The sequence below is a fragment of the Oenanthe melanoleuca genome, chromosome 4 (genome assembly GCF_029582105.1).
Source record: "Oenanthe melanoleuca isolate GR-GAL-2019-014 chromosome 4, OMel1.0, whole genome shotgun sequence".
NCBI classification, from domain to species: domain Eukaryota; kingdom Metazoa; phylum Chordata; class Aves; order Passeriformes; family Muscicapidae; genus Oenanthe; species Oenanthe melanoleuca.
Window position 1 is genome coordinate 4,102,401 of NC_079337.1, and position 54,160 is coordinate 4,156,560.

General features: G+C 40.9%; 1 protein-coding gene across 1 annotated transcript; it reads right to left on the bottom strand.

Moving 5' to 3' along the window:
* Positions 1–5,631: 5,631 nt before the first annotated feature.
* On the bottom strand, positions 5,632–45,348 carry TNIP3 (TNFAIP3 interacting protein 3). Its single transcript, XM_056489987.1, has 13 exons — positions 45,256–45,348; positions 38,617–38,702; positions 31,761–31,893; positions 25,841–25,927; positions 24,294–24,383; positions 23,647–23,712; positions 22,625–22,756; positions 20,370–20,498; positions 18,066–18,179; positions 15,613–15,738; positions 13,998–14,156; positions 11,437–11,497; positions 5,632–6,437 (listed from the first exon to the last, which is right to left on the bottom strand). The coding sequence occupies exons 1-13, from the start codon at positions 45,256–45,258 to the stop codon at positions 6,406–6,408; spliced, it is 1,218 nt and encodes a 405-aa protein (XP_056345962.1). The 5' UTR covers positions 45,259–45,348; the 3' UTR covers positions 5,632–6,405.
* Between the last annotated feature and the right edge of the window lie 8,812 nt (positions 45,349–54,160).

Below are 54,160 nucleotides of genomic sequence, written 5' to 3' on the forward strand. Positions count from 1 at the left end.
ATCTTCCACCTGCCCACCTCTAAAGAGCCAACACTCTTGAAACCTGCTGGCTTTGTATCAAATTTGACATTTCATAGGTCTCTCTCTACAAAAGGGAAGTGTTTAAATTGCCAGAAATGTTTTTTCAGGCTGGTCTAAAATCATGCCATTTTGGACAAAACCCTTATTCTCAGCTGTGAGCCCAGCTCTGCTGGGGAGGCACTGACCTTCTCCATCCTGATGAAATCCCACACACTTCTGGGTGGAGGAGAGTGAGGAGAGAAAAGGTGTCCATGCCCATTCTTATTCCAGAGATGCACCAGGAACATTTCCACATTCTGCAGGCAGGGAGGAGACAGTGGTTTAGCTCCAGAGAAACTTCATCACCAAAGGAAAAACAGAAGCAGAGCAACAACTCAGTTTTGTGAATGGGAGACACTGCTTTGGGGCCCAATTTAACTCTTCCAATAAACTGGGAGTAGTCTTAGAGTAACTAAAACCCAGTGGAAACAACTTCTCCCTCAGCAGAGGATAAACATAAAGCCTGCACTGAGAAAACAAGCAGGGTGGCAGGGAGTGAGCTCTGCCAGCCCTGAGTGCAACACATCCAACAACTACCACAGGCTAAGATGCTCAGCTTGGAAAGACTTCAAAAATCAGACCCTGGTGAAGTTTGAACTCCAGGCTGACTCACTACAGCACTCCCCCCTGGGGGCACTGATTCTTGTTATGTGGCCAGGTTAAAAGTTTTAGCAACCTTGCTAAACTTCCAGGAGATTTCTCTCCTAGAGGGAAGAGCACGTGTAGGGATATATTTAGCTCTTACACTCCAACCTTCATAAGTGAACACTTGTTTTCAATGTATATAATAGAAATAAAAACATGCATGTACACACAGGAGCACAGACTGTGCACAAACATCATCACCTGAACACACAAGCCCTAGACCACCTGGAAGAGCCTGAGTTTTCCACACACATTTTTCCTACAGAGCAAGGAAAATCCAAGCAGTTTAGCAAAGCCAGACTCAGTCTGGGCTCTGCAGAGCCCTCCCTCTGGGGACATCAGAGGCACAATGTCTGCACAATTTCAGGGGCTAATATGTCAAAGCTTAAAGTAGCCTGAAGAATTTAATGGGGATTTAGATGCCTGCAACTGCAATGCAGTATTTTTGAGAACAGTTGCCTGAGACGAATGGCATGTGCCCAGGAGTCATGAGGCATCCTGACAGTGTCACACCCTCCCAGCACACACAAATCGAGGTGCAATGCCTGCATCCTTTTCTTCTCAGAAGGAGCAAGGCTGACAGCTGTCATAAGCTGAAGCTGTTCCAAACCAAAATGAAACACTGCTTATAAACAGTAGTGGTGTTTACATACGGAAACTAAACAAATTTGGGCAGAATAGGCTGAATGAACACGAGCAAACAAGGAAATCATAAGGGATATTCCTTCCTTATTAATATCCTCCTCCTCCCTACTACTCAGGCTTTTTGTTTGCATTTCCCACATCTCTTATCTGTGCTTTCAGGTACAGAAAGCCACACAGCATGCCATAGCTTGAATGTTTGTATTCATCAAAATGAAAATGCTTATTAATAAGAATTCAATTATTTGGAAAACAGTTCCTGCCAGTATAGCACCACCTTTCTAAGTTCTTTTCCAATGGGAATTTACTTTCTACAAACCCCGTTTGACTAAAAAAAACAAAAGACAACAAATTACAAATAGATGGCCTGCTGTGACCCCAAAGCGAAGGGCTGCAAAGAAATGAGCATGGAAAGCAGAACCTGTCACAAGCATCTGTGGAACAGCAGGAAGTTATGGCCAGCTTGTGACAGTAGCACTAAGACTCCACATGGGAATACTATTAAATTAACAGCACATTGAGATTAATTGCCTTTCTTTTTTTTTTTCCTGGGGATTTAATTTTTTTTTTCAGTTGTCCAATAGGTATCTTGTAATGCAGTGGGTTTGATTTGGTGGGGAGGTTTTCTGGTTTTACAGCTCTTTCTGAGCTGTGTTTCCAAGTCCTGTGTTATTAACTTATCAGCCAGGAATAGAAAAGCAGCTCCAGTGCTCTGACCCAACCACACCCAAATCCTCAGGGAAGTCAGATGTCTCTTCAGAAGTCATGGGCAGTGAGATAACAACATCACACACACGTTTTGAATTTTAATTATCACTATTAAGGATTAGGAACAATCCCTGTGAGCAACAATTTTGCTGGCATTACTAAGCCAGACTCAAGCCTGCTTTTAGTCTACTGTAATGCTATATTCATGCCTCAAACCTGATTTTAACATGTTCCCTTCCCTTCTGGAGCAAGAATATCACTGGAGGCTCCAAGTCCCCTCTTTGGCATCCCCATGCCTCACTTAATTCTTGACCACAGGGGAATTTTAACAGGGAATAAACTAATCCTCTCTTGCTACTGCCAACATAAGAGAGTACAATTATTCCAGTTCAGAAGAGATCAGCTTTTCTCCTGTTAAGCTTTTCTTTCCTAAAAGAAAGCTGGAAATATGGGGAGATTGACTGCCCCTCCGACACTGCTTTAGTGTCTGAACAGGTCACTTATACAGAAAGAATCTTCTTTGAAATATCCTGGTGTCAATGAACGTGTTTTTCTGGTATCGTTGCTAATCCCCTCCATTCCATAACTAGGATTGTTTCTCCTGACATGACTTCTACAGATTCCATGCTGGGGCATGACTATAAAGGACAGGCTGCAAATCTGGCATTGAAGAGAAAGAGAGAAAAGGAATAGGAATTCCAAAAAACCAGCTCTCTTTTTACCCTTCAGAAAAGTGCAGTTTTTCCTAACTTTTAGCATAGGGAAATAATCTGGCTGGTGCTTTGTGCCTAACCTTAAGTGAGAGTTTTAAGTGACTGCTGTATGTAATCAAAGAGAGAGCTGGTGTGGTGAGTAACTTGCAAAGAAGCTCTGCATGTGCCAGCCCTGCAGGGAGATGCCATTGTCTTAAATGGATTAACATGGGATTAACATGACCAACAGCTGACACACAGGATGCCTGAACACAGGAAGGCACAACATGAAAACTTCCTCCAAGAAAATTAAAACATCTCCCTCTCTTCTCCCAGATAAACCAAGCAACTAAATGAAAGGAACCACCCAGATGACAAAAAGGCCAACAAAGGAGCTTTACCATTCACCAGAGCTGTCACCTCTCTCTCAGTCAGGTCATGTGCTACAAACATTAGCAGCGCACATCCTGCTTTCACTCCATGAGACTTCCCTTCTCCAAATCCTTTCCCTCAGCCATGGGAAGAGCCTCAAACCCCTCCTTGGTCTGATATCTCCCATTAGACCAAAGCTGGAATCTACACTCTCGCTGTTGTGAGGTCCAAACTCCTGCACTGATCACCAGACTGTGAGGAACCCACCAGGTCCCTTCCCTGGCTGCCCCAGCCCTGCTCCACTCACCACTGCCAGCCCATGGCCAGCCTGGGCCTTTGGCTCTCTCAAAAGCAGCCCTTGGACAGGAAGCACCTGGGTGCTGCCCTTTTATAGGGCAGGTGGAAGCAGGGCTGTTGCTGCTCTAAGTGAAAACACAGCATTAACCAGCATCCTGGCTCCTGGGGGGGAAAGTGTTTTAATAATCAGAAAAATGCTTTCCACCCCGTGGTGTCTTGCAGACCTTTAAACCTGCATCTGCACAAATCAGAGAAATTCTTCTGTCATTCTTGCAACAGTTAAAACACAGAAACCATTTTTAGACTTCAGGATTATTATTTTCTTAAATAAGAGAGACGAGTTTAGAATTAAACTTGATTAGAATTACCCTCTCAACTCGCACAAGGTGTTATGGGCAAGGTGGAATTTCCAGGGTACATTCCCTGTTCATTATCATGAGAAGCTGAGATTGCTTGACCAAAAGGTATGGTCATAGACCACCTGCTTTTTCTCATTCTATTCTAGACTACTGAAAGAGAGGGAGAGGGATGAAGATCAGAAATGTTGGGCACTCCATAATCCTGAAACTGCTGTTGAGCAGTGACTGGTAGGAAGCTGGGAGGATGATGTGAAGGTAATGAAATGCAAGTCTATGGGTGTGAGGAGCCAGAGCCAAAGGGTACAGAGCATTATTTCACCCGCAGCGTTCACCATGCATTCCTAGTTCTACTATTATTACAATCCATTTCATCTGAGAAGAAAATATTTTCATGGATGGTGTGTTCTTGCTATAATTCATGAGACCGTATATAAAAACAAAACATTTTTCTCCATAGGAGGAGAAAAAAAAAAAGAAAGGGACAAAAATTCCCCAAAGACCCCAAGTTTTTAAGGGAGAACTGGAAGTGTTGATATCCAATTTTGGCACAGCTCGAGGAAGGAAAAAAATCCCTGTTAAGAAAACTATGGTTGATTTTAACTAAAATAACTCACCCCCTCAGAGTTGCCTGGGTCACTGCAGAAAGCATTTCCTTTGAGGGTGTTTGAGCCTGACAATGCTAATTCAGACAGATCACAGCACCTGCATTGGGGGAACATACATCATTCCAAGAAAATCGAGCGGAAAAGCAACTTTCAGGCACTTTATGTGCATTTTAGAAGATGTAAACTATCATACAACACCAGGAATACCCCACACTTGGCGTGATCAGGATTTACGTGAGCCAAAGTTTACAGCGTTGTGCCCAAGCCTGCCAAACACAAAAAGCCTGTGACTGTAAAGATAGCCCTGCAAACAGCATTTTCTCCCAGTGGAGCACACAGAGCGCGTCTGTTCGGGGATTCCCGGCGGCTCCGAGCGCGGGGTGCGCTGCCCGCAGCGCCGGGCACCCGCTGGGAGCTCCCATTCAGCGGGCTTACATTCTAATTGGATTTTCCGAAGGCAGCTCATTAGCATTTTCCATGATCTCACCCTTATTAGCCAAATCGCTCATCGGAAGGAGCGCGGCTACATTGTGTGTGGGTTACATGATCGGCTGCCGCAGTGTTTGCAAGCCAGCCCCAAATTCATGCAGAGATAAAAACTCCCCTCTCTCCAGCCGAGGCTCGGGAGTCTATTGTGGAGCTAAGGTTGCAGTCAAACTCCAGTTTTCAATAGTTTACCAAAAAACAACTTCTCTCCAGAACCTGCCTGGCTCAGTGCTTTGTGCCTGCCCTTCCTGGGTCCGTGCTGTAAGTCAGGAACGTCAGCTCTTTCATTCCTGTTGGCAGAAGCAGCAATGCTCTACAATGTAAAAGCAGAAGAATCCTTTCCCATGGACTGTCCCCCATTGAGTCCAGAATCAAATGCTGTACATGTTTAATCCTGAAAGGTTATTATTTCTATGCACAGGCCTAGGTATACTGAAATGAATGGAAATACCTGTTCTATAAGCAGAAAAGACACATGCAGGCAGTCCTGTAGCTGATGACTCTTCTTTGCTCAGCTCAAAAAACTTTGTATCAGAACTTAGATCCACATAAAATTCTCTTGAGATACCAGGAAAACAGGCAGGACATCTCATATCCTGCAAAAATCTGTTTCTTCTTTCAGGTGGGGTCCCAGCAGGTTTGGATATCTGTTTCTCAACAGCAGCCTGAAGGGAAGAGACAATCTTGCACATAGATTATCAAGTAATATTTGCTGGACACTCCTCCACCAAATTTTTCTGAAAAAAATTAATTGTCTAAATACAATTTCACTTATAAAGCCAGGTTTTATTCTTGGTTAGAGGTTATATGACGATGTTTAGATTCATTACAAGAATAATTTGGAAATATAAAGCCATATTCACTGAGAAGTTAAACCCATTCCATATTTCCACTAAAATTCTTGCAATACAAATAAGCACACACAGAAAAAAAACCCTCCATGATTATGCTTTACATGCAATTCTAGAGCCAAAACAAAAGGAGATCTGACCTGGACTCAAAAAGGGCACCTTTTACCTGGCCTGGCATTGGTGGTACCCTGATTACAATTACACAAAGGGGTTTCAACAGTGAAGCAGATTTCCCTTCTACCAACCAAGGAAAGACAGAATTCAAAATTCAACAAATCATTCTCTGGAATCAAATAAAAACCTTCATAATTCCCAAACAACAACAACAACGAAATCACACCACTATTTGGATTGTAAACTCTTGAATCAAACCAGATGTGACACTCTGAATCCCCAGCAAGAAGTGCATCTCTTCTCGTCAGGCTTTTAAAAAGATTCTCACAAGGCAGCACAAACAGCATCTTCAGAACAAAGGGCAGTAAGGCTTCCCAGCAGAGTTTAACTGGAGGATCCTGAGGATCACCAGCCTGTGTGAGCTGCTTTTCTATTGTCCTTGCAGGGATTTTACCAGACATAAATCACGTGCACTGAAGAGATAAGGGGCAAAAAAATCCAGAAGAAAAGAGAATAATGAAATTGCAAGAGTTCCTTGCAGCCTTTGGTTTATGCTCCTCCATGCTGGAGGCTGTCAGCGATGGGCTCCCTTCCCCAGGGAGGAATCTGCAAAACAAAATCAATGGGAATTATTGTGACATTGAGAAATACAACTCACTTAGGAGTAATTTTCCTCTAGTTTGTAACACTTTCACACACACACCCCCCCAAAGCCAACACTGTGCTTCATTACAAGACTGTAATCAAACCAATATAAGTGGCAGTAGGGGTGAAGAAGCAAAAGAGAATAGGGGTATCACAGAGTGCTCCAGGAGTCTCTGTCTTAACTTTGCTCTAATCCTGATGGTTGATACAGAGGGTTTTGAAACAGTAGAGTGTAATGGCTTTAAGCTTCCCTGCAAAATCTTTTCAGACTTCTAAAAAGATCAGCTGACATTCAGCAATGCTACATTGGCATTAGGTACACCCAAAAGAGCATCTAAATCTGACAGAGGGAATAATTAGGTGGTAGTACCCATGGCTAAACAGGTGTCTCTGGTCCGAAAATGCATCTGATAATAAGTCACTCAAGCTAGGAAAATAAAACAAAATTGAAGAAAGGAAATACACTATTGCAACGCATGGTTTCTGAAGTTTCAAAATGTTTTGGAAATTCTCTAACACATCTCTAGTGTCACAAGCACAAGTGCACTCAGTATTTCACTTAAAGAGAAACATTAGGAATGATGAGTCCTGATCTGCTGGCTCATTGAAATAAAATGATCAAATCTTGCAGCTGTCTAAATCATATATCCTGTTCCTCTTCCCATGAGACTTTTCTGCCTGGTACTCTGAAGAACTACAACAGATTCTGTGATCTTCAGCTCAAGCTGACTTTTAAAAGCACTTTAACTACACATGTTCTGGAGTTAGGAATCAGAAGTGTGCTAATGGCCTTTTTGCAGTAGCAGAAATTGAGTTGTATCAGTAAAAATGCTGAAAATAATCACATTTTCATTCCCAATGGGGATGGCAAGCTGCTAATTAAATCTGTCTTGACTACTTGGAAGCACTGATAATTTTTCATGTAATGTATGCACTGAGGACAGGCTAATACCAAGAATGTTAAGGGTCTGGGATTTTTTCCAGGAAAATTAAGATGTCAATTAATTGACTTTTTTTTTCTGTCTGGTTTTTACTGAACACCTCCACAAATCCATTTTTTCATATTTTCCCCCCTCTCCCTACAGATGTCATTATTTTCAGTGGCAAACCCCACACTTCTCCCTCCTCTCCTTCCAATTAGCTGTAATTATAACAACATTAGCAGCAAATTAGGCGCCTCGAGGGCAAAAATCTGGGAAGCAGCAGAGTGTGTATGGAAAGGAAGAGGAGATGAGATTATAATGGAAGTAAATGGGCACATCTACGTGCTCATCTGGGCACCCTTAGGGCTTTGCAGGTTGAACTCTGCTGTGCCAAGCTGAGGAGGTGACCAGCTGCTCCCACGAGCTTCCAGAGCTACCCCTGGAGAGGGAAGCAAAAGGCTCCATTTGGGCTTCTCCCCGTGCCTGGCATCACTGGATTCCACATAAAACCACCCAGCTCAGGCTGGAGAAACCTACTGGCTGTATCTGATGTTCTGAAGGAGTAACTGGGGTCCTTAAATGCATCTACTGGCAATCTTTCTGCCAAGGAAAGAAATGCAGCAGGATTAATTGTGGAAGTGAAAAAGGCAAGACATGCCAGCAGCTGCAGCATGCAAAAGGGTTCTTGCTCTGAGTAGGCTTTTGAGCAATAAACCTTTTTTCCAGAGAATTTTGCATTAAAAATCTGGGTCCAGGGAAAATCTCCAAGATCGAGCTCCTTTTCACAACTGTCTTTTCAATTTTGCACAGTTGGATAAGAAAGTCAACACTGCTTGCCAAATAAAGTGACATTAAATACATTTGCTGGAAATGTTTCTACATTGGTCCTTCAAAATTACAAAAAAAAAAAAAAAAAACCAAAAAAAACCCCAAACAGAAATCAACCACAAAACCCAGAGTCACATAACCAAGAACAAAAAGGTCAGGAACTGACATCAGGAATGTGACAGAGCACACAGAGACTTAGGAGCTAAAGTCCCTCCTAAGGCAGCACTGCTGTTCCAACAAGGAAAGGCTGGGAGAATTTAAGCACAATTTAGGACTAAGACTTCCTGCTACCTGGGGAGGGAACAGCCCAGAGGTAGGAAAGAAGAGTTATTCACTTGGAAATACATTGCCAGTGCAGTAAGGAAAGATCTCATCATCTTCCTTAATCTCTGTCCTGTATCACCCACATTTCCACTTTGCTTCTCCTGCTTTATTGTGTCTTTAAAGGAAACATCTTTGCTTTTTTGGAAGACTAGCTAAACTTTGCTATGAGTTATCTGAGGTTCTAAGCAGTTTTTTGAGGGTTGGGGTTTTTATTTCCTCTCATTTTGCCTACCCTATTCCTCTCACCCTCTCCTGTTTTCTGATGAATTTATTCCCAGTTTATTAGAAAGGGCTAAAATCCAAAAGTGCCAGAACCAAACCATCACATAACCATGAGAGCTCAGTGCTGGACACAACACTGCATAAGTGATCCTCTGCCAACTACCAAAACACATCTCTGGGGAAAATAACAGTCTGGAGAGCAAACTTCAGAAAATAACATCAAATAGTGTTGGTTAAATTTCTGTAGCAAAGGGTTGGTTTTTGTTTTGGTTTTTGTTTGGTTTTTTTTGTTGGTTTTTTTTTTTTTTTTAATTTAAAAAATTCTTCAGAGATAATCCTATATTTATAGCAAAAAAATCTAATACTTATGGCAAAAAAATCTTTCTTAAACAAAATAGAAAGACAAACTGGGCTTAACAAAGGCAGCAGTCCTTTGAGACAGCCTCCTCTTACCATGGGAGCAGCTAAGGAAAGTGGTGCCACTCAGAGCAAAAGTACAGATACGGTTAGAGGAGAAGCAGAAAACATGAGATTAGAGCTGGTTACAGAAGGATCTGCAAAACCCAGGTCAAATGCCAAAGGACCTCACAAGAGAGGGAGGAAAATGTAATGAAGAATCATCTATTCAAAACTACAGAAAAAAAATACTAAGTCCTGCTTAGTGACATACACCTTTAAAGTCCAAATCACATTATGAGACTCTCACAGGTTTCAGATACCTCTAAACCAGGCTTTTTAATGGAATAGTATCAAAAATATCAATTTCCCAATTCATTTCACTTGTGTTCAGCTCTGAAGTTACAATCTGTGACCTGTGTTTCATAATTATTACTTAAGAAAAAAAATGCCCATTGTCAAAGGAAAATTTAAGGGAAATTTAAGGGTTTGCCCTAGAAACATCAACCTACTGAAATAGCATTCCTAAAGGAAACTGTTTCATGCCTAGAAGTTGCTGCACTGCTGATTTGTTCCCTAGAATGAAGACCTAGCTCAGCAGAGAGAAGATTTATTGGTCCATTTATAATCTACTGAGAAAACGAAGGATAAGAACTGAGAATCAGGAATGCTGCCGCACACACTGGCTCATTTAGACCAACCAGGGTAATTAGCACTTGTACAAAATGGAGCAAAGAAATGGGAACATCAAGAACTCTTGCTCATCACATATTCTTGGAGCTTCTATCTTGGAAACCTTTCTCAAAATACTTACAGGCAGATTTAATATAGACAACTACACATAAAGCCAGACTAGTGACTCAATATTTTGGAAGTTTGACCTCTGTGTGATCAATGGATAAATGACCAAAATCATCTGTTTTAGCAGCCAGGATAAAAAGGATAAGAGCCCAGAAGTTGTTATAGCAGTCATCCTACACAGCACTATGATGGGACTATTAAGAAATCCTCTTTAAAGTGACTGGAGCAAATAGGGAAGGGAAAAGTCTCCAAGTATCCTAATCCCTGTCCTGTTGAGAAGGAGGTGTTTGGATATTCTGGGCAAGGAAAAACAGAGCACAAACCTTTCAAGAAGTTTTTTTCAGGGAGTGAGAAGTCAAGTCACATAGTCAAGCAGGGCAGAAGAAGAATTCTCTTCTTCAGATCCCCCAAGTGCACTGCCCTGGACCACAGCTGCATTGGTGGCTGGACTGGTCTCATCCCCTGTTACAAACATCCTCCCTGTATCCTCTGGTGCAGTAAATCACTTGGAGTTGGAGTGGGAGGAATGGCAAATTCATCTCCTGCTCTGTTGTGCAGGCACAGCACTACTTTCCCTGCGACCACATCAGAACCCTCCCAAGAGCTGCTGTGCAATTATGGGATGCCCATCAGCCATTTTGGTGAGCTACATTCCCACCCTAACATCTCTTCTGGATGACAGCAAATAATGGAACAGTTCCTCTGTAGCCATATTCTTCTTCCAGATGTAACAAAACAGCTTCTGGACTCAGCAGTCCCTGCCACCCCACATGGTACCCACTGGCACCATGGGATGGCAGATTCCCACCCAGAAGAGATTCCTTGTGGTGTCCATCTTTTGAGTCCTCTGAAATAAGTACTTCAAAACACCCAGGAGTGATTTCAAATCAGATACAAATACTAATTACTCCACCCTGTTTCCAAAAAAAAGTTTGTACTGACACTTTGGCAGGTATTTTACTCTGTTCACTTGCATGGTTCTGTTTTCAGACCTGGCACCCTGAACTTCCAGAACAGACCAGGAACAGCAATGGGCATTTTGCCTTTAAGGTGAAACAACACCCTAAATCTGCACTTTGTTACCAAGAACTCCTAAACCTGTCCCATGCTGGCCTCCAGTTTTGGCACGTCATTAAATTTGGTCTTTGCTGGAGAAACAGAAGCTCTAAGGAGAATTCTGAGGGTATCTTTTCTTTAGAACTATTACTAGGTGTTTAATGAGGCAAATGCGTGATCCTATAATGTGTAATAGAGACATTTTATGAATTACAACAAAGCTATAACATAGATGGTATTGCATCAGAAACCTCACCTGTGTTGTACACACACCAACCTTGACTCTCCCAGGCAAAGCTGTCACATAAGCACTCAACAGATAGACAGGAAAGTTTACTCTACATCCCTCGAAGGCCTCCATTTGAAAAAAAAGTACATTTAATACATGCTCTGTACAGCTGTTGTCTTACCATTTGCCTTGTGCTGCACATCTGGCGGAAGCTGGTCAGGAACATACCACTGATAGTCTGGCTGCACAGAACAATAAAACATTATTGCAGCAATATGGACTTCACAGGCACTTCAAACAAAGAAACAGTGACATGATAAAAACATAATTGTGCTGTGAAGCTTCTCATTAGCCTCAAAAAATCTTATATTTAGGTTTGTTTCCACTGATCCCAATCTGCCAGCTTGCTTCCTTTCCTATGGCTTTAGAAAAATTGGTGTAAACCTTTCTAGACCCCACAAATCACAACGAAACATTAAGAGAACCAAACCAGATTTTAAAAGAGTTAAGGAATAAAGTGCAGAAGAAGATACCAGCAGGCATCTCCCTCTACCAAAGAGCCCCAGAGAAACCTGGCCCACCTGACAGGTGAAGCTGCTCCAGTTTGAATGCATCTCTAACAGCTGTAAAATGCTCCAGGAATTAACCATGGAATAAAGTTCTCTCCCCTCCTCCCTTTCCTCACAGGTTAACACTGCTGTTACTATAACATTAGCTATTATCAAATAACTTACTGAAAACACTGTGGGATAGGGAAAATTCCCATCTTTCTCATAAGAGGAAGTACTGGGAAGGTTATGTCCATGCAGACATAGTTTTGTCCAGGGAAATCTTGGAAGAAATAGTGCTTTATAGTTTATACCACCCACTGTGGTAAATGAGTAGCAAATTACCACTAGAAAAAACAACTTTGGGACCAGCCATTTCAGCTGAAGCTGTGTTAGGCTGTCTGGAATAAGTAGTCCATGCAAGCTTGTCAAATTCTAGGTAATTGCTGCTTCAAATTAGTTACACTGGAAAAATGATTCTTGTTTTGCAGAAATTACTCTGACAAAAATCATTGAGTAGTCCCAAGGGGAATCTTGCAGATTTCAATTTGCAGGGAAAATATTTCATGGACCCCTACAGAAGTTTTGCTTGAATTAAGATGGCAGGATAAAGCTGTAGATAGAGAAAATAGATTTAACTTTTATGTTTTGCTGTCTTTCATGCTTATACAACAGTAATCGCTCCCATACACTGCCAGGAAAAAAAAACCAGAGCTATTGTATTTTAACTTAAATTGTAACAGTCACAAGAATTATCAACTAATTCTGTGCTTGTGGGCAAACAAAGTAGACTTTGATACAAAGATTTAAGCACAGGTAGTTTTCACCAATGGCTCAAATTATACTCATTTGCATTGCTTTTTTTGAGTTTCTGGTGAATTTTATGTTCTCTGATCAATTCTTCTCTTTTCATGTACCTATCCCTCACAAACTTGAATGAATTTCAGGAACAAGATATTTATTTCACATCAGACTAACCAAAATGTTTCTACTAGAGTATAAAAATGAAGAAAAAGTGCAAGAACAGAAAAAGAACGAAAAAGCAAAAGCACAGTCTAAACACATAGGATTACGTATCAGGACACCCATTAAATTCTAACACCTTTCTTCATTGCTAACAAATTGCTCAGGGAGGTACCCAAAGCTCAGAGCAACAACTCACACAGGCAAAGAATTGGGAAAAAAAGGGTCAGAATGAAACTGGGAGTTACAAAGCAACCAGTCAGACTGACACCGGCGCTCCGGCAGGAATGACAAAGTTGTAAACCCGGTGATCCCTCACAGAATTAGAAACCCAGATGATGAAAGTTCAGGGAGAAGAGCCAAAATAATCTGGGCCAGTGTCCAAATTGCAGGGAAAAACATTCTGCAATACTTCCAACTTTGATAAATAGGCAGATAAGCACACTCCTGAAGCACAGAAATTACTTGTCTGACCACAGCTTTACCATTGGATTTCTACAGCCTGAAAGCTTTACACACATTTTGCAAAAATTCAGCTATAATTTCTCAAATAATGAGCATCTTTCCATATGTGACAGCTTTATAGCCAGAAACAGATATTGTGTATTTGAAATGACATTCACCATGTTTAAATGCATTCTCACTAGATTGCAACAAGCCAGCCCACTTAGATAACCCAAAGCACTTCAAAAATATCCTTTGAAGCAGTGTTTTCCTTGGAATAAATAACTCCCACTCACAGAACCTGCTCCAGTGCAAAGCTATTCTTCATTCTGGGGGAGACAGGACCCTGTTGTGTTCCAGGATAAAAAGGCACATTTCCCATTGTGTTAGCCACACTCAGATAGAACTTCCACTTCTGCTGATTTGGTTTTTATTATCTTCTGTTGAAGGCTCAGAGCAGACCCCTACTTCTGAAGTGGGGTAATTATACAGCTAGAAAGGGCTCTGAATGTGTGTCATGGAAATAAATTAATCTAAGAAATCAGCAAGATTCCAATCAAACAACCTCATTTTTTTAAATTAACAAACGTAAAATAGTCCTGTTTTTCTTCTTAGTGCTGTTAGAGATAAGAGTATCTGCCAAAGTAAATTCCATCTTGATCTGGACTAAACAAGAGGCTAGGAAAGCACAGATGCAGTTTCTGCCGAGGATGGCAAGGTGATGGCACATGTGGTCACCACGCTGTGACAGAATCACAGTGTCCTTGTCACACAGGTGGAACCTTACCGAGCGCTGCTGCTGCTGCTGTGCCCTGTGGGGCACCGGATACACACGAGGATCTGGACAGTGAAGAACCATCCCACAACCCCCATAATTGACACATGGAGAGAGGAAGAGTGGAGGTGGGTAACTGGGCCTCTCAGGCTGCACTGGCTGGTCTTTTGTCTGTCAAGAAAATAAGAACAAGAAGAAATGCATCAGCAGTGGAATACAACCAACACGGCATCCAGGTACAAGGGGGTAGCTGTGCTGTTTGTTTAGACCCTCCACACTACTTCTCATGAAAAAAATTATTTAAGACAGCTGAATTATGCCACACCAGAGTCTTGACACCTTTTTTGTGAGGAAAACATTGGTTTCAAGATAAGACAAGCACATTTCTGTGTGTCTTTTATATTCCAAAACAATTCTATATTTTCATTACACACAGTAGCTTTCAATAGTTTGAAGCAGAACTACATGGACAGTTACTTGCATGACAAGATTAAATAAATAATTTTGGTATAGGACCAAAGTTGTTTGCCTCAGATTTGGGTCTGCCTTTTCTTAGGGCCTCTGCATTCCAGTAGAGTCAACAGGAATTTGCCTAAGGACAGAGCAAGGAGGGGTAAAAGACAATTAATATTCTGTGACTCTGTGAGTCACAACTAAATAATTTGACTTAAGAAAACAACCTAATAAATATTTTATATGCTTGCTCTCATCTTTAAAATCCTCCACAAGCTCTGTTTAATCAAATCCCAAGGCAGGAAGAGACAAACAGGAAGATCTCCAGTGTGAACTGTTGGTGCACTGCAGGGACAGTTAAGTACAACATCACTGAAACTGGCCAGAGCAAGGGGCACTGGGCAGCACCCGGCCTCTGACATTTCAGCAAGACCCTGCCACCTCTGATGCAGGGCATGGTTGAGAATAAGACAATCCTGAAGTTTCTGTGTCACAACAATGTTGGGGAGGACAATAAATCACCACAGAGCATTTTGGTAATCAGCCGTTCTTTTAAAGCATTGCACAATTTCATCAAGACAGGAAACCTCGGAATTTCGTCATTCTTAAATGGGGATTGAGAAAGCTCAGAGTTTTGCATGTCATGATTTTACTATGGCTTCCTACTGACAGCACTTTGAAGAGATAAAAAGGATGTTGCAAGAAAAAATTATTGCAGAGGCTGCTTAGCTAATTTGTATGGAGACCATTTTTTTCCTCAGTGATATTAGCATCACTCTGTAATTCAATTGCAGAGGTCAGGATTAACTACAGAAGCTCTTTATTTCAAAAGCTGCTTTGATCTTACAACTCTTATATCAAGTGCCAGTGAAACAATCAAAGTCCTCTGGATTTGTTTTTGGTTGTGTCCACCCTCCCCCTCCTCCGCTTTCAGATATGTTTGAAAAGTTCTTGCAATAAATACTCCCTTCATCTACTTATTTTCGAAGTCTTCTCTAATCGTTTCTCATCTTCTTACTGCATTACTTCAGAATGATTTCATCCCAGGTGGTGACCTCATATAAAATCCAATGTCAATTAATGGAAGCCAGAAAGCCTTGAGTTGTGTGGAAAGTGAGAAAAAAAAAATAAAACACACATGTGCTGGCAATGGGAGCTTTCTTTTGACTCATACCTGAGAGTTGAGTTTACTCAGTTGAGATTGCAATCTCTCATTAATTTTCTGCAATGCCTCTTTCTCCTCATTAAGTCTCTCTCGGTCAGATCTCTCCTTTCTGAAGTCTTCCTCGTATATTTGGACCTGCAATCACCATGAACAGTATGTGAACTTCAGCAGAGCCACTTTGTGGTTCGGTTGGTTTCTAAGCACTCCCCAAGCAGAAGGGTGAATTCCAAGGGGATCCCTGCTCTGTACAATTCTCCAAACAAAAGTTTCCCTGGTTTCTTTTTCTGCTACCAATACAAAGTGACAAACAATGGCAATTCTCCAGTAGCACACATCAATTGAAACAGTCACCAGTGCCAGTTTTTGTACAACCTTGCAATTCAAAAAGCTGACTGGCAAATATCAGGTTTAAACATTTAAACGAGATAGCAAATATTAGTATCAATTTTTTAAGGGATTAGCAGTAGCAGAACAAACATTTTACCAACATTTTTCCAGTTTTCTCTTCAGTTATGGGCACTTTAACTCCCTTCTGTATCTCAGGTGCAAGGACTTTGAGAAGAACCTCCCCATCCCAGTGTAGAGGCAGAGGGGAGTGGAAAGTACACAATTCCAAATGGAATGTACACAATTCCCAGTGAAAATACAGATGTTTGTCCCAATTCCTAGAAAATAAGCTGCCTTGCAAATGCTGAAGGATGGAGTGGCTTAGTTCTTTCATATGTAGTCAGGAATCACAGAGCTTCATCCCATTAAAAAATATTTTACCACCTCAGGCATGGGCAGTGAGCACACAGATTTGGAAACAAAACACATATCCATAAATTATTTGGTGTTAAGATGACTGTCTTAATCTTCAGCTAATGGGCAGGCATCCACCTGGTGAGAAGCTGGAGGTTGGTGGCACTTCTACTGACAAATAACAGCAAAGGCCTGTTTGGGTAGGAACCACCACCAGAACTTTCAGAAGCCCTTTCATGTCCTCTTGCTTCCTCAGAAAAGCCTGCTGACAGCCTCTTCCCAAAAATCTTGCTTGCTGTGGCTCATGCCCTGCCCAGTGGACAGATCCAGTTTTCTTTTTCTTTGACTTCACAGAAGGACTAGAAAAATGTTAATATCTCAGGAGAAGGAAAAGGTCAATACAGAGCTCTATAAATTCTTTTCCTGACCCTCTGAAACAGAGACAAAGCTGTCACTTGCAGAAATCCCTGCATCCCTTGTCCATCTACACACTTTGTCCTCAGTATTTCCTCATTTCTTCTCTCCCAATTCCCTCTCTGCTGTCCCACCTCCCTCCCAATCCCCAGCTGTACAATCTGCTGGAGCTGCAAGGGAACCTCTTTGGCAGAGTTTTGCCATTTATTCTGTTCCCCTGAGAAAGAGGGGACAACTCCCAAGGAATGAAAGCCTTCATCTCTGTTCCTGTGACCAGGGATGGGCTGATGACAGCCAAGATCCCATGGGACTCTGTCACGTCCCTCTTTGTCCCAAGAGTCCCTCCTCCATCCAGTTAGAGCCTTCTGCTCCGTTTTGTGTAGAAGGAAGCCTGGACTCACTGTACTGATTTATACAACTAGAAAAACACATTCATAAAATGTATACCCCATGAGAATTTAGGAAAAGAAAAGGTTTACTCTATTTTATTGTGTAGAATGAAATAACTCATTACTGTACAATCAAGTGCAGGATTTTGTTCTCCAGCATGTGGCAAGCATTATATTAGAGAGCAAAATCTGGCTGTGCTGTCAAACGTGACAGAAACAAGTATTTTATTCCCATTGAATAAAATTCCCATTCTGATCACATCCATTTGTGTGTGAATAACATTAACCCTGACACTATCCAGGACAACAGACCAGAAGTGTTAAAATTACCTGAAAACTATATGGTTTTTAAACAGATTTTTTCATATGGAAAGAAAGACAGGGCTCTAAGCATTTGAGTTTCTTAGAACAAAGATGAAAAAATAAATAAATACAAATCTATAGCCCTTGGGATGGAGGTTATAGATGCAAATGATTTGTCTCACACTTAGAAAAATTGCAGTGCCAGTCCTCTAGTTTTCCAAGACTAGGATCCTCGGATAATCCACTATACTGGCAACTTCTAAGACAAAAGGAACAGAAAACAAACCAGTAATTGATGATATTTAGCATTCCCTCTGGATGACATTCAGCCCCTAGCAGAGAGCTGGCAGAACACCTCCAGGAGTCAGGAGAGCTATTCTGCCTCTCTGAGTCCTCCACAAGTCCTCACTCCAGTCCTCTGCCAGGACTCAATTTCACTTTGTGGACACTGCTGTGATGACAGCATCCGGGGAAACATCATTCCAAAGGGCTGTGGCTAAACTGGCTCTTCCTTTCAAAAGCTCTACACAGCAAGTCCACCAAGCACAGCCCCTGGCAGATAAGGCAAAATTATGCTGTGTGAAATTAATCCAGGCTCACTTAAGCTGTTCTTACCTGTTGTTTGAGAACTTCAAGTTGGGTTCTCATCTCCTCAATGTTCCTGTCACCCTTCCCTGGAGGAGTCCCAACAACAGGTGGGTGCTGCTTTTTCAATGCATCCAGAAGGGCCTGCAATGTCAAACCACAAAATTACTAAATAGAGATTCACTACATGAAAAAGAAAAAAATATCCTTTAAAATTATTAGAAAGAGGTTTCCCCTTCACTTGTAGTTGCTTCAGTTATATATACTAGATATAAACCCACTTTACTGCAGTAAAGTCTGACTGAAACGTTTTTTGCACTCAAAGTAGAGATTCCTTCCCATGGAACAAAGTAAATCCTCCTGTTTGAGAGGAAGTTGTGTAGTCTCCATAGTTTGTCACTAGAGGGAGTTATGAATACACACAAAACTGGTACCACTCTTAACTCTGTTTTACACTGATATTTTGCCACAGTTCTTTGCAGACTTTATTTATTTGTAACAGTACTACACAGCTCTCTCTTGAACTGGAATAATCTTTAAATCACTTCTACATCTCTCTGTCTATAGCACACATTATAATTACATATTCTCTTTACTCAAGCACAAATACCATTCAGTACTTTTCAAATTCTCTCACAGAAGATATGAATCCCTTCTAGAAATTATATTCATGCTGATGATCCTCAGCTCTCCCTTGCTGCCCAAACTCCATGCAGGAAGGATGGAAGGTGTTTGGAGGGCGAAGAGGCAAATGGGGAAGAAGTGGCCAAGCAGGACAACCAGTATCCAAAATAATCCAAGGATTGGTATTAATTATCCAAGGTCTAATGAAAATTGAGCAATTTCCATGGAAGGCACAGAAAAGGAAAGCTTTTTGTCTGATGAGGTGCTGTCCCTAAGAATTGTGCAGAAGTGAAACTGGTATAATAAAGGCAAAGCTAGCGTTCCATGCCAATACATAAAGAAGGTTGAACCTAAAACTGGGAGGGTGAAAATACACACACACTGATTACTGACTAACCCTTCTTCTGCCCCTTTGAACCCCCCTTTAATATCTTTCTGAGAAGGCTCTACAACTCAGAATTAGGGAGGGAAAAAAAAGAAAAACCCAGAAAATTCAATCTTCAAAAGGTTAATGGTAAAGTGATTTGGGAACAATACTGTGAGACCCTGCTTTATCCATTCACATAAAAAAAAGAAAAAGTTGATTGATTTCAGAAAATTTATAACTTCAAGTGGCTGAACCTGAAATAGTAGGGGACTAAAGTCAAAAGGGCATAGAGGGTCCCTTCCTGTCTCATGTGTATTAATGACATGAGATTGAAGGATTCAAATGCACAGAAAAATCAGTAAATTACTGTTGAGAAAGTATAAATGAAATTCATGTTTCATTTAAAAGAATGGTCATATACCCATCTGTCTTATTGCAGCCACTTCATAAGGCAGCAAAACAAAACATTTAAATAAGTTGTTTAATAAACAAGGCCTTGAATTAAAGTTTGACTGGAGCTTTGAGCAAGTCTTGTCAATGCATTTTAAAAAGAGTTAGAGATCATGGGTTATGTCAGATTTTTTCTTATGGCAACATTCTTTTTTTTGGCTTGACTTCTGTACATCATGGCCCTCTAGCTTATTAAAGCATTTATTAAAGTTACACAGCAATGGTTACTGCAGTGCATTTCCTCAGGAAGTGTTTGTGGTTCACCATGAAATACAAAATTGCTAGAAAACACCCACTGCTTCATGTGATCTTTTGATGAAACTAAATTACATTTATTACTTTCCCTCTGTTAAAAAAAATCCCATGTAGCTCTTCAACAACAATTTCTTCAATGAGACATATATACACATAATATTAGAGGTATGAATGTGTGTGTGTATGGATATAAAAAATAGGGCAGGACTGTGTCTTCTGAAGAGAAGTCATGATTCTCAAACACAGAATACATGCAAAATGAGTTTTTAAGCTGTGTGACCTTTTCTTTCAACCACAGTCTTACACTAGGTGCATACAAAAGTATCTTTGTGCCATTTCCCTTTTGCTCTGAGGAGGGAGGATGTGCAAGGGCTTAGACATGACATAAAAAGAGGTTTTATAGGAGAAGCCAAATACTCTCTGAATTTTTCTCCTTGCAATGCATCCCTGTACCTGCCAAGAGCAGGATGCACAGATCTGAGCTGAAGTGAGCTCTTACTTGTTTCCCCAGCTCCCAAATGGTGATCATGTGTTTGCCACCAGGTTGCTCATCCAGGATTGAAAATATGGTATCTGGTAGGTCATTGACAACAGAGATCCCAGAATTAGAGGCATCGGTAGCTCATTCCTGTTCCTACCTTGTTGAGACGACTTATTTCACTCTCATAGTGTTCTTTCTTTCTGGTCATTGAGGCATTCTTCTGCTTCAGGAGCCTGTTCTCTTCCTTCATTTCATGGAGAACTTCACTAAGGACTTCTGTCTCTTTCTGGGATGCAAAAATACAGAGAGATGCTGCAGAAATACAGATGGAAGCATTTTTCGAGAACGATTTTCAAAATAATCTTCTGTCTGACAGATGTGCTGCATTTTTGTTGTCCCAAAGACAGTTGGGAAGGGAGGCAGCAGGAAGGCAGATCATTAGTACACCCAGATATGATAAAGTCTGTAGAAATTGTTTTGACCACTCACCATGTGATGAGACAGAGACAACATACCAGACTAAATCCCTGCTCTCTGCAGTTGCACGAAGGCATGGGAATGCTGGCAGGCCAAGCAGATCAAAATCACATCCACAGTTACCCCAGACCTGCATTTCTCTTATGTACTCAGAGAATAAGACCAGGGCCAAATGCTGGTGGAGTCCCAGCCATTCCAATTGCCATACAACATTGAAGACAAAAACAGTAAAAAAAAAAAAAAAATTCAAATATTTTCTGCAGCTGCTTTACATGAATAAAAAAGTGAGATCCAACAATCACAGGCACAGCACACCACAGGAATGGGGTTTTTTTCTGTGTAAAAGGAACATCTCTGTGCAGCCCACCACAGTTTGGGCTCATCAGAAGTTCATCACTATGTGCTAATTGAGCCAATAAAAACACCCCTGAGTAACTGCTGCTTACACACAAGGAAGCCAGACTCTGCTGTGTTATAAGTTAGCTGGGACATTTTCATTTTCTCCAAAAACTAGGCAAGATTAGAAGGCTATCTCTACAATAAGTATAGGAACTCATCCAGCAGCTAGCTCAAGCTGACAAGTTACACATTGGCTAAGTGTGTAACTATAAAGAAATTGCAAATTTAAGACCAAAGTTCCATGCTGGTTAACCTGTCCCCATAAAAAGGTTTTGGACTATATTGTCATTGAATTCATTATTCATGTATTCAGTATAGAATTCTGAGAGAGTGTACTACTCATCCTTATTTTTATGTTAGGCATTTTCCCAGGTGTTATACATTAAAAGGCAGGCAGTAATATGAACAGAAATATGGACTGTGTCACAGTGAATCAATACTCAGGGCAAATACAGGCAGTGTACTTGCTGATTTCAAGTACATAACAGTTTGTGTTAAAACATGTAAATTGCACTATGGTTTTGGAATCAAGTGTGTGCTTAGCTAAGATTAATTGATAAGCAAGTAAGAAGAATATTCTGCTTATGCAGATGTAAGCTAAGGAAGTTGCATTTCTTTTCCTGCAGCAGCTAACTCACATCTTATCTGAGCCTGGAAGTGATGCAATCGTGATACAATTGCCACTTGTTTCAGGTTACCACATGAATAGAGAAGCCCAACTTCAGCCATCATCACCATCCAGAAACTCTCACTAGAGGTCATGAAGTACATGGTACTATGAAGCAGAAGGAACAGGAAGCACCACCCTGTGAGGTTTCTAAAATGGAGCACAAAGTTTTGTGTAGGTGCCCCATCATTCAGGCTGGTGGTTATACTGAGGTGGGAATCCAGCTCAGGGATCTAAATTTGGATGCAAAAGCCCACCACAAGAGCCAGTGCCCAAGGAGTCCTGACAGAGCAGCCCTACCACTCTGAGGTGAACACCACTCTGGAAGAGCTGATCAACCCAGACACTTCCAGCCCTGATAACTGCACTGAGAGTGTCATTAATATTTGCAGGGAGCTGAGATAGCCAGCACATGTATGAAAGCCTGCACTGTCAATACCAAAACCCAGGGGACTGGAGCTACATTCACTTCTCGACTATTTCTTGCCAAGCACTTGGTGCAACATCTGCATGGCTGCTCCTCTTCCCTTTGAAATATCTGCAGCATTTTCCTTCACAAAGAAATTCACCCTGAACTGAACTGTGAGGAGGGAAATCTGTGCAGTTTAGATACCAACCTGCTCTTTACTCCCCCACACACCCTAACACTGTGCTGTCTGCCAGTCATATTGAAATTACTCTTTCTCTGTACACAGTTCTGTGATGAGGCAGCTCAGCAGGCCCTGCCTTGGGTAGGATATTGAGGAGCCACAGTCTCACCTCTGGGCTCTGCACAACCCACGCTCTGCCTCGCACAAGGGGAGAAAGATGAAAGGCAAGAGAGAGCTCACCACAGAGCACAAAAGGGATGCCACAGGGCACCCTCCTACCTTTTCCTGCAACAGACTCTCTCTGCCCTGTGCTTGCCACCTCTGCTCCTCTGGATGCTGCTGGTGCCTCTCTTGTTGCAGCTCGCTCACTCTCCTCTCTGACACATCCAGCTTTGCCTTCATCTCTGCCAGCTGAAAAGCAAGTGACAGACCATGCTGGGCTCACTGGGGATTCTGAAAGGCACAGCACCTTCAAGGTGTTGAGCCAGAGGCATAAAACAGTTCCAGATTAAATGAGGAAGAGCCATTTGGATTCCTCTTCTCTTTGTGGGAAAAAGAAAATGAATGATTCAGATCTCAGTAAAGCTTTCTGGAAAATATTAGAGATAAAATTTTCCTGATAAGCACATTAAGTCATTCTATAAACTTCCTTTTCATAGCAGGAAACAGTAGATGAGAATTGTCAGTCAATGAACCAACCTGGGTTCTGGAATACCAGACAAAACTGTAAGCACTGAACTTTACTAGGCAGCTGACAATAATATCTGCAGCAATGATGCCACACAGCCAATAACAAGGAATAAAAGCTATGGCAATTGGATCTTGGAGGGAAAAAAATGGGAATCAAAATATTTATTTACAATTTATTTTGGAAGTCTCTGCTTGGAGAGAGCAACTTTCCTGGAGAATTTACCAGGGAGCTCCCAGGCTTCACAAGAGATGGGATAAGAACCAGCACATGTGTGATGATGTGGATCAGGGGCTGGGCACACCAGGTTGATTTTCTGTTAGTTGTGCTCTCAGTTATGTGCCATTTTTACTAGAGTGTGGAGGGCATGAAAATCTCTGCTGTCATGTCCACATTGGTTCCTGCTGTTTTAGGGACACCCTCCTTCTATGGTTAGTTTGTCCTACTGAAGATTGACATACATTGCTTCACTTTTATATGATGAAGCATTTTCAATTTATGAGCTCAAGACAAAGTAAGATATTTACCATGGCTATGGCTGGCTGGTATTTAAACACACACAACTGTCAGCAGGTGGCACACATATTGCAACAGAAGCTGTCAGCATCATTACCTGCTTTTCATAAAGCTGCTTCATACTTCTAAATTGATGATCCCATTGCTTGTTCACCTCCAGAAGCTGTAATTACCAGGAAGGCACAGTAAATAACCCTTAATTCAACATTTGCAGTAAATCAAAAACAGACTGGCATTCTAATCCTCTGTCAGTGAATGTTCCCAACCTCCTCATCATCTGGGCAGTTCATTTGTTTCAGAAGAAGTGAGTTTAAGGTTTGGCAACCCTTGCAGCCCATCTGCCAGTGCTTTGGTATTTTGGTTAAAGCACATGAACATTCAGGAAGCAGCACTCAGCAAACATGCAAATACACAATAAGCTACAGGTGGATCATTTGCAACACTGCACAAATGCCAAGCTGAAATTCCTACAAGGCCAAGGACTTTGCTGCTAGTTTGCTACAAGTTCCATGAACATATTTCCAATTAGGTAGTCTAACTTCAAACAAATGAATGGAAGTCTTCTACTGATTGGAATAATACTGGGTGCAAACCCTGCTTGCTGTTACTTGGCCATTAGCAATAGTGGTCATTAATAAAACTGACCCTTTGTACTAAATAAAGTACAATAATAAATCTGTTCTTCCAGATTCATAGGCATGGTACAATCAGTCACCATGTGGTTAAGGGTATATTTAGGATTACCTCTCGTCTCTGTCTTTCCAGTGTGAGGACCTGTTGCTCCAGAGAATTCGATGATAAAGGCTTTTTTTTGCTCAGTAATGTGTGTCTTGACTGGAGAAAAGGAATGTAAAAAATTAACACTTCTGGCCTGTTCTCTTGTAAGAGATTCTCATGTAAAGCTCCCATCCACCCTGACAGGCAAGAAACTGAAACAAACATTTTCTTACACCAAATTTGTATGTAAATACCTTCACACCTGCTGACAGCTGATTCTGGAGGTACATCTGCTTTACACCCACTCTGTTTTAATTGAACCATTATGCAAATAGCCACTGAAATAACCAAAATTGTATATATTTGTACCACTGAGACACAGCACACAAAAGAGGATTTTAATTATCTTGCAGATGACAATACAAACAAGGAGTACATGCCACAAAAGCTGAGCATGACCTGGAGTGGGTATGAACAGTTCCCCTAATTTACAAGAGCTAGAACAATTAGTTAGGCCCAAGGTGATAAACTTTAGCACAATGGGCTCAAAACAAGCAATACAAAAAACAAATAGGCTATTTGGAGAAATTTAGAATATCAGTCTGTAACTCTTCTATTATTTTTAAGTGTGGAGTTTCAGCCATGAAGGACAGCAGCAGATAGATGCTCATTTATATAATGGCCATGTTGTACATCATAATTTCCAGGAAGTTTCTATGGATTGTCATCAAAACAAACATGTGATCTATAAGAGAGAAAGACAGAGAACTGTACTGGAAAAAAAAAGAGACAGCCTCATAAAAATAGAACATACTCTGTTCAGATACATTCTCAGGGATTTTTTGTTTCCCTCCCTAAATTCTCAACCAATATATGAACAACAAGAATAATAGTGTGAGCTCTTCTGAGGTCTGGAATAAATTCTCTGTAGATAGACAATTTAATGCTGAATACCAGTGAAGATCAAAGGACAGTTTTGCTGTGTCTTTTCAAAGGCAAAAATCCTAACCACATATTTGCCCCATGGCCAGTACTGCTGAACTCTGATGTGGAGCCCTTGACTTCCAAGCCAGAAAACACTTAATCCCTCTTCTTCACAATTCACAGACTAGTTTAATTTAGAGTATCTCAAGCAATACCTGGCAGCTAATGCAGATATTCCCATGCTGAATTGCTTTAAACATCTGGGCCTTAGGCATATATTGAAGAGTATGTTTAAGAATAGTGATAAAGTGAATAGGACAACTCAGAAATCTAACAACTACACATACACTTGGCACCAACTAGCCCAAATAGTGCTCACAGAATTTGTGGGGTCACTCAAATGAACCACTTTGCACCCTTTGTGCAACTACTGGAGGGCAAAAGAAAAACCATTAGGAAAGGGCTTTTTGCTAAGAATGCCATCTGCAAAACTATTTCTAACATTTCCCTTCAGTCTTACACAGTTTCATCATTCAGAAAAACCTATTAGAACACAAAGATCAGCCCATAATTGTCAATCTACAAAATGACCTGCACCAGCTCCTGTTAACCAGAAAACACTTCAGAGAACAACCAACACAGGCACTTACTTCGAATGGTTCTACTGGAGCTTCCATGTCACTCCCACTTTCCCAGGTGCATCCAAGCCAGCCTGGAGTGTTTCCTTCACTCTGGGTCTTTGGAGGAAGAAGAGCAATGAAACAGATTTTAGTTGGCTAAAGGAGCAGGAGAATTGCTTGCAGACCCAGATCATCCAGGAGTGCTGCCTGTGGAAGCAGCCAAGGTCCAGAGAGAAGTGGTGGAATTCTGATTTTAACCTTTTCCTCCTTCCTGGCTGGGGCTTCCCAGAATGGATGAAGCACAATGCCTATGACTAATGTGCCAGGCAAGGCAGCTCTCTGCTTTGTGTGCATGGAAATCACAATTGCCTGGCCAGTTCCCCCCAGAGAGGAAGTTGCATTTGTAAGGGAAGGAAGGGTATTTGCTCTTTCAGTAAATAAGAGGACAGGCTTTTCTATCCCTGCTTCCAGTTATATAAAAGGACTTCAGTAATTACAACAATTATTGACAGTAAGAATGAGCTACCAGAAGAGAAAAATGAATGAGTCATGCTTCTAAAGGAGCAATAGCAAAGTCTGTTAACAGCCACAGGGAAAAGCACCCCCATACAAAAACCCCAAGATGGTTAGGGGAAAACCAAAATTGGAAAATTTGTTTCCCTGAAGAAAAGCTGCACAAAGATGAACAATGACAGATATTTCATTTGCACTTCTGCCACTTGCCTTACCTGAGCACGGATCCAGCTTCAAGCTTATGAAGAACTTGGGTGCTGGAAGGAACCCAACACTCCAAACCTGGGCCTCAGTCTCCCATTTGGAGGAAGATATTAACTTTAGTTTAACTAAGTTAAAGTCACAGAAAAGATTTACAAAGAAAAGGCTTCCACAGCCTTCCTATACAAAGTCAGAATGAAACAGTAAAGTGTTCTCGTCTTCAGTCTTGCAATTGTGAATAATAATGGATTTCAGAGGGAAGCATGAAAGAAAAATCCTGCTCCTTTTTGTGGAAATATCTCTGGGTCGATGGCTTTTGCAGTGGCAGCAGAGTTGCTTATTTCATTTTCAAGGAATGAAATGAAAGCTAGCCTGTGAAATTTGACATAAAATAATAGAAACCTCTCTTTAAATTTCCAACAACGGATTTAGAAAAAGTAAAGCAATCCTGTGAAATGCTGGAGTTTTGCAGCCACATTCCAGATCTTTGGTTCACAATGTGTGACTAAGAAACTCCTCTTTTGCAAGATACAAACCACAATTTGGAAGAAAGCTACTATTCTATAATATTTGCATATGAAATATGTCCTGCTACCCTTAGGTTCTTTTCTATTTTTCTCCTGGTTTATGGAGCAGCTGGAAAACTTGTGGTGTATCAAGAGAAAAACTAAAATGCAAAGGTTATTTTAATGAAGACATTTCAGATTCTACATAGAGTCATCCTACTCATCAAAAATTAGAAGAATTTCATCTGTACCTGTATCAAACTAGATATTGAGTATATCAGGTACAGCACTGAAGACTATAAAGTGGGGCAAAAAAGCAGCAACACTGGGCAACTGATTAATAAAAATACAATCACAAACCTTCCACACTGCACATGTGCTCTTGAGGGCAATGCCTCTCAATCCCAGACACTGCCCCTTCCCCACTCCCACTCTCACCAGTCTCATCCCCACTCCAGCAGCACATTCACTTTTGGGGAAAGCTCAGGTTGAACAGCTGCATTTTCTGGTCTGGCCTGCAAGGCAAAGCAGCCCCAGTTTCTGGTTTCCTCAAGAGAGCATGCTGGGGTGTGGTGAGCAAGGCACTGAGTGGTCCCCACAGTAAGGACAGAAGGGCAAACCCAGAGCACAGCCCCACTCATGAACCACAGCTCCCACTTGAAAGATATTAATGCTCAAATTACTTTGAAGAGAGGATGAGGCTGAGATCTTGGTTGATACTCTAATTTAGGTCACAACAGTTTCCTGGAGAGCTGAAGTAATTTCTTGGAAAGCTACCTGGACATTAGGACACCAAGTCCTTTGTTAGTGATTTCTTCATGACTGCAGTAATGGCAACTTAAAGTGAATGATTTTACATAAAATTGGACAGCCTAGAACTAAGACTAAAGTACTTTTCAGTCCCTGTCTCATCCAGCTTAGCATTCATAAGGATAACTGTTTGCCACATAAAAACAGATTGGAGAGAGAAGAGTATGTCTGAAATTATGAATAGAAGAAATGCCAATGAATAGGGAACAAAAAGTCAAGTCCTTCAGAGGTATTCTGGTGGTATTCTTCCAGCAAAAACTAGGAGATTGAAACAAAATCATTGCCTGTCTCTGTGAGAACAGTTAACAGCACCAAAAGGAAAGAGAAGGAGATGACAACATTCATTTTCATTGATATCACAGTGATAAAGAGAAATTTGTTGACATTTACTGCTATCAAGAAAAACTTAGTTGTACAACAGCACTCCAGAAACCTGAGATATACAGAAATCCTTGAAAGAAGGACATTGAGACCTATCATGTTTCAGATTTCAACAAACCCCACAAATATTTTCAAGCATTTACACTTTGTTTGAATCTATTGAACAAAAACTTAAAATAAAATAGTTTAAAACGGCTTGGAAAATTCCAGTTGACAACCAGACCGTATATGCAGTCACAAACCTAAAAATCTGCCAGGTATGGAAAAAGCTGCCCAGGAAGTAAATGGGAGGATTTGGTGCCCGTCACACTCCTTAAGTTAACTCCCAAGTGGCATCTTACAACAACTTAGATGCCCCTTAATAATTTCTATCTTATTTCCATGATACTCTGTAATTTCTATTAGTAGAAGCTTTGAGATTGCTGTTTTGTTTTCTTTTAATGTCTGTTTAATGTTCTGTTTAAAAATGAGAAATATTTTAGTTTGCATTCTAGGATGACCTGAACTTCCTGAGCATAAAGGCCTTTTAAGCATCTTTGAGAAGCTTGCACTGGGAGAAAAATCAGAGCCTTGGAGCTGTGGTCAGCCCTGAATCCTCTCACAAGCCTTGGCACCACAAGATGATAGAAGTTCTCATTTTCAGAGTGTTGGATCTTAATTCTGGGAACAACTTGCGTCACAGTACTACAAAATATCTCATAAATTCAGATAATGAAAACTATTTTTCACTTCCAAAAATTCTTTGTCTGTTCAGTAACTGCAATGAAACCAAGAATCATTAAAAGGCCTGATGCAAGCAAATGTGAGGCTTTCCTAGACAATAACAAAAGCATACAAAATGAACAAGTCATTTTTTTTCACTAGCTGATCATGCATCTGCTGTGAGGTTTGTTGGGGATTTTAGTTTATTATAATTTATTGTTCAGTTGCAGACTTGTAGAAACTAGATTAACTCTGCCATTACTTTAATTAAAATTTGGTAGCTTTTTGGGGAGCCTTTACTTCGCTCATTTTTCAGCTGAGCCTTGTTTTTGGCTTTATTGCTGAAGCTGTTATGCCAGCAGTGTTTGCCACAATATCCGTTTTCCCATTCTGAGGCATGTGGTAAAATGGCAAAAAATGAGAGATTTTAGCTGAAGAATAAAATTGGCTCTTGAACCAGAAGAAGAATCTGCCTCTTCCTGCTTCAACCTGGCCCCTATGCCCCACCAGAGAGGTGAGCTAGAAAGGGATTTCTCCTTCAGTGTGTCAGCCTCAGCCTTTTGTGCTGCTCAGTTACATGCTCCCTCTAACAGAAAAACAGGTGCAGATGCAAATTTGTGTCTTAATATGTGAGAACCAGATAAAATTAGAGCTAGATAAGGTTTCAGAGTAAATAAAGATATTTGAGCACAGGCTCCTGCTTCAGGATTTCCTTTATCCATCAAGCATAAGGGCATGGCCTCCCAAGTACCTAAGCAGTTGCAAACTCAGGCCTGCTGATGAAAAAACAAGTTTCATGTGAACATAATTGGATGACATTTGCAAATGTAAAAAATGAAAATCTATTCGCTTTCCTGGAATGGAGAATGCAGCATCAGGACAAGCTGCAACTGAAGGAATCAGACTGAAGGATGTACTGAGAAATTAATTGTGCAGACCTACATTTTGTCTCTCTCAAATATTTGCATTTAAAACCGCACTAATATAATAAATTTTATGGGAAAAAATCCTGGCAAAAAGGGGAATTTGTTTACAGACATTTACAGATTAGCCTTGAAAGCAATTGAAGGGCAGATGGAAATGCCATTCTGCAGAGTGCATTTTGTACTCTTCACTCCAGAAAAAAAGTTACAGAATGAAAATGATCTGCTGGCTCTGACAAATAACTTCCTGATGAATGACGGACACTGTAGGGAAGGGTACACTTTTGTTTTGTTATTAACTTTTTCTTAATTCTTAAACATATAATTTTAAGTCCAAATCAGCATAATTTCACAAATTGATATTTTCTGGTGTGGGGTTTTTTAAATTATTATTTCATAATCTTCATTAAGTACTAGGTGTTGTAAATATGACCTCCTTTCCCAAAACACACAATCCAAGACAGGTACTCCTAGCACCTTACACTGAGGTTGTTGAAGCTCATCAGAACCGTCAAGCTGTCACTCACTTGAAGCCCAGCTCAACAACCAGCCAAGTGAAAAGGTGCACAACTTAAAGGTATAAATAAAAAAATAGCATGTGTCTAGTGCAGAAATATCATGGAGTGTCCCTCTCTAAGAAAACCACACACATATATATTTTACAGGCAAGAAGTACTACAAATGCAAAGGGCATAAAAGCACCACAGATTAAATAGTGCCACAGTCTTCCTGTGTGAAGCACTGCAGCACCCCTCAGAAAGGGTGCAGGTGAGCACATCTGTTCTCTTTCTTCCCCGTATCTCCCAAATCCTTTCCTAAGTCTCCTTCTACTGAAGAGAGGCTAACATGTGGAACTCGGTGTTTCCATGGATCATCTGTAATTTCAAAGGTTGGTTCTGCACTGACTTCTGCTACACCACGCTTATTTCTCCCCTGCCTCCGGGAATCCCCATCCCTCCCTGTGGCTTCTCTCTCACCGTTTCTAATCCCACTGCTCTGACCCTGCGGTGTCTCCTTAGGCTGGGCTCAGCTTCATGCCCCGAGGTCATGAGTCATTCTGGACATGGCGGTTTGCATGTGAAAGGAGCTGTGTGTAATTTCGGATTTCGTAGAAGAGAGTCATCTCCCTTTTATCTCCTCATTAATTTCCTGCATCATGCCTCGGGGTGCAGCCTTTAGTTTTCCTTTCCCCATCCCGTGCTGGAGTCACACAGGCAGGAGCATCAACCCTTGCAGGTGAATTATTCATGGTTTAATCTCTCCTCTCCTCCACATCCCTCCCTCCTATTCCCAGTTTGTGGAAAACAGGGAAATTCCTTCTATTCTTGCTATTTTAGGGGTGAGGAGTGAAACTGAGAGGGAAACCCAGAACAAGTTTCTGTCAGGCTTGTTAACCACTGCTTCACTGCAGGCAAAGAACTGCCTTAGCAGGTGGCTTACGATTTTCTGTTTGCAATACCACAGAAGTGTGGGTTTGAATCATCACCATTTTCCTCCTCCTCTCTTCCTATTCACCTAAAAGCCTTTTTGACACTTCCAGAGGTCTTTGTGTCCCACACCTCTGCTCATTCCCAGTTAAATCAGGATTTCCAAATGCATCAAAAATGACAGTGATTTGGGGGTTCCACTGTTTCAAGGATCTGCATTATCCGAAAGGCACATCTAGCTACAGGATTTGACACTTAGGATAATAATCAGGTTTAGCTGACCTTTTAAAGCACTATAAAATGTACCTTCTCAGTCACTCTTCCTCATACCAGGAAGTAGCTCTATCAGGGAAAAAAAAAATGTGTAGCAAGTTTATTGCATCATTTCAGAAATCCTAAAGTTTCATGCATAGTCAAGCCCCGCAGAGAACATCCCCTGAATGTTCTTTCCTGGCAGATAAACATTGCAAAAGCACACTGTGATTACCTTAAGGGAACATGAAGTTCTCCGAGAGCTCAATCTCTCTTGGGCAAGAGGTTTGGGGTCCTCACATGTCTCCAAAGTGCTGCTCTTCCCTATCAGATTCCTTATTTCAACATCCAGCTCTTTACTTTCACACCTGCTTAGGAAGAAAAAGAAATATTAAACTTTACACCAGAACTTGAGGCTTTCTTCTGAATTTAAGAACACAGAGCTTGTCCTGCACCAGGCTCCTGCTCCCTCCCTTCCTGGTAACACAAGGAGAGATCACCAGGACAGTGACACAATCTCTAATGCTTTGTAGCAGAAATTAAATTAAAATACTTACACAAGAAGCCTTTATGAATTGTGCCACTTTTCACCTACAAAATACAAATTAACCCTTTCAGGGATTATATTAACTCTGCCATCTGCCCTCAACCTCATCCACTCACAGTTTCAAGAGTTTTAAATTCAACTTCAGCAAAAATGCAATCAGAATAGTTGAAAGGTTTAGAACTGCAAAACTAGGTGCTCAGTTCACAAAGTCTTTCGATGGCACATTTTGTTTTCTCTATCACTTTGTGGCAGAAACCTGACGTGCATTTTCAATGTTTTTTTTCCTTAAAGGTTCCTTTAAAAAACATTCATATATTGTTACAAAATTGGTCTGTTAAGAACATTAAAAATTATATTTTTTTAGTGGGAAAATTTTTTTCTTTCAGTCTCTCTGCTAATGACATACATGACTTAGGTGAACATAAGGGCTCATTCCAAATTCACAGAACAAACTTGCAGCTACGGCTGATTCATGTGATACACTGCAATGGTGCAATGTGATTTCCAGATAATTAACTGAGATATAATTAACACAAAACCCCTAAATTTCCTAAATCAACCCGAATTATCAAGAAAGATTCATCTGTTTTGCAAGCTTAGATTTCATCATCTAACCAACTTAAACCAATTCTAAATATAAGTAATGCATGACCAGAATGCAAACTACAAGGCTTAAAAATATAACCAACCTGTTCTAGCAAGATTACTTCTTGATTTAGGCAGAAAATACAAAATTCTTTATTTGAACCACCAGAAAAACTGAAAGCTGTAGGAGTTTATCAATTATACTTCCTGAAGTTTAGACAGGCAGTCCTCAGGGATTGCACCACAGGTTCTGAGGAAACTCCTAAAGCAAAATTGATGAAATTATCCAATAAACAAACCAATCTATCTTGATCATAAGAGTAAATAAGTGTGGTGAATTTCATGCTGATAGCATAGAAGGATTCATTTAATGCTCTATATGTAAAAAACAAATGTATTTTCACTAAGCACGGATACAAAATCATTTCCAAGAGGAAATAACATACCAATAGTGACAAATAAGGGCTAGTAAAATTCTAGAGGGTTTTTTTTTTTAACTTGGTAGTTAGATAACCTGTACTTTCATGGCCATGAAGATTAAAAGAAAGACCTTCCAAGGCACATTTTCATGAACTCCAGGGTGGTGCAGAAAGCTGCAGCTGCTCTGAAGGGCTGGTGGCGCTTTCCAAAGGCTCAGCTGTGTGTGGGCGGCAGGTGAGCCCCAGCAGCAGCACAGGCAACGCGTGGCAGCTCAAGGAGAAAACTGCAGGAGGAAAGCAACCAACCTTGTAAAAGAAATCCAGCCCTTCTCTGTCTGGCCAAAGGTTGCAAAATCCCAGATAAGCCAGGGCAAGTGGTAGTTTTTCTAAGCAATTCTGTGCTGAGGTTCCTGGACCTCAGGCAGCAGACAGAGCAAGCACTCTGCACTCTCAAGTGCGCTTCCCAGGAAAACAGCACCTCCAGCCCATTTGGACTCCAGTTCCTGATGCTGAGACAGCTCTGTGTAACAGAGGTGCACATACCCTGGGCAGAGCCTTGGCTGCTTCTGAGGCTGCTCAGAAGAACTGAAAAGCCACAGCACTGAAGCAGCCACTCGCTGCTGCCAGCACAACCTACTCCCCCAGCTTGGGTCAAGTAGCTAGTGCTTCAAAACACTTTTAAGCCAAATAAAGCAGCTCAGGCTAAGAAAAAAATACTCAGGATAAAGAAGCAATGCCTAGGTGCAGCCCTGGGGACAGTAAAAGATGAGCAGCAGTCTGGCAGCTGTGCAGCACCAAATGCTTAGGCAGGCTGCACTCAGCTCTGCTGCTGGTTCAGCCACAGCAAGTGGAGATGTGTGACCACAATCTCCTGAGGTCAGAGCATGAACTAAGCTGAGAAATACCCCATAAACATGGGGGTTGGCTCTTAACATCTTTTCTCAGCCAGGAAGAGTTCATTCCTCTGCTCCCCACAATTTGATGTTGTAGCTGTAAATGACATTCACCTCTGGCTGCTCCTACCCTTGCCTCTCTCCATCCTTCTTTCTGGACTTATCTGGGCAAGACCAAGACCCAGCTGTGCCTGGGTGAAAGAAAGAACTGCAAAAGGCTCAGATCTCTACAAACCAGTTTCTGCTCTGTGACATCCATGTGTTTGACCATTATCATGAAAGTCAGAAAGTTACTTCATTTTTAGACTGAGAAACTATTACTGCAACTATCTGCATTTTATTATCAGCCATGTTGATAATCAGAAGGATACATATATGGTGAGCTAGAACACTAATCATAGCTGATGTGTAGATCTGATTTAGAATCTGGACTTTCAGAGCACACAGATGCTCTGAGTGCTTGAATACATCAAGGCACTTGTGATTAGGAGCAACCCCAGACCAAGACAAGCTGACTATCAGAGCTTCCCCCAGAGAGCTCTAGAGGGCACACAACATTCAGATTCTGCACTTAACAGTTTTCAAAACTGCTGTTGATTTCCTGAAGTTCACAGGTACAGACTCTGAACCATTAAAATTTTTCAGAAAATATTAAAAAGCATTTTTTCTGTGGTCATACAAGACAAAGTGTAACCCTTCCAGGTGCTAAAGCTTTCTAAAGTATACAAAGATATAAAAACTACTCTAGCAAGTTGTGATTACTGCAGGAGACAATAAAATATTAGAATGCTAACTCTCCTTTGTATACTTTGAGTTAGTTGCAAAATTTACTTCTTTTTCTTAAAAGAAATTTTTCTTTAAAATTAAGATATCTTACATGGAAGCAGAAAGTACAGATGCAATGAAGGAAACTGGCCTCCCAACACAAGTTTTAGCAGCTTGCAGGGAAAGAAGAGGGTCCAACCTTCCTATGACAATTTCCATGTCGTATCTGAAAAGCCATGTCCTCCAAGACTTAAAAATTAGGCATGTTCCCTTTGGTTTTCAAGTTTTCACATCCATGCAGAACTTAACTGTGCACTCCATTAAAGGTGTTTTCATTTCTCCCACGTATTCAACTTACTGCCTTTAAAATGGTTTTCACTTCTTGCACCGTGGTACATTTTGCACCACTTCAGTTTCTAGGCTCTACTGGTCTATTTATAATTATTGGTATTACTTATAATAGTATAATGCTCTAAATAATAATGATTGTTTGTTTAAAAACTGTTGCATATTTTTGACAGCAATTCTCTTGTTAAGTTAAGAGCCAGAACATGATCAAACCCATACTTTGGGTTGAGCAGCATAGATTGGAAGCTGAGAAATACAAGTTTCTCAAATAAGCAATACAAGCTGCTTAAGAGTCCAAGTTTTGCATCTCTTGGCTTTCCCTGTTTTTCACTGGCATTATTCCTTACTCATAGCTGTTACATGGCAACAATGGACATACCTACAAGATGTCCCAAGGCATTTATTGCACAATATTAATACCCAAGCCATATAATTCTATTTTAAATATTAATTTCAAGGCTGGTGTGTCGGGGTCATTCTCTTGTGGTGGTGAAAGCACAAATACACACCATAAACAATTGTGAAAAAAGGCTTTAAGCCAGGATTTACAGCCAGACGCCAACACCATGGAGTCATATTTTGATGGGAAATGAATTCCAGAGTTTAATGGCAAAACATGTGCTTCATCCCCTTGGGTGGGCATTTGGGATGTAGGATTCTTGCTTGGCTAAGCTTAGGGAGTAAATTCATGGAAAGAAAGAAAATTCTGCTTTTGAATTACGGAGAATGAACTAATCAGATAAATTAAGAATGTGGCAAATTTAAAGAGAAATTGTTTCAGCTAATATTTCAGCTGTTTATGATAACAGACTTCATTTCAGAAAAAAAGGCCCATAGAATAAGGGGGAGAATCAGATTGAATTACAGAATATTTAATCTAATTTATACTAGAAATAGATTTAATTTAGGAATAAAAATAAGGATATAATTCTTTAAAATGACAGTTTATCCGTAGAACGAGCCTATTCTCTTATATTCCATGTCATTTTGCTCCCTTTTAATTCCGTTTTGTATAATTCTTAGATATTTTTCATGCAAATGCATTGGGTTTTTATAATCTTCTCCACATAAGACTAAATAATAGCAAAAGAATTTCCAGTCCAATAAGCAATATGAAGAATAAAATTTTGCCAAGAAGACAAAAAGACTTTTGTTACTGAAAAAAAATTTTGCAGCTCTGTAAGCTTTTAGAAGTTGAGCAGACTCTGAGTTGATAGAGAATAGTTAAAAAGTGGTGCAGCTCCCTAAGGACCAGTAGTGCTATTCCAGTACTCAACGCTCCACTCAAAGTTTAGGCTTGGGAATTTGAGCCACAACTTTTGAAACTGAGCTCCGCTCGCTCCATGTTCCACCTCACATGTACCATAAAAAGTAGTTTATTGGGCATAAAGCATACTGTGCTGGGACAAACACAAAAAGAACACCTGCCTTTGATGATTATGAGTAGATACTTAAAAAGAGAGTTTAAGGGGAAAAAAAAAAAAAAAAGGCAACACATTATTTCAGATTGTTCCTAACTTAATATTTTAACCTGAGTTTCACTCCCAAAAATGTACCCAGTATATTTCAAAAGCATCGCTGGAAAGTCAGCCAAGCATCACCTGAGATCTCCCTGGCAGAACTGTACTGTCTTCAGAGTGAGATGTTCCACAGGTCAATATGGGATTAGGAATAATCTCACCCCAGTGCCAAGAAGAGTGCCCCATAAGGTGTATGATAGGGGTTAAAACATGCACTGTGACCATAGCAGAGAAACCACCTAAAACTTTCCCTCAAATCTGATGTAGCCAAAACATCTGCCTCTCACCCCATAAACGTCCCTACACTGCTGTTCCCTTTACGACAAAGAATGGGCCTTTTAAGGCACATTTAATAGCCAGCAGCTGTTGGGCTGTCAAATGCCACATCTGGAGAAGCTGTGTGCTGTTAATGTGAGCAGAAACAATTATTCCCTAATACTTTTGCCTAATTTTAAGAATTACACAAATGACAACAAAAGGGAGGCATGTTCTTAATGGAAACACATCTGGTTTTCTCTAAAAACTAGCCAAAAAAAAAACCAAAAAAAAAAAAAGGGTGGGGGGGCGATTAAGTGAAGCTGCACCTATAATCCATCCCAGCTCAGTGAGGACAGCTACTGATACACAGGCACTCAGTGTCTTTCAGTGTTTGACTGCTCCCCTCAGGAAATTTGCAATATGCAAGAAGACCATGGCTGCTGGTTTGCATTAAATGATGTTGCTTATCACAAGGTGCTGTTTCCTCCATGCCTGGATATTCCTGTCCCTTGGGAAGCTTCCATGCTGCTGCCTCACTCCTGTACCCCATGCAGCTTGTACATCAGGAAAAGAGCATCATCTCCTTTCCACTTGGATCTTCTGCTTAATTATACTACCAAGACATTGGCTATCTTCCTGATGGACAGCATTTGGGCTGTGTTCAAACCTCAGGGAAGCCAATTAAATTATTTCTATCAACTTCCTCAGGCTTCAAATGAGCCGTGAGTGAGCTGCAGACAACTGTCTCCCTGAAGAGGCAGCAAGTGGGGCACTGTCACCCAGACTCATTCCCAAGGCCTCATGTAGCTGTGGGTGGATTGCCAGCGGAAAGGGAATTGATTTTTGCCATGGAAATCAATCAGCTGGAAAGCTTGGCCGAACAGAGCCACGAAGCAGCACGTGCTGTCTGAGCAGATGAACTCCCCCACTGAAAGGCACACATGCAGAAAGCTGTGGGGAGGTGGCAGGAAAGTGTTGAAAGAACTGAAAGCTAGAAAGACACAAAGGGAGGCAAATCTAGATGTTTTTAAGGGCTCATTCTTTTTCTGTGGAGATCAATACCTAGAAAAACTTGTGCTCCTTTCAGGGCACTTCCCTGGCCTCAGTACGTGCCTTTTTGGAATGGTGACCCTCCCACAGCCCCTTCTGGACTGGCTGCTTGCCCTGCAGATTCAGCTGGAGCCCCATGAATCTGTTCATGTCTTACATCTGCTTGTTCCTCTGGAAAGCTGTGACTCTGCACAGAGCTGACATTTTTAACTGGTACTTGACACCACTACTCTCTTTTCCAATCAGGCATCACCACAAGCAGCCCATTCTGCCTCCTACTTCAGCCTGGGCCAGGATGGGGATGCTTCACCAATGCCTTGCTGAGCTGGGCTCAGAGCTGGGCTGAACCTTTGGAGGAAAACAAGCCCTTGATTCATTTGAGTCCACATCTCCCACACAGAGCTGAGGTATTTGCAGTGATCTACTAACAGCACAAGTAGGAAGGACAGACAGATGAAAACCATTCGGAAATGCAGCCAGGAAATGCAACATACAGTGGTTGACAGGGGACAACCAGCTTCTTAAGTCAGGTCAGGTCCTTGTCTGTGGTGGCTGCCAGGCAGCCTCAGCTGAAAGGGAGAGGGCACTCACTGCACTACACTTAATACTCCCAGTATTATCAGTAGACTAACACTACCTTGTGAAACTGCAGGTGCCCAAAAAACTTTGAACAAAGGAGTTTTTCCATATAACATCAACACAGTACCTTTCCATCTCACCACATTCATGGGGGCACAGTTCCGTGCAATCCTCTACATCTTTCTTCTTCATTTTGAGCTCCTCACAGTGAATCTATTAGGAATAGGGATGAAAAAAAAAAAACTAAGAAGAAAAGGTTACGTATCCAATTACAATGAGAACGGATAACAGTATGTTATATTTCTATTTTTTTCTTCATAAACTACAAATGGTTGACAAGCAAGCCAGCAATCTACTTCATCCTTCCCAGCACCATCCTCTATTAAGTTCACCACTGTGTCAGGGACAGTTCTGCAAGGGCAGGAGCAACAACAATCTCTAGTTGGGGTGACAAGCAGCTACACAAGGAATAAAGCTGCCAGCAGCCACAGGAACATTGGAAGGGTTGCAGAAAGGCCTTTTAGTAATCATCGTAAAAAAATAAATTAATTTTCATACTTTAGAATTCAAGCATGTCCTCATGTTGTCCAAAAAATTCCTATACTTCATTGAAGTGCCCAGTAAAGCTATTTCTCCAAAATTAAGAGAATTTGAGTAATGACTGGTCTAAATCACTTAGAGAGAAGAGAAAAGGAGACACATGTAAGTTATTGAGCACGAGCGTGTTGTTCAGGCTTTCTATAAGCTCCTAACAAGCTTCCCTCTGGTCAGGCAAGTTATTTGCCAGCACTGCATTTCCAAAGAAAAGGAAGACTAAAAGCCCAAACCAAGCTCCCAGAGAAAAGGGCTGCTACAGGATAACAGTTGCAGTCCACATTAAGATAATCCATTCAAACTGGAGGTTTTGAATTAAAACTCTGAACATGAAAAAGCAAGCACCACCTTCCATCTCAAGTGGGAGAAGAGATTGTACGATGAGTGATCCAGCATCACCTCATCCAGAGGAATTATTCTGCTCCTGTGCTGGTGACAGGAGGGCTGATGACAGCTCTGGGTATGTTTCCTCAGACACCTCTAGTTCATCAGAAAAAGAGCCCAGAAGCCTTATTCTTCTCTTTAGATCAAACAATATAATTATGGAAGTTGCTAGAACTGAAAATTGACGGGTTTCGTAAGACCTTCTTAAGGACAGCAAGGTGACCACTCAAACGAAGTGGGGAGCAATCCAGAGCTAAACCTGCTATTTATAAGCAAATAAGTTTTCAATTACAAGTCACTCTCTTTATTGGTAACATCAACTTAATGTGAAACCACAGCTGAACATTTTATAGAAACCATGCTGCTTCATCTATGTGCAGGGCAGAAATTTAAAATGAAAGGTTGCCAGCAGAAGATCTGAGGTGTTTGGCATCCCTCCCCCTTCTTAATTCCAATTCCTGCAGGCACTTCACACATTCTATATGCATCTGGTAATCACTAATTACAAGGATCCTATTTAGAAAAAAATATCAGTTCAGTTTCATGTGTAACTTGATTCCAGCTTGTCTGAGTTTTATGAGTGTCTGTTTCATCATAACACAATCATGTTGAAGTATGGAAGGCTGCATTTGATTGATTTCAATGGGAGCAGCAGACACTGGGGACTAATGAGGATTAAGCCTTATTTTGGAGCCCCTGAACATGGCCTGCATGAGTCTAAGTCAAAAATACCAAATTTGAAAAATATTGACCTGGAATGAATACACTCTATAGCCGCTGAAACAACAAAAAAATAAAGTAAAATTACTAAAAGAAATCAGAATAGAAAAAAACCCAAAACTGACCTAGAACACCACTGAATTCAGACTGTTACTCCAGCTCTAATTTGTCCCACTGAGCTTTGACATTTCACCAGTTTCAGATGTATTTGCCAAGCTGGGCACAATATTGCAGCCCACATTAAAGAGAAGCAGGTCAAATGTTACTGAAAATATGACACCCATGTTGGTAAGAGTCACAGAAGCAGCAAGCAAAAAAAGTTTTCCTTCTGAAAAACTGGAAAGGAAAAAAGTAGTGGTGAATGAATAAAAAAAGTATTTATTTAGTTATTAATGTGTTCTTTACTGGTTCAGCAGAGTGAGCTAGGTTTGAGGGCCCTGCTGGGGAGCTCTCTGGGGCTGCAGTGAGGGTGCTCTGGGTTTTCCTTGGCCCTGCTCTGCCGAGCCAGGGAAACACAGAAAAAGCTGCTAAAAGCTGACAAGTCCCACATCCCTGCTTGGCCCAGGTGCACACCCAGGCAGCATAAACATGCATTTCTTCAGAAGTCCTGCTGCTGGGGTGGGGGACATTGTGCAGGTCTCCTGACTCTTAGTCATATGCAGATTTTGCGGCTAAAATCCAAATCTCCATTTGAGAACCTGAACGAAAGAGATGCAACCCAGTCGTTGTGCCCCATGCAAGTGTTTGTTATTAGAACAACCAGAAGTTTTTACAACCATAATATGCAGTGTAATGCTGTAGGTTTTTATTAGATCTGGCAGACTTAAGCCAAAATGGATAAAATTCAGCTACTTCAAAGCATTAAGGCTCTCTAAAAGTGGGGGTTGTAATGGTCATGTAAAGGGTTGCTCAGAATTACATAAATTCTCTGCTTTCTGTCAAGGCTTTTAAGGACAGGAACACCCTGAAGTAAAACAGCATCAGTTCTGCTCACAGATTTATGGGGTTTTGCAATAATTGGAAATGTTTGTTAAAAAGTGCGAAGAATTTCCTTGGTGCTCACCCACCAAATTTGTCATGGCTCCAAGCCCTAAGTATTTCCTAGATACACCCAGAATAGGTCAAAAAGGCACTTTTTTTCCCTGGAGTATTAATTTGCATTAGAAACAAATTTCCCATATAGAAGAGACACATTTGGAGAGGAAAAAAAATACATTTTTCAAGAAAGACAATGAGACTCTCTAATGAAATCTTAACTGTAAAATTGATTACAACCAGAGAGGCACTCATCACACTGGTGTTTCAAAATATTTTCCAAAATGCTTTTCACAAACATCCTTATTGTAAATGTTAAATCCTGCACTACTTTTGCCTCATTCTCTTTTTCTTTCTCAAGTCTAATTCTAGCTTAAGAACATCTGATGTTTCCAAACCCTTACTCATTTTACCCAAACTTGCTTAGTAATTCACTTGTATTTCATTTGAACCAAAGCAATATTTTGTGGGAATGCAATGCAAAATGAATGCAAAAGATGAGCCAGACTAGAAGTGCAGAAAAGGGGATAGGAGATGTTTCGTTTGGTTTTCCTGCCTAGATCAACTAGATAGCCCAATTTTACAGATCACCACCATCACCAGACATTGTCCCCAGTAGAGAGAACAGAAAAGCAACAATATGCCAAATAAATTAAAGTACATGCAAACAAAATTCACATAAGTAATAAACCTATTCATAAGTTACCTTTCCAGTAATACCCATTTTTATGTTGTGAAAGCTTTAGAGCCTGTCACAGCCAGGCTGAGTAAATTTACCTCATTTAAGCATTACCCTTATTGCAAAATAACTCCAAAACAAAGTGGAACAAACACCATCACCAATGCTGTTGATAAACAGGCCAGCAGGTTAGATACTATTTGTGTGTGGCTGTCGTGTAGGAGGAGTGGGATGGAGAAATGCATTATTACAGTAAATGTGATCAAAATGGAAGAACAACCAGAGAAATAGAAGAGCATTTGATGAAAGAGAGCCTAAACAATACTAATCTAAAGCAGAAATAAAGTCTTCAAGACTTTTTTGGCATGAAGAAATCAAACACAGAACATTTCTGCCATCTCCTCCTACCTAGATATTCCCAGATTTGGTTCTCAGAGTAGCACCAGAACCAGCCATTACACTGCATGCCTGTCTGCTCTTTGCTGAAAATGCAGCTTCATACACACAAATGCTGCCTAGAAAAAGCCACAAACACAGCAAGATCTGCCAGTTGTCTCCTCCCCCTATTATTTCCTGGTAAAGTGCTGAAACTTCAATATTAGACAGTTTCTAACCAAAATTTTAAATCTGAAGCTTGATTTTAGCCAAAAATAAAGAGTAGATAATTTCCTCAGTTCTTACTTGCATAATTTAATTTGGACAAAATGAAACTTGTACCTGCCCTGTGTGATGCAGGAAAATTTAATGCTGTATACCTTAAGCTGATCTCAGTATTAAGTAGAATTATCTCGATGAAGGTAACAGTGGATCCTGAGCAGCAATTCCTGCAATGAACTTAATTCCCAAATGCCCTCCCATGGAGTTGTGATATCTACAACTTGATCAGAAGTGTGGGCTATGCTCCCCCATACTGGGTGCGTGAAAATGCTCCTCTTGACACACACAGATCTGTGTCAGTGGTAACTGCAAAACATTGCTTTAAACTACAAGACCTTATCCAAAATCAACACTTGTTTCTTGAATTGAAACTGAGACAAAACCAATCTACAGGCATGTTTCTCCCTTTGCAAATCAGCAAAGTTTCTAAACATCTTTGGACTGAAGATCTCAAGATCTCAAAGTCAGAAAATGATTCCCCCGTGAGCATAAATCCCTTCTTCAAGTGGAATCAGTTGCACAAATGTCACCAAAAAGCCACCACAATCGTGCTCAGACTCGGGTGACACACATTTGGGCTTAGCATGTCAGCCACTCCACACAGGCACCTGCACAAGTGAGTTTAAAGCACACAGACTCGTTTGAAAGGCCACAAAACACGAGCTCAGTGCCAAAAATATCTTGACCACAATTCCAACATGCAAAAGAGTCACATAAGAAGTGACCAGAGGAACTTGCAAATATCATCTTACCAAGCCATCAAAGTCACACACAGCCTACCTCAAAACACCCTTGGTACTTCTCCTGTTAAAAATTAGACCCCTCATTTTTAATATATTTAGAAGAAATCTTTTCTTCGTGGCAGAATTTCACTTTAGCTAAAGGCAATTAATGTACAGAGATCTGGGTGCTAAGTCCATGATACTTTGAGCACAATTACTGCACACAATTTCTGTGGAGGCAAATAGTTAATAGAATTAAAATTAATTTTTAAAAAACTATCAAGTGTGTTGATAAAGCCATCAATAATTAATATATTTTCAATGTTATTTTCTCATTATCTGTGTTCAACTTTAATATACTCAAAAAATTATTTGGAAGTGGGCAAGATGGGAAGGAAGTACTTAGTTATTTGTTAAATGTCAACTGTAAATTATGCAGTAAAAAGAGAGGTTCTTTATTATTATTCACTGCCAAAGCACAGATAGGAAGCTTTCTTAAAGATAATATACAGAAGTGAAAAGGAAAAATGCTGCAGGATAAAAGCAAGATGAATAACTATGATAGTCATTGATAGCACCCAAAATGTGGGGGTTTTGCTGAACAATTTTTTATAGAGATGTTACTGCAAAGAAACTGTGGTGCCATGACAGGAAAGGACAAAACTTTCTTGTATAATCCAAACCAAGAGATAAAAGTTAGGATGTATCAAGTACATGACTTTGGAATCAAATCTCTGCAGTATAAGGAGGTAGAATTTTAAAAAGTAACAGAAAAGAGATTGCTCCAAGTACAGGAGCCACGTGGACATGAAAAAAAGGCACAGGCAGCCCTAGCTACAAAAAGCTGTGCAGCGAAAAGAAGGGAAGTTTAACAGCAAGAAGAAGGGCTGATTTAGAAGATGAATGCAGCTCATGCCCTCCAAAAAAGCTTCCAAATCTCAGGACGACAAAAAAAAAAAAAAAAAAAAAAAAAAAAAAAAAAAAAAAGCCCACAGAAAGGCAGGAACAATCCAACCATCCAGTAGCAAAAAATCACTGGCAGGAACACCAGTCCTAAATGACTCCAAGCAGACGTTGCTTTCCACACATTCCAGCACTCCCATACTTCAGGATATGTGGTACTGCTGCTGCCAGAAATTTGGACTCTGCCAGCAGCACATCATGATGTCTTGAGGATCCAGAATCAAACCAAGGGAAGATGAGGAGAACTTTTGCTTCATTTCAGGAGAGAGATAGAACAGTCTAGAGCTCCTACAGCTGCCCCAGCACAAACAAGAATGTGCCCTTTGGCAGCAAACAACATCTGTCCTGGAAAAAGGAGGTTGTAATACTGCAGCTCCAAGCATTCCTTACTCAAGGTTAGGATGCATCAAAACTTCTGAGGTGCAGCTTTAATGCAAATTTACAGCCACAAGGCAAGCAAAATATCAATAATAGCTCATTCTCAAATGCTATGTGGATTACAGAAAATAATTTGTAGTAGATGTCCTAATGATAGAACTACCTAAGGAAATCCTGTGCCTTCTCCAGGCAGAGTTAGTAGCTCAGGGAACATCCCAAACTCCACAGAACAGATGAAACTTCCAAAGTTCTCAGTAGAAACCTTATCCAAAAAGAGGGATTTTGGTCAAACCCAGTGCAGGTGCACTGAATCTTTCTATCACTAAATTTACCCCAAAATAACTGTTTAATATAGTCAGTAATACATATGGCAATATACCCCTTATTATTGCTGTACTCTTCATTGTCCAACTTTATTCAGGAAAAGTAAATAAAAGAACATTCCTATAGTGATTCTATATAAATAGGAGGAAGAAATTTAAAAGCCATTTAGGGAAAAAAACCTTTAAAACATCAGGTTTTGGATTTGAGGTCTTTTTGGTAGATGAGAAGGGAAAAGAGGCACACGACTTTACTGTGAGGCTAGGAAGACATCCACCAGCAGAAATTTCCAACAAATGCAGATGTTACTCACCATATTTAGGGAAGCTGTCTGTCTCTGTACTGCCAGGTTAGGACATCCCAGGCTCAAATAAAGGTTCTCTGAATCAAATGAGAACTAAGTGGTTTGGAGGCAAATGTGTATCTGTGTATATATATCTCAAGGTTTAACCTACACCCCAGGCTTAAGGGAAACCCCTTTCCTAAAGTCATTCTACCACTGAGAGCACGTTCATTTCTCTCAAACAAACACAGCCCACACAGACCTACTTAAAAGCACTGCTTGTAAGAGACCACAGAGGATTCCCTCTCATTCTTCAGATTAGCACGGAACAGTGACACGACGCTGCGCCCACGCACAGCAAGAGCTGCTCTGTGGGAAAAGTGGTGGTCTGGCATGGTGGAAAAGCTGCATCAACTCCGATTGAATAGAACACAAATATCAATCTAGAAGCAGAATAATTTACTGTAAGGGGCAAATAGGTCAGGGAGCCACTTCTAGGAATGCATTTTAATTAGAATTTATTCTAAAGGTTTCCCTTACAGAATCAGTGCTCAGTTTGACCAGCTACAGTCTCCTCATCAGCAGTGACATTCAGCTCTGCCCCTGACAAGAAACACCACCCTATCATATCTGATTTTCATTCTGAGGAAGAGGGCTTATAGAGGTGAAGGATGCAGAAATGCCTCCCCTTCACCAGACAAGAAATGATGCAGCATTTTCAAGAATCTACTATTCATTTCAGGCTATAGCCCACTGCACAGAGGAGTTGATTAATCAAGTTTTACAGATGATAAAAATTAACATTATCATGCTGTCACCTAAAAGTGAAAGACTCATGGTAGGTAAGCTCAGAAAAAACTCATCTCTAAGTCTGATTGTTGTATCGGTTTCGGTTTTGATGACAACAAATCCTGTGCAGCTTGACACTGAGGACTAAAAACCCTGCTGAAATTTTTAGGAGACCCCTGTTGTAACACTCGTGACCTACCTGCCCTGAGAGCATTCCCAGCCTTCTAGCAGGAATATCTCAGCCGCTCAGGAGAGCAGGATGGATCTTTTTCTGTTAGAGTGCTTACTTAGCTCTTCACATGCATGCAGAGAGCAGTCATTTGCAAATTCATGTTCAATTCACTGCAGGCTTGTTCAAACAAAATTATTCTGGAGTCATTTGCAATTGTAACAGAGGAAACAGCAGGCCAGGGTCAAGATTAGGATGTGAAAAATCAAGATCCAATTCTTTCCCCTGCCTTCCCCTGAAGGGAGTTTAACTGTGTTTGTACTTCCTGGATTGATGTTTTAACTGATGGAGATGCAGGGTGATTTCTCCAGTCTTTTGCAATAGTGTTCCACTACATATGAAGCATTTACTGTCACTTTCTCAGAAAAAAATGTTAATGACTTCAGTTTGATGGTTCACACATTTACCAACAAGAGTTCAGATTTACTGGCTGCCTGCTTAAAATAAACTTAAAAAAATGCAACAGCATCAACATCTTCCACTTCTCAGAACAGCATCCTATACACTCAGCTTCACATCAGCCACTTGTTCTTACCCTGATCTCTTATTTAATTTTATATAAATATTTATAAAAAGCTGAACAGCCTCAACAGGGGACATTTGAAACCCAGCAAAGGCTCAGTAGCAAAGGGCTAGAGCAGTGCCTTGGAAAGTGAGTGACACATATTCAAATCCAAGCAGTAAAAGAAAACAAAGCCAAGAGGTAATCCTCTGAGGGGAAATGCTTTTCCCACTGGATGACTGAATAAGAAAAGAATAACATTAAATATGACTCAGCAATGCATTCACACAGAATACAGTGAATTTAGCCTTCTATGTTTTTGTGTTTCCCTGCCCTCAAACACAGCTTTCACCTTTGGACTGACCAACATGCTTAATTGCAATGGGACTGAAAATAGTTCAGGGTGTGAGTGTCATTTTGTCATCATCCGTCAGCTCAACCATGATGGGGCTAAATTAAAACTTTGCATGTGTGCAGCTCCTGGGCTTATTATCCATCACCTGTTCAACTGAACCACTGTGGTTTCTGCCAGGGATGCCAGGAGTAGCCACTTGTCTACTCATGCAGGACAAGGTAAAGCCAGGACTGTTAAGGCTTCAAGGTCAGGTGCTTTCTTATGCCACCCCATGAGGTAAGAGAAGTGACCAAAGATGAGAATTGATTCTGGGAAGCATTCCCTGATTAAAATGCAAAACACAAATATTTTAGCCGGAGTGCTTCTGAGCCTGGACATTTCCTGGGCTCCTCCAAGCACTTACCATGTCCAAAGCAGGCACAGGCAGGGATGGGATGCTCAGTCTGTGCAGCAGAGGTTAACAGGGTACAGCATCTTTCCTGCTTCCAGAGGAGAGGAGATGAACACGTGGGCCCTTCCCTTCTTGTTAGGAGCAACTTCACAACTCTCCTGGCTCAAACAATTAGATGGCTTTCTTTCATAACTCCTATAAACGTTGGTGATATGAAAGTATTGACATTTTCAGCACAGCAAGGCAGGTACAACAAAGTGTTTTATGGAGGCAGAGAAAAGTAGTCAATGGAAAATTTGAAGGGGGAGCCCTTTCTTTTTAACCTCCAGTGGAAAATTGTGGGGGTACAGCAGAAATCACCTTTTTACCACTGCCCCCATTCAGAAGAAGAAAACCCCTTTGGCTACACCACACATAATTGAACAATAAAAAATTCATTGCTCCTTATGCATCCCCAAACCACTTATCTAGAAAAAGGCCAGGTTGGATGGCTGCCATTCAAATTATTTTATTGTCCATTGAAGAACTGCTTGCTTAGGGGCTTCCCATAGGGGAAAAATAAGGAAATGAGTTAGAGAAAATTTAATATAATGCAAAGACAGCAGCTTAAAGTACCAGATCCTTGGTGACTTGTAAAGGGCTTAATTGACATGTAAGTATTATTTAGGAGAAAAAAAGACAACTACAAGGAAGAAAGAAGACTGAGGGGAAAAAGTAATTTCAAAATGCTCCAAACACTTTGGGATTCCAGTATTCCAGAGAGGCAGCTTAAGACAGATTTGCTGCCCAGAAATGTTCTGAGATTTAGCTTGAAGTTGACACTTTGATCCACACTTAGGGCATTAGGAGCTTGTTCTGCTGAAACAAGGCAGCCTGCTGTCCTCCACACAAGCCTCACTTACTCCCTGCAGCTGTACTCCTCTCTCTGGTGCACGAATGAGAACTGCTCCCACGCACTCAAGGCTTTCTCAAGATAAAATACTCTCTTCTGCTTCACTCCCAAGTAGGTTGGCTGCTCTTTTTTAGTTATCTATGTCTTGAACAGGCTCATATACCTCAGATCAAGAAGTAGCAGTGAGACAGCCAGTCCCAGCTGTCAGGTTTGAGGTGAACCAAGTACTTAAAGGTGAGGTTATCTCTTATCCACTCTTCATACACTATTAAAATATATTTTTCTGCTTACAGAATTGGCTAAAATTTTAGTGAACTGCTTTAAGTTTGGACTAAAGCAGCTTTTGCATGAGATGTATTAAAAGTCAAGGCACTTCCCACCCATGTTGTTCCTACTTACTGTGTGGCTTTACTGCTTAGCCATGAAGAGAGGACCACCCACAACAAAATCTCTCTTCCTTATGGATAAATTGGAAATGCCACAATTCCTTTATGAGGTCTTAGATGGTGATTCTATGAAATTTTTACCTTTACTCAAACATATTATGCTATTTCACTGGATTTTCCTGAAGATGTTCAAGAGGTTCATACAACAAGTATAAAAATAGGCTTCACACCAGGCCAGCAGCGGGTTCCAGCAGAACATCCCTTCCATCACATTTGTCAATCCCACAATCTTTAAGCATGCAGCTTAGTGTCATTTTTTTCTTGGCAATAAGGCCACCTTATTCTCCAGCTAGTTGCCCACTCACTGGTCTCCACCACTACATTTTTCATTGAATTACTGCAGTAGTTAAATTCTGGTTCAAATTGGAATTAAACCTAATTTTAAGAAGTGCCTAAATTTTCTCACCAAGAATTTTCTCTTTCTGCACCAACTTCTGAGAGATTTCTTCCCTATCCATATGCACTTTCCCCTGCTTGCCAATTACCAAGAGAGAAAAGTCAACCCTGGAGCTATACTAAATTTACTACTCTCTATATCAATGAAATCTTAAAGTAAAATTTAGTGGTTTGACAGAAAAGTGACCTTTACCACATGGAGACATGGTATTTTTGCAGGAAGCAAAGCATTTTCACCCAGATTCAGGAACTGCCAAAACCTGCCAGTTGCAGACACTTTGCTGCGTTTTGCTCTATCTTGGCTGAGCTGCAAATATAAAATTAGACACAGAGCCCAGAGGACTTAGAATTTTCTCAACAACTTGATCTACCACAAATGTAAGTTTTTCTGGTCTCTGATTTTTATCTCCGTAGCAAGGAGGGCAATGAGCTACTTAGTTCACACAGAATAGTGGATAATTCCACAGACAGGGATGAGAATGGAATAAGGTGATAGACAACATGAGTCTGGGTTAAAGGAAAAGGAAAAAGGAAGAAAGGAACTAATTCTCATGTATCCAGTGAGAGATGGTGTTTGCCCCAGCACAAGTGGTTGAATAGAAGAAGATGCCTCCACCTGGGTTTGCAGCTGACCAAGGGCAAGAAGAAGTGAAGGTATCTCAGAGGAGGTATCCTGGCTTTTGGTGGACAGGAGGAAAGGCACTTTGGAGGAGAGGAAGATGGGGAGAGGTGACACATCTACATTTTAGATGAGAATTGTACTCTTTCCCAGCTTCTCTGGAGGATCTGGTGACCTTTTCACAGCCACCAGCATTCATCACAGCCCTGAAGCAGAATTGTTCACCCCACCTTCCCCATAAAGCACATGATCCTAATTTTCCCTTTTTGTGAAATCAAGAGTAATATCTGCTTACAACTCTGCAATATTGTTCTCCAAGTGTGTGGTAAAGCTAATTACCACACAAGAGAGAGCTCACTGGCTGTTAGAAGCCAGATCCAAATATTCCTAAGGCAGCTCTCCATCCCATAAGCATGCAGACACACACACACAAATCTATAAAGGCAAACACTCCTATATATCCAACAAGCAAACTGCCTTAGAGCTGTTTCCTGTTACCAAAAGAAAGGACCATAAAAATGAAGGAACTCCTGATCTTAGGCTGCTATTTCCACCTCATATGACCTTAATTTTATGGAAACTGTACCCTTGTGTTATTTAGATTTTACTCATAAAACATAGACAGAGGCAGTGTATAGGCATTGGGGAACAATCAAGAAAAATGTAAAACTTCTTTGAACAGTAAAGAAAAAAGTTGTTAAAATGATTAATTTTTATAAACAATGTAAGGAAAAGCCATTTGCTGGAGTGGAGATAAAGGGGTTTTTTTTCCCCTTTCTGTTTTCCTTTAAGAAGCAAAAAAAGGAGAAAAATAAGTTCTTGGAGCACTGAAATGTTATAGCAAGCAAAGTTCTACTTCCCTCATGTACTTTCCCAGCAATTATAACCTAGAAAAAACATTAAACACTGAGGATTGTCTTATAATGTAGGGATATTTATCCACCTATTAATCATGACCTTACTCTAAGCTTCTGCAGTTCTCTGTGTGTCCTATTTTGAAGGAAGCCTTAAACTACAGCAGAGTGCCAGCGAGTCTGATAGATTACTACTTTTAAGTCTCCTAAATGTTTGCAAGCATTCAAGGTCAGTTCAACCTGAACTCCTAAAAAAGCATCTTCAGCCCTTGGTCCTGTTACCTGAGAGGATTACAGCTAAGCAAATCTGGCATTATAGGGCATTGCTATGGGATTCTGAGTCTTCAGCATTAAATACCGTTGAAAAGATGCAAACCCAAAAGCATTTTGGGGGTTGAGGGATGGAGCTGTGTCCTCCCATTCAGCACAGGGACTCCTGTCAGGAAGTTAGGAACCGACTGTCTCCCAGTCTGGTTCAGAGCAAGGCCCTTTCCAAGTATTCTTCCTAAGGAAATCCCCCCACCTTCAGTTCTGAGTGGTTTTTAAACTGCTCTTTTTCTTACAGCATTAGTCAAAGGCTATGGGAAATTGTACATCTTTGTGGCTTTTATTAAGTTATTTCCTTTCCAGCAATATGCTGTAAAACCAGTAGTGAGACTCTTTTTACACTTTATACTGTGGAGCTACCAGCAGCCTCATGGTCCTTTTCAATGCTCAATAACCAGAGTCTTCAAGACCTAGATATTGAACACATTGATACAAAATGCCTTTAAATGGTATCTTTTGTGGTTTGGGAGGTTGTTTTGCTGTAGCCTGTGGAAGTTCTCAGGTGAACTCTGAAAATAAGGACAGAAATGCAGAGCTGAAAGAGGGTGCAAAGTCAGCATTCAGAGGATAGGCCTGGATTGCCTGCATCCATGACACGAGCAAAATCTACTTCAAATTACCATCTCCTGTATGCACGCACAGGGATTTGGAAATTGCTCACAACTCCAGCATGACAGAGCACTGCAGCAGTTACTTCAGATGAAACAAAGTGACAGACGATGGTTTCAGAACATTACAGCTTAAAGCAGCAAGGCTAAACCAACAGTAATACAGATATAAGGATAGTCAGATTTATAATGAAATAAGAAAATTGAAAGTAATCTTCCATGTCTAAAAGAGGCATTCTTAAAGCAATTCAATTTTCAATCCCTAATGAACAGACACAGACACAAAAAAGCCCAAACCAAACTATGCTTCTTGCTGAACTCCTTTTAATATCCATTGCTAGAAACACACAAACTATTATGGTTTGGGGGTTGTTTTTTGTTTCTTTATGCTCAGCTTCAGACACAGACCTGCTTTTCAGCTAGTGATTGGTTTTGATCTACTGGACTTCTAAGCTGCTTACTTGTTACTGGAATTGCCATTAGGGCCCTAGTAAACAAATTAGCAGCAACACTACTTGCTCACCCTACAACTCCCCCAGACCTTTCTCTCTTTCAACTGCAACCTACGCAATGGAACAGGATTCTATTTTAGCAATAATACAATTTCATAGTTGGAATCCCCTTCAGTTAGAAGCAAACAGCAGCAGTGACTCATCACAAGGCTTTTTTTTTTTTAAAGGGGGATTTCCTACTAAAGTAAAGCACCAATGAACATCACAGGAGGCAAAAATCCTCAAAGATCACAGTAAAGAGGAGACCAAGGATTCCTTAGGGAGGTGATACAACTACAGAAAAAAACATGGCTATTTCAACTGGAGGCTCATGATCCAAACACCTATTCTAAAACTGAAACCAGACACACATCAGAGTGCGAGGCTTCACTCTGAAAACCAGCAGAGCCAGCACAGAGCTGCTTTCAGCAGCTAGTAATGGTTTTGGAGCTTTTGATTTATTCTGGATTCTGGCAGGGACAGAGCCATCTTCTATGATATGGTACCTGACACAGAAGTAGGCTTGGTTTAACTGCTGAACCAGGCAGTAGAGGGAAATGTTATCATTCCCTAATACCTTGGCTCCTTCCACGAGTCTCAGCCAACCACTCTGCTGCTTTCAGTAAGTATGAAGGTCACCTTTCGAGTTACTGTTTCTAGTAAAGATAAACCCCCCTGCACAGTGAAGGCAGCAGAGCGGTTGCAAACTATGTGGGTTGTTTCATACATGGGCTGCTCATAGGAAGGGGCCACCTCCTGCCTTGAATACAGATCCCAGCAATTAGGATTTTTAGTAACTTTGCTCAGTGAGTGACGCTCTCAGAGCACAGGCACACCAGCAAGTCCCCAGTGGCATCACGTTTTTGGGGAAAGATCAGCAGGCAGAGCCTGAACTCCGGGTTGTTCTGCAACTGGACCACAGTGCTACCTCACCAAGTCACAACTTCTGTCTGCTTCAGTCCAGGACAGAATGAAAACTGCCCAGCTTCATGGCCCTCCTGCACTCAGCCCCAACAAGAGCTACTCTAGGTATCAGCTTTGTACTCAGTTTGGCTACAGAAGTCCTACTTCCCTACAGAGAAGGAAACTGGAAGCAACACCAGCAGGTCAATCGGTCTTCTGTCTCTGGCCTCTACCTGTGCTATCTGCATGCAAACAAAACACCACAAAACTGACCAACAATTCAAATATCTCAGTTTCAAATGCTAGGCGTGGAAAGCAAGAAGCAAACAGGCAGTATCAATTTACATGAATTAAAAATGAAAGCAATATAAGGGGTATAAAATAGCTTTGTTTCTCCACAGAAGCTGCAGAAGAAGACCTGGCTAAAACCTCCCCCAACTTGTTTGTGTATTATTAATTACTGTATCAATTAGAGATCAAACTCACCTCTTTATAAAGCTGTTACTCTTTCACAGAAGAGCTTTGTGGAAGGTCTTTGAATAGAAGAGGTTCTCTGGACTCATTAGTAGATTCAGGTGTTAGAGACTCCTTTTTACTTTTCTCTGGCTCAGCAGGCCCAGTGCTTCCATCTAGGGAAAAGACACAGAAACAGAACAGACTCAATGGAATCAAGGGCATCAATTAAAGGACTAACCACACATCTCCACAGAAGCCTGCAATGGCTAAGGGAGGGGTAGAAAGCCAAAGGGACCAGGCATGCAAGGGAAGGAAAGACTGAATATTTAGACAAAAAAAAAAAAAAAATAGAAGAAATATTCTTCTGAGCAAGTAAGAAACAGTAAATCCTTTTCCAAATCTATTTCCAGTCCTCTTTCCCAAATTCTCTTCATGTAGCATCATGCTACATCTCTCATCTCCCCCATTATTACCTCCACACCCACAGGCCCAGCAATAAAAATGAAAATTTTATTTGGTTCAAATTATTTTAGTTTGGTTCAAATTTTTCTGAAAAACTGGTCTATCTCAAAAAAAACCCTGCTCTGTTTCCCCAGCGTTAGCTGGGATTCATCTTCTGACCAGTGCAAAGCAGCAAGCATTTTGAAATGCCAGAGGGTGAAGCTGCAACTAGCATA

Excerpts from the sequence above, each read along its gene's own strand:
- TNIP3 (XM_056489987.1), bottom strand. Across the intron at positions 22,757-23,646 it reads AGCAGCTTTATGAAAAGCAG|CTGGCAGAGATGAAGGCAAA; the intron begins GTAATGATGCTG and ends CTTGCTTTTCAG. Across the intron at positions 20,499-22,624 it reads AGAGTCTGTTGCAGGAAAAG|AAAGAGACAGAAGTCCTTAG; the intron begins GTAGGAGGGTGC and ends TTTGCATCCCAG.